Source organism: Eleginops maclovinus, chromosome 18, assembly GCF_036324505.1.
Source record: "Eleginops maclovinus isolate JMC-PN-2008 ecotype Puerto Natales chromosome 18, JC_Emac_rtc_rv5, whole genome shotgun sequence".
NCBI lineage: Eukaryota > Metazoa > Chordata > Actinopteri > Perciformes > Eleginopidae > Eleginops > Eleginops maclovinus.
In genome coordinates, this window is record NC_086366.1 from 15,055,730 (window position 1) to 15,111,388 (window position 55,659).

The 55,659-nt window shown below is 38.2% G+C and overlaps 1 protein-coding gene and 1 pseudogene across 3 annotated transcripts; one reads left to right on the top strand and one right to left on the bottom strand.

The window, feature by feature from the left end:
* Positions 1 to 2,503: 2,503 nt before the first annotated feature.
* Positions 2,504 to 29,279, top strand: LOC134880571 (neprilysin-like). 3 transcript variants are annotated; one of them, XM_063907548.1, is made up of 23 exons: positions 2,504 to 2,834; positions 5,744 to 5,920; positions 7,425 to 7,460; positions 8,337 to 8,498; positions 16,312 to 16,392; positions 16,838 to 16,933; positions 17,018 to 17,136; positions 17,322 to 17,390; positions 17,738 to 17,872; positions 18,401 to 18,502; positions 18,598 to 18,734; positions 18,879 to 18,972; positions 20,200 to 20,328; positions 22,782 to 22,880; positions 23,370 to 23,447; positions 23,640 to 23,743; positions 24,102 to 24,160; positions 24,259 to 24,378; positions 24,779 to 24,912; positions 25,302 to 25,367; positions 26,052 to 26,147; positions 26,640 to 26,716; positions 26,868 to 29,279. In XM_063907548.1, exons 1-23 carry the CDS (start codon positions 2,792 to 2,794, stop codon positions 26,965 to 26,967), a joined length of 2,313 nt encoding a protein of 770 aa, XP_063763618.1. In that variant the 5' UTR covers positions 2,504 to 2,791; the 3' UTR covers positions 26,968 to 29,279. The 3 variants fall into 3 exon arrangements, with proteins under 3 accessions (XP_063763618.1, XP_063763619.1, XP_063763622.1); XM_063907549.1 differs by lacking the exon at positions 2,504 to 2,834 and adding an exon at positions 4,892 to 5,172; XM_063907552.1 differs by lacking the exon at positions 2,504 to 2,834 and adding an exon at positions 4,899 to 5,070.
* Positions 29,280 to 44,619: 15,340 nt separating this feature from the next.
* Positions 44,620 to 48,781, bottom strand: LOC134880471 (extracellular calcium-sensing receptor-like; annotated as a pseudogene).
* Positions 48,782 to 55,659: the final 6,878 nt, after the last annotated feature.

A 55,659-nucleotide genomic window follows, 5' to 3' on the forward strand; every position in this document is an offset into this window, starting at 1 on the left:
AAAAAATACCATTGCTATTCAAGTGAAATGGTTCTCTTGGACAAGTTTTAAGCGATATTCTGCTCCATCCAATTGTCCATAGGTAACAAAAGAAAAAAATAAATCCTAAACTGTCTGTGCCACTCTGGAAATGTTTGGTAAGTTGGTACTTTTAACAATTTTCCTCTTCTTATCTCTATGTCTGTCTTTTCTGTTCCCCTTTTTGCTGCCTCATGACCCGCCAAACCTCTGACGTTAAGCCCCTCTTTCCGACTGACAGCAGTGAGCCTATTAATGTGTGTGAAGTGTGAGTACTTGCTTGTGTTGTTGTGTTTCTGTACTTTGTGGTAAGATTGTGTGTGTGTGTGTGTGTGTGTGTGTGTGTGTGTGTGTGTGTGTGTGTGTGTGTGTGTGTGTGTGTGTGTGTGTGTGTGTGTGTGTGTGTGTGTGTGTGTGTGTGTGTGTGTGTGTGTGTGTGTGTGTGTGTGTGTGTGTACATCTGTGTGTCTGTGTCTGTGTGTATGTGTGTGTTATGTGCGTTGACAGCAGTATTTGAACAGTACTGGACAGCCAGACTGTTGCTGATATGAGAGTTACTCCCCTGACAGTTCCTAAAGGACGGTGCTGATAGAACAAGCTGTCTGAGTGACCTTCATTCAACCAAAGAACCAGATGAAAAACAACTTCTTGGAATTTGAAGAACCTACTGGTCTGTATGATTCACCAGCATATGTGGACCAATTGCAGAACTGCTTATTAGTTATAGCGCTGCTTCCGTGCAGAAACAGTTCCCTGGTAAATGTTATTCATGTGAAAGGAGACGCAAAGTGCTTGCTGCTGCTTAATGTGTACTCTGTGTGTTTGGCAATCGGTTTCATTGAGAAATACAATACCTAAATAGTAATGCAGACTGCATGTGTCTCTGTGTATCTGTGTTTGTGCTGTATTTATTTGCAACAAAAGTCAGTTTAATATCTGTGTCCCCCGGGCACAGTGCAATTAAAATCCAATCCTCTCCAGGAGTCCATTACATGCTGGGTTTACTGACAGCGAAAAGAGCTGAAATGGCCAACAGAGAAGAGGCGAGGGGTTTTATTTGGAGAGCAGAACAACAAAATGATGGAAAATATGATCACAGAGGTTGTACTGTCGGGCAAATGTGAACATCTTTTCAATGAATCGACAGGCAGCTGCTGTGAAAATTGCTGTTGCTTCAGCCTCACAGTTATAGATACAGTTAGACAGTCCTTGTAAGAAAATCTGGCTTTGCTTCATCAGAAGCAATGAAATATGGGTGATATGATGAGATGACACTAAAACAGGGATATACAGTATAAGCATTTATCTTTAAATTCAGAGTACATTCACATAGGCAGTAAGGAAAGCACATGCAGAGATAACGTCTAAAGGCCTCATGAAATGGCTTGGATGCAGTCAAAGATAAGTTAAGAAAATCATTATGGAGACATTAAAAAAGTCTATATTGTACCTGTGTGTAGTGTTGTCTTTGCCCTCTTTCCTGTCTATATTAAGCTGTACTAGCTACTTAAGGCGAAAAAGCCCAATGGGGAATGTTCTACACCTAAATGTTTGAATTACCATCAATAAACCCTGATTGACAGACCTCATGACTCTGACAAGCCACTGAAAACACTGACACGTTTTCTTCCAGTAAATTCTCTTGCTTCCACTGAAATTACATGTTTTTTTCTCTGCAGTGATGTAGTCTTAGCTTCCTTCTCACTTTTAAACCTAACATCCTAATGTGTTTGTATAGTTAATTGCTGTAAACCTTTCATGAACTTTGCTGTTCTACATCAGATCAAAAGGCCATATGTTACTTAACAGCACCAAAACACAGTAGACGTTTTGAAGTAAAAGCTTTTTTTTATAGGGCTAGATAGAAAACCGTGTCACAATAAATCGTAGAAATGTATACTCTGCTCACAAACTACTTGTGGTAATGAAAATCACAGAGCACGAAGGTTTTTAGTGTACAATCAAAGGTACTGGAGACAACCTCTTATCTTTTAGCATGAAAGGCCTGAAGACATTGTTGGTTCAACCCCTGTGGTATGTGACAATATTTAGCAAACATTGAAGTGGTCTGACTGCAGTTTAAAACAATGGTAAATTAAAGATGTTTTAATGTTTTATGCAGAAGCCCTCTTAAAAAACAATTTATTGATTGTCTGAAACTAACCATTTAGCCATTCTGAACCTAAACAAGTGAAGCATTCAGTAGAACCAGTTTTTTGGCTGTATGCACCTGCTTACAAAGCGCTTTTGATTAAAAGCTCTTCTAGTAAATGCAATAAAATAAACCCTACAACACATCACTTCTTACTTACTGTATTCACCTGAACCTGCACTAGAGCTATTTAGGTGCCACTGGCAGCAAGTTCCTCTGAAAGGGTCCGCCCTGACGGAAACGACTCGGAGGAACTTCAGAGGGCTGCTTCACTGCCTCACTATACTGTATGTCCTAGGCTGTATAAATATGGGATCTCCCCCCTTTGGATCACACACTTGACCAATTGCGCCCGCGCAAGAATCTGATGGGTCATTTGAATACAGCGATCCTCTCTGGGTAGATGAGGTACAGTAGTAGGTAGTTGTATAGTGAAGTGTCTTTGCTTGAGCGCGTGTGTGTTTGTGTGCACTCCTAGAATAGAAATCCAAAGGAAGAAGAAGAGAGAGGCGGGATCGGTGTGTGCCTTGTTGAAATCCAGGGTGAAGCAAATAGGTAGTGTGTAACAGATCGATCAGCTCTTCGCGCACCCTTTGTGGATTTAATGGATCAGTGGATGTGATGCCAATATATATCATCGACCGAAAATTTCCCGACACATCTGGTAAGTCGCTCACGCACCCAGAGCGCGTATTATAACGCGGTGCCATCTGTGTGCGTCTCCCTCTGCGTGCATGTGTGCGCGTGATTGCATTATATTTGCATGTGCACGCGTGCCGGCTGGGTGACACGGGGCAGCACCAGTTGATCATGCCACCCCCCTCAGAATTCCCGACGTGCAACAGGAGACGAGGACCTGGCACGGATTTAACTGCGTCCTGCTCAATGTGTGTGGTGAATATGTGTTTCAGTTGCATGAGGTCCTATCAGAGAACCGACTTTAATTAACGTCTTAAACTGCTGAGAATCCTAAGCCTACTTTGTGGTTTTGGTTCATTGCATATGGGCTGTAAGTGTACCAGTGGAGTTTTAAGTGTGGTGTTATATTCCTTACTATTCCTTAAAAAACTTTGATTCCAGAAAAACCACTAAGAACTTTATTCCAGCAAATTCAAATCACCTTTTGGCGTCCTGTATGAAGCTACAAACCCAGAGCCAAAATATATCCCAACGAAGGTGTTATTTTAAGTTAAAGTAGGCCACACTCCTGTACCTATTCAAACTCAAATTAGGTACATGACATGTTCATTGCTTTCACAAATGTAGGTTGTACAAAAATGACTTTGTGCAAGGGGTCTTGGTTAACTTGTGTGTGTGCTGACGCGCAGGGCATGTCAGTGAATGATGGGTTTCATTTTGAAGAGGTTTGTATGGTCTCACTCGGGACTGTTTATGTTTCAAATCAATCATGACAGACAAACGATAAAGAGCTTTTAAACCATTCAGGAAAAATAGAGAGACACATTGTGTAAAGTAAAATAAGTGACTGCATCCTGCAGCAGGAACAGCAACTAAAGCAGCAGAAATGACAGCTCACCTTACACATAACTCACACACATATAGTATTAGGCCTTTCTCCCTCACAGAGCAAACATCCTTAAATGGCATCATTGCCATACACTAAGACACTGCTTTATCCACCCAGAAGCAATTTGTGTTGAATGAGAATTACCTGACTTTAAACACTTGCAATTCCTATATCTTCCCAAGTCATATAAAGAAGCACAACAGTTATCATTATGTGTGAGTGATACATAAGTGCAGGTACGTGCTCCTTAAGATTCATACCTAACGTGCCTCAGCTCACTCAAACATGATTTAGGACTTCTCAGTGTCCCTCTCTGTTTTTACGCCCCCTCCCTTTCGCTTGCAATTTTTTTTACATTCCTTCACTCCTGCTTTATGTCCCTTTTTCAAAGACATTTGACATTATGTCCCTTTTTCAAAGACATTTGACAGGCATTTTCTTTTGCTGGCATGCCACCTGTCAGGATTTGAGCAAATTAAAATACAACTTCTCAAACGCTGACACGCATGCATGGTTTTATTAGAGCTGTGGGATGGCTGTCACTGTGATGTGTTTGCTCAGAAAACAAAGAAAAGAAGAAAAGTTGACGCAAAGTTCCTGCCCCCTCCTACAGCCAGTCAGAGGCAGGTTGACAGGAAGTTCTGATTAACACTTCAACTTGTGTCCTTCTACTGTCTCCTCTCCTGTTTTCAGCTTTCAATCACTCATTTTCTGCCCATATTGTCAGTTGTCTTTATCCCTGTTGTTAATTCACATGCTTCAAACCCGAACACTTCAAAAAGAAAAAAATATCTATTACATGCAGGGCCTCCATGTCCTAAAGTAAATCTTTTGACCCAGAGTGAAGTCATGCATGCTGTAGGGTAAGTGCGGAGTTGGGAAAGCAGCCTGTTGGGAGCTGTGGTTGGTGTAATGCAGCATTACCAGCCCAGATAATGACTGTAACTAGGGGAGTTTACTTTACTTTACTTTGGGCTACTGTTTAGTCGTGAAACAGAATGATAGGGGATTTGACGTTCAGCAGAACTGTTGTTATTATATTCATAGTCGGTGTGGCTGTGGCTTTCTACTTGCTCAAAGGAAGCTAAGAGACTTTGTCCTTTCGTCGGGTGTCGCTCTCATCTCAGCACGCCCAACGAGAGACCCACCCATCTGCACAGATGCCTCATGACACAAGCTTGTAAAAGTGTGTGTGAGAGCATGACTGTGGATGTGTGTGTGTCTGTGTGTGTGATGTGACTGTGTGAGTGTGTGTCCATGCATGTGCACGTTCAGTAAGGGATTAAGGATTAATTGCCTTCAGAGATAGACTTAACTGGTCATTACACAAGCTTTGTAAAGTTCTCACTTGGCCCCAGAGGGAAAAACAACAGTGAGTAGCAGAGGAACGGTCTCTCTTTTTTTCTACTCTTCAGAAGTGTGTTTCTTCTTTTTCTGTTGTTGTTTTTTGCATGGAGCAAACTGCCACCAGAGGGTAAGAACTCTTACCTTTTTCTTTGAGATTGGTCAAAAATAAAATATTATGGTTTGTGTTTTTCTTAAGTTTTCTTTTGACTGTCAGGTGTATTTTATCTTTCTCTCAATCATTGTCTTGTTCCTCTTTAGCTTGTGCTTAAACATTCTGAAGATATTCTGTTTGCATTGTTTTGATATTTTGATTGAAAATAATAAGTTGCCCAACTAACAACATCTTGAATATTGAGAATTTGCAACCAGCAAATGTTTGGAATTTTTTGCTTGTTGGCTACAATCATTAATTGTTTTTTGGAGTTACATTTTTAGTTCATTAATCAAATTGTAAAATGGCAAAATAATAAAACATTTCACATAGCCCAAGATGACATCTTAAAATGGTTTAATTTGTATTTCCTACTGTACAAACAAAACCAACAGAAAGCTACTCAGTTTACAAGGACAAAAACAGAGAAGCATCACATTCTTTTATTAAGGAAACTGCAACCAGCAAATGTTTGCCATTGTTTATTGAAAAAGGAATTCATTGTTGACTAATTTATTTTGCTTTATGTGTCTCCCTTTCTTCTCAGGTGAGTTGATACAGCCGGCAGCTGAAGGAGGAGACCTGAGAATGACAGAGACAAACCCCCCCAAGTTGGCTACGAAGCCACGCTGGACCTCCCTGGAGGTCGGCCTGATTACTATTGTCTCCTTGTTCTTCATCGTCATCGTCGCCCTCATTATCCTTTTTGCAACACAGAAAACTGGTGAGTGCTGAAAAAGGAAAGAGTAAAGAGTGAGAGTGAAAATACTTATATGAAAACATTAGTGGGGATAACAGACTCATTGATGAGATTTTCAGCCTATAGGACATTCTTTGTTTATATAGTTGTTTTCAACCCAATATTAAGTGCATGGTTCAGGACTTCTGAAGCTGTGCACACACACTGACTGTCACTTCCAGCTGAAGTTCAATGTGAAGCATGAAGGAGCATGATTTAAGAGCAGTACTTTGTTCAGGTGGATAGAAGATGCTCGAGTTGTGTGCTTTTAAAGCAAAGTGCAAAAGTACAACCACTGGGCCAGAAAGATGAATGCAGCGTGCAAAGGTCCTTTTTAGAGTTTTCTTTGTGGTCTCAGCACTTTTTACACAACAATAACCACCTACAAAACACATTGTTACATTTTACAATTCAGACTTTTGTGTTGATTACTAATTGGGTTACCTTATATCTTGCCATACATCAATTCCCAGTATGAAAAAGGAAAAAGGACACAGTGAAATCGAACAGAAACTTCCATACATCGTTATTTATTTATTATCAAACCTGCTTCATTCAGATCAAGCCCACAATATGAGTACCACATGTATTTTTATTCATTAATATACTGACTTGGGTATCAAATGTATTTAACAAATAGCACAAATTCACTCTTCCATAACATTATGATTTGTTATTCACATACAGAATAGGTCCACAGACTACAGATCACTGTTACACCACAAAAAAAAGCTATCTCCTACATAAAAAACAGCTTAGTCAACAATTTACAGATTAATTATTGAAAAAGTTAGCACTTGGAAGCAAGTCAAGAGAATAAAACAAAGTCAAAGTCCACTTTATTGTCGTCAAAGTTTCCACATGTGTTATACATACAGAAAATTGAAATACCGTTTCAGAGCGTAGAAAAAAAAGGGGGGGGGTATAGAGAAAAGTAATATATACATATGTTAGACATGTCATGAAAACCAATATAATGAATTACAACAATACTTGCAAAACTGGTTGAGTGTGTGTGTGTGTGTGTGTGTGTGTGTGTGTGTGTGTGTGTGTGTGTGTGTGTGTGTGTGTGTGTGTGTGTGTGTGTGTGTGTGTGTGTGTGTATGTGTGCTATTATTATCGTCTGCAATCTCATCTTTGATAAAGGTGTAAACTTCCTTGTCAGGAAAATTAGAGAGTTTAATGACTTTGTCTATGTTTGTACCTGTGTGTGAACATGTGTTTGCATGATGTTAATTGCTAAAATGAAGCAGTGTTAATATAAAGACATGAAAGCTTACAGGTTGTGTGGCAGTATGTGTCACCCTGAAACAGTTTAGCACTAACCTTTTTCCTGACAGAATGGAAGCAACACTTCTGAGTAGTTCAGTGACATATGGCTTGTATATAAAGTGAAACATTAAAAGGGAAGGCTAAGTGTTATAATACAATGTATTTACTGATGACTTCAAAAATGCCACATAATAATTTTCTTTTCATTTTTCTCTAGATGAAATCTGCACCACATCTGACTGCACGCAATCGGGTAAGCATTGTGTGTTTTTCGCATTGTCTTTTTTGTGTCATTCTGAAGGCTAAACATTCTTCGCTGAGGGGAAACCAAATGGTAAACATTTAGCGAGTGATGCAGAGTCCAGGTATTCAAAAAAGTGATCAAACAATCAAAAAATGTTCTCATCAGCAAAAACATGTTGCAAGGGTTTATTGGTTTTAGATTACCTCTGATTAACTGCAGGAGAGAAGTGGAGAAACTGTACAACCTAATCAAATGCATCAGTGTATTTCTGTGCAACGTGTGTCCAAAACACTTTATTTTCTCCCTATAGTGAACCGTGCTGATATGAGAAAAAATTCCCATAAGCAACAATGAATTAGTAAATAAAAGATGTATAACTCTTTCTGTAGTCTCCAGCAACATATGGCAATTTCTTGTGTTCTTGATGAACCAAAGTCCCCATTTAGTCAAATTTGACAGACTTCACAAGAGATCTCTCAGCTGCCTAATGTAATTTAATAGCAGCTGAAAAAAGTTCACACATGTCAAAGTCTGCCATATGTGCCATTATACTGTTTTAATTTTGTTACAAATGTGTATTCACAGGCCTTAGTACACGCTATTCTTAAGACATTCAATTTTTTAAATGGGCTTTTAGAGTGCATTATGTTCTTCCTTGCTTCTTGAAGAATAACAAATATTTTGAGGTGGTCCATAATCTAAACTGCTTGTTAACTATATGCTCATTTTTAGACATGGTTCAACTCTCTTATCCATCCAAGCACTTTGATGTTAATTGTGTTATATTAATTCACACTGTACTAATAACCTGCAGTATAATATATTTTCTGTCAGAAGTAAGTATTTTCTCCAGTTCCTTATTTTTTTTTCACTCTGTCCATGCAGCGTCTCGCCTAATTGAGAATATGGATGCTAACATGAACCCTTGTGACAACTTCTATGAGTATGCCTGTGGAGGCTGGCTGAAAAAGAACATCATCCCTGAGACCAGCTCTAGATACAGTACCTTTGACATCCTACGAGACGAACTGGAGGTCATTCTCAAAGGTCAGACACCTACACACATCCAACAATGACCAACAGTCAGAAAGAGAAACAGATGGACACCTATTGTGTCTGTTTTCAGTAGAGCAATGATACTGTTTTTAGTCTATGATTAAGGGTTGTTAAGCAAACTAGAATTCATTTTCAGTCCACTTGCTTCATAAGAGGACAGAGAACAGCTCGATTGTGTTGCTTGAGAATACGAGCTAAAGAGGACTGTACTTCAGGGAAACAGCTCTATAGATATCACAGATGCCATGGGAGTTTGATTTCAGTCGTACTTTGTGAGGGGAGTTTGTCAAAATGAGCTGGTATTATTAGTGTGTGTGTGTGTGTGTGTGTTTGTGTGTGTGTGTGTGTGTTTGTGTGTGTGTGTGTGTGTGTGTGTGTGTGTGTGTGTGTGTGTGTGTGCTTGTGTGTTGGGACGTTGCATCAGACTGTTTTCTGAAGACGTCAACACAAGGTAGTGAGAAAATCTTAATTGCAAGTGTGCGTGTCTCTGGTATTTTACCAGCTTTTAGCAAGGTTTACAGAGTCCTTGTGGTACAGTTCATACAGAGAGGGTCAAGTTACACCACGTGTGTGTGAGCGCTTGTGGATATGTGTGTTAGGGTCTATCCTACCTCGATCAGAGAAGGCCATTTGTATCCTGAACAGAGGTTGCTAAATGTTCAAGGTGCACACACTTTCCATGGTTTTATGAACTCTCTTCATCTACCATAAATCTTCAATTTATAAGCCAATTAAATTCAATATGACAACGACAGAACAGATTGACTGCAGAAAAACTAAATGATTCAAAGCGGCAAGAAAGACTGATCCTTAGTGGGGCAGCAAAACTAGTGTTTAAATGGCTGCTTGTCTTGTGGACTCAGATAATTTGCACAAATGTCGAGCACTTTGTCCTGTCTTGATGGGAAAACACACAGCCTGTTTCCCTTTCTTGGTATTGACTCTGCGATAATGTGCACATTTTCATTCATAAAGATAAACCTACAGGTTGGAAAAGGCCAGATTGATTCATTCAATCCAAAATAAAAAGGGCATGATTTGTAGCCTTTCATTGAGGAAATAAGTCTATTATGTGTTTTAATCCAAAATAATTCTAGCTTTTTTCTCAAACCTTTAACTTGTGTTCACGTTAAGACAGATCTTACTGTTAGATCTCACTGTCCTCACTTTAATTCAACTTCCTGATATAATTTTACAGCTCAATATAACATTTATTAGGGATTAAAGATTGCTTGTAATGTAGTCCTTTTTATATCGTTTACCTCAAGGGTGTTTGTGGTGGCAAATGTGCATCTTGTTTTAGAAATGAATTAATAAATATCTAACAAGCAGGGCATATTATCATAGATTTATAGAAAAAGCATTTAGGAAACTTTGGGAATTGTCAGAAATTATTTTTTTCAGTAATTGTTAATAGTTTACATGGCTAACAACCTTCCATTATCTTCTCCTCTTCTCCATGGCTTAACACCCATAAAAGTCACACACAGGGGGGGAAAAGGAAAACAAACATTGCTCAACAAGGGCTCATTTTTTACATTTTGTCACTGTATGTGAATTTACGTACATAGTATGTATTTGTGTAAGTGTGTGGCGTCATTTCAACCTTTGTTACATTTTTACTGCCTCTGAGCATATTCATCAGAGTTCCCACTGTGATATTTGCCTGATGGAAAAATGCACTTTTGCAACTAATGATGAGGTATTGGCAAAAGTGCAAAGGTTGAGGTTTTAGAATCGCTGACATTTGAAGTGCTGTAAATGCTGCATTTACAGCATAAAAGAATGGAGCCGCCCAGAACTGGTCTTAATCATTCAACAGCTTAAATCTCCACTAACCGTCAGTGCTGTGCTCGTTACTTCATGCTGTCTGGCTTACCAGTCGGAGATGGAATGTCTTCGTCTCTACTGTATACACATGTTAAGTTTTACTCTGTGTGTGTGTTTGAGAGGAATAAAAAAAGAGAGCGCTGTGTATTTAAGATCCCACTATTCCAAACCAAAGAATGTGTGCATCCTGTTTTCTTGAACACTTGCAGTGGAAATTAAAACCTCCTAGCTGTCAGAATTTATATTTTTTTAATGACTTATGCCTTGGCAGTCATAGGCCTTAGCAGAGTTGTGACCTACACTGTGGAGTGACCTCTGATCCCGGGAACGGCTGCTGTCTCCTGCTTGGATACCACCGCTTGCTGATGGACGAATCCTTTTTCCTGTCAACAGCTGCAGGGGACATGAAAACACCTGGACACTGCAGCGCTTGAGGCTGCATGACAGCAATAAAAAAGGCTGCGTGAGTGTGTATGTGTGGGAATAGCTGTGTAGATTTGTGGCTGCTTGTAAATACCTTGGATTGTTGACTGCTGCTATAAAAGGCCATAAATGATTCATAATGACAATCTGCACTGTGATTGTGGCCACAACTCAGTGTGTACGAGTGTGAGTGCGCCTGTCTGAGTTAGTTTTTTCACCTCCCCCTAGTCAGGTGTGGCATACTGTGCAATAATATGCCTAATTGACCATGAGTGTTTTAATTACTGATGAGCTTGTTTCAGGAAGAGGAAAGGGAAAGGGACAACAAACAGAAGCAATCATTATCATCCAAACTAACAAAAATGGCGGAATAGATCTGGTGGAAATACAATGAATGACATTGCTGTAGTAGGGTGGTAGAAGAAAAGTCGGATGAGATACACATGAGCCACAGGGATTGGGATAACGTAGAGAAGAACTTTGTAGCCAGAGGATGATGCTATATTCAGAAAAAGCTTTGAGGATTGGTCAGGAAATGTGAAACAGTATGTGGTAATCATCTCCAGGCTAAGCTCTATGATGCGTACATCCATCTGGGCTCGAGCATCTGCGTGAGTGCTATGCTGCATTTCTGTATTACACAAAGTGCTATACTTGCATGACTCCAGGTCTAAATCGTACAGAGAAGATATGACTGGAAGCCTACAACACAGAAATCAGCTTATGTTTGTTATGAAATTTGACATCACCAAGTATCAAAGCATGTCTGTGAAGTAGCTGTGATTTCAGATGTCAGTTGTTCGTCAAACATGCTGCTAACAGCCAGAGACTGGATGTCTGTGTTGTTCATGTGATAACAATTACCAAAACATAACTTATGTCAAACAATATCAACTGCAATAAGACATTTGAAATGAACGGTTTGTTTATGTGACCTTTGTGATTTTAAAACTCTAGTCAGGACCATTGCACACCACCATTAATTCTGTATTTCTCATAAACATATCAAATAAAGATAGCAGACCAGATGTGTGTGGCTAAATAAAGCAATATGAATACTAATGCAATTATTCTTGGCCAACAAAAATATTGTGACAAAAAAATCCTGAATTGAATATGTTTTTGCCAGCAAGGATATGAATAACAGGAAAGAGTTTAGACCTCCACTAAGGTAAAAATCTGCACTGTGAGCTGTTTCTCAGCCAACTCTGTACTGGGTATGTGACATAACTTTTTTTTGAAGTACGACAAGCCAAGGGGCATTCATTTTACTGACAACATGTTACTGTGGGGAGAAATCAGGAATTCACCAAATTCAAAGGTATCCATATGATTGAGCATAAACACTACAAGGAGTAAGTAAAGTAAATGCAAGGACTGGATGTTTTTATCTAAATGAACCTTTGAAAGTGTAACTAACTTCTTGCCTACATTTTTATGTACACAGATCATCCTTTTTATAAAAAAAAAATAGCCTAATTATAACTTATAATACTTCTGGAACCATTGACAATCTAGACCATTTCTTTCATTGCACAACTCCGAAACAACACGAATACCAACAAACCTGTGTTGCAAACACAACCTATAATTCCATAAACCTTTAATCCAAGTACTTTAACAAACCTTTGCATTTTTAAGAGCTTCACTGAAGCAGTTAAGTGGGTTTATGTGCTGTTGTACTGCTTTGGATGACTTCTTAAACTTCCATTTTCTTTTTGCAGATGTGTTTCTGTACAGGGGGGAATTTCCTCTGTGACAATTTAAAGCAATGACTGTAACAGAAGTATTTTATCTTCTAATACCACACACAGAACAAACAAGTCTTTTGGTACTGATTGAGACTCACTCTCATAAAGTGTCAGCTCATTTTAGTTTCAACTTTGTTCACAGCTTCTGCGAGCATGGTAATAATACCCTGAATAAGTGTTTCATAATGATAAATTGGAAGCAGCTTTCTCACTCAAAACACTGCATGGGTATGCCGTTTGGAACGATAGTCAGTCAAGGATAAAATGGCAATGTAAAGAGAAGAAACAACATTTGAATTCTTTATCATGCTGAGTGGTTCGGCTGAAATTGACATGATGTTTCAAACAAACATCAGGTGGCAGAAAATCCATTCTCAAATAAATCTAAACATACACAAATATGGGGTGAGAGAGAGAAAGTGTGTATAAAAGAGAGGGGGTAAGCCTTTGCTGTGGTTCAACATTAGCACCAGGTAGTCAGTAATCCAATCATAAACACATAATCTGTGCCCTTTTGCAGGAAGCACCCCATGAAGGGTCCCTATCTCGGGACTTCATTAAGATTAAATGAGCACATAAATTGTGCACAAATGATAATGAGAAAACAGGGGGATTACAAAAATGAAAGGGTAAAAAAGAGGCTGAAACGCATGCACAATGAATTGTCTCAATTCGTTGACTAAATACAAATAATTAACAAAGATAATTATGAATTAAATGCATTATGTTGGGGCTGCCGAGTTAAACGAGACGGGACTTTCCTTAAATCATGCATAACAGAGCAGGTTTTCAAGACAAGATGGACTTATGTGACATTCAATGAAATTAATGATTAAAGAAAGGGATAAACCTTGTCTAAAATATGCTTTATTTAACTTTCTTTATTGTGATTAGTTCTATCAGTAAGTCCTGAAAATTACAAAGAAATAAAAAAGAAAGTAATTTCATTCATCCTTATCTTTTGATCCTTGCTACAGTGACATGAGTGATGGACTCAGGGGAGACGAGCAGTCAGTTGACTTTGTATTTCAAGATCCATCCTCTTTCCTTTATTGATCTTTCTTTGCATTGCATTTAGATGTGCAGTATGAACAGTATGATGGTGTTTGATCCCTGTGCAACATTTACAAGAGATTGCCTTATAAGTGACAGGCAGTACTGAAGCCACGAGCTGTGTGATGGTTTATTCATCAATCCAATGCGCATATTTCCTAAAACTGAGCCTAACCATCATTCCTAGTTGGATTACCTTAATTTATAAAATATAGTATTAAATGATGTGAACTGTAGCATAGTTTTTGTAGCACACTGTATTGCGAAAGTGGCAGGATTAGCTTCAGAGTTGGGTTGGACATAGCCGACTTTGTTTGCTTCATGGCTTGTGTGGCAAGCTGAAAGCCACATGCAGATTTACCTTAATCCTCAACTTTAGGTTTGTATTCTGTAAAGAATAAGGGTTCTAAGGCAATTGATAGACTGATGATGACTAATACAGTCATTGTACTGAAGCACCCTTTGTTTACACAGCTTTACTCGGAGAGCTTCAACAACTAGAAGCTTTGTGATTGCACCTAAGAGACTTGATTTGATGCTTAGCTATGGGTCTATGATTTGTCTATGGTTCAAAAAAGGATACATCTGGGGGATGGACTAATGACACTGCACATGTTTAGCAATGTCAGAGCTCTCAATCGTCAACCATCAACTTTGAATATATTAAACAAACAATAACAATGACACACTTTGCACATGCAATGAAATGCACTAATACGTGATACAAATGTAAATATGAATAGATTTAAATATGAATCGCATATTTACATTTAAAATTCACATTAACACAGCTTTAATAACATTTCCACCGCCCATGTATGCCTCTAATCACAAAGACTTCAATTTACATACCTTTTGCATTTAAAGGAAGTTAATCACATGCACTTAGATTTAAGAGATTTACAAGCTCCCTTATTCATGATGCTGTCCCCGATAAACCAAATAGACACCCCATAAATCCAACATACTCTGCATAATATTGCAAAGACTTTTGCAAATTAACAGCTACATACCATTTATTTTCACATGAAGAAAATGTTGAACCTTAAATGTACCTATACTGAACCATAACCTTAAATGAACCTTTAATATATGTTGCCAAGCAGCATTGTCACAGAGTTATGACCAGGTGTTATGGATTAAGAGATCACGCCAAAAACCTTCTTTATCCCTCCGTACTTAAACAACTGTGCTCTTTAAATTATAAATAATAATAGGTAGAACTAACTTGTTGAAGAGACTCAGTCAGGATTTGAGCTCCTAATCCCTGACAGTGCAATCCCTTTCTAAAATTGTCATGCCCATGCTTCCCATGAGCCCCCACAAACTAGAATGAAACTATCAAAAGTTGTTTAATAGTACCCAATGACAAATCCTAATCAAATAATACATTTTAAGTAAGTTGAGCTAAAGTTGAGCAACAGTTTGAAACTAGTTGAGTAGGCTGCTGAAAAAACAGCGTGCATCCTGAAGGAACGGTTACACTAAAGCTAAAATATGCAACTTTGGGCCTTGAGGCAGCACAGAAAAAAGTATATTGGTTATGTCATTCTCCTCCCCCTCACTGGAGCAAGTTTACAATTATCTCCAACACTTATTACTCATTTTGATTAGCTGTCTACCTAGAAACACTATCTAGCCTGAGGCTGAGCTAACTGGCGTCCATATGCCAACAACAGGTGTTGAAGAGGCAATGAATACAGGGAATAAAACAAGCAATGGTGTACACTCCTCTCTTAAAATGAACTGTTACTGCCATATCTTCACCTTAGTTGCTTCTTTAATTATTAGAAAGTATATGAATTATCTTTTTTGAGGTCACTAGGGTCGCCTTAAAACTGCCATCATTACAATTCAGATTATAGCAAGCAGAAATTAAAATATGCATTGCATTTTTCAATTGTGATCTATATGACAGCGTTGACCTCTACAGCAAATGGCCCAAATAATCTTATCCACTTGAACGTAAAGATTAATTGCACCTCAATAAATTATTTGTGTTGAATCATTTTTCAGTCATTTGAATTAAAGATTGGCCATGCACAGCCGAGGGAACATTTTATGATCTTACACTGGTGTACTAGTCATTGATATGTGTTCGTAGTTCATAGTTCCTGGTCTAGAAAATTCATTAATACAACGTTCTAGTGCTTTAAACATGTTTTATTGTCATATGCATACTAAAATGTAAACTGTATAATGTCTGTTTTGTTAAGGAAACTTAACATTAGGAATTTACTTCTCCTATACCCTCATAACAATATTCTATTCAAATATTGATTAGTTTTGTTATTACATACAACATCATAACATTGAATTTGCTTTTCAGGGATTTTACACTATGTAAAAATACTTAAAATAAAAAATATATGTTCAACTGTAATGTTTCCTCATTTTGTGGCATTGCAAAGCATGAAAGCTTTGAAGTTGATTGTTTTTTTTTCTTTCATCGTGAAACATCTGTTCTTCTTTTTTTTTGTCCCTGGTTGTGATGCACTGCCACAAATGGAAGTCATCACTTTATTTTGGTTGGCACTTTTGACACAGGGACAGACAATATGCCTTAATTAAAATGATTTAATGCATCTGGACGAAAGCTAGATTTGACTTTGCATCCAAAAAAATGAGAAAACACTACCTCACTACTTTTCCTTCTGTCACATGTAGGCTCATTCCTGCTTCACCAATCTGTCTTTGTCTTTATTGTTTTCTTTCATGCTTGCTCTGTTTTTCTGCTCTATTTGTAGGTGTCCTTGAAAAAACAGTGGAGGGGGAGGCCGCTGCGCTCACCAAAGCTAAGACCCTTTACAAGTCCTGTACTAATGAGAGTGAGTGAGCAGACAATTCATTTTTAAATCTTCTTATTTCCTAAAATGAACATTTTACTTACAGTCATCGAAGGTCATGTGTCTCTCATTCAGTATTTTCCATTGCCAAACTATCAATAAAAAAACTGTGATAACAATTGTTATGAATTATTAGTTGTAAGATTCAATAATAAGAATTACTGTCTTTTAGCTTTAGGGCTTTTGTAATGCAAATTAATGCTTTCTTCATAAGCAATTTGGCTCAGATGTAACATCTTTGAATTTCTTAAATTCCCTGAAACTTGCATTGCTTAATTCATCTATTATTATTATTGTGGTTGATATTTTTTGTATAAATAATAATGACGCTTTTTAAATTATTTATCTTTCAATTGGAATATATAAAAAACGTATAACCTTTCTTATGATGAGACATTTGTTTGTTTCTATCTACGCTTCATTTAAGGTTTAATTGAGCTCAGAGGAGGGTCTCCTTTGCTTGACATGCTGTCTGATGTGTTTGAGTGGCCCATAGCTGTGGATAACTGGGAGACCAACTATGGTAGAGTATTATTTTCCACTGTCATAAAAACGATGTCATATACCAGCATTTATTCTAACCTTTCCCTTTTTCTGCGTTATTCAGGTAAAACATGGAGGTTGGAGAATGTAATTGCCAAGCTGAATGAGAAATATGGAACACAACTCTTGGTTAACTATTTTGTTGGCACCGATGACAGGGATTCTAACTCTCACATCATTCATGTAGGTGTGCAACTGTTGGCAGAAAGCCCACGTCTCTCTCTTTGTGGCATTAAATCACAAACAGACACTCACACATCATACTGTACGCATGTACCTAAAAAATAACTACCCACCAGTTCCTTCAAGTCTTATTTCTTGGCTTGTATAAATAAGGATGTATATGATCTTGTTTTCCTCTCTGCCAGTTTGACCAGCAGACAAACCTTGGACTCTTGTCCAGAGATTACTATGCTTGCACTGGACCATACGCAGAGGTAGGATGGAGGTGGAACCACGCACTTTTGAATTATTTGAGGCTTTCAATCAATACATGATGTAAACAGCTCCATGGTACAACGGATTTTGAAGCCATTAAAAAATCCAAGATTTTTAAATGAAATGTCCTTATTAGTTATACAAAGCTACATAAACATAACATTTACATAAAAATATACATTTAAGCACCCTTATTTCTATAAAAGAGAAGAAGTTCTAAAATATATATATTTTTTAAAGCTATTAAAAGAAATGAATAATCTTCTATGGAAATATATTTGTAAAATAACTTCCTTTAAAAGTAAAAACAAGATACAAATATCATGAATGTGTGTGTATTTGACAGGCCTGTCGGGCTTATGAGCGGTTCATGTTTGACCTGGCTAAGCTGATTCGCACCGACCGGAATCTGGACATCAATGAAACCACCATCAGACAGCAGGTGGAGCGAGTCATGGACCTGGAGAGAGACATCGCCAATGTAAGCACTCACACTTTTCCTCCAGTGAAGACTTGATGCTTCAGAAAATATCCCTTTTTCTTCTTTTAGAAACGCATACCTTATAGTCTGTCTATGAGCAAACAACTTCTTAGCAGAATGACTGTCCACCCCTCCATTTGTAGCCCAAACTGCTCTCCTCTGTGTGTGTTTTTGGGTTAAATCTGGAGCAGCTGCTGTGTAGAACAAGCTGTTAACCAGCCTTATCCCTACACAACAACTTTTCTCTGACATCAACAGGTTTCAACAGTCCATGTTTGTCATTCTGCGCTGGTTCTGTGCTCTGCTCACTGCCACGCTTCACTTCCCCTCCACACGGCTGCTGGCTTTTACAAGACAGTCACACTGTTCAAGCTCTGACATTTACAGACCTGAAGCCTCACAGGACACCAAATATGTTTGTTGCTGCTGGACCTGCCAGGGAATTGTTCACATGTGTCAGGAAACAGGAGAGTTTTGTTCTGACAGCATTCCTGATTTTCTCCCTCTCCCTGTCTTATTCACTCCAAGGCTACTGATACTCCAGAGGACCGTAACAACCCTGTGTTGCTTTACAACAAGATGGAACTGGGTGATCTGAACACCAACTTTACCCTTGAGGTTGAATCCCAGGTAAAATTAGACTCCTTTTCTGTCAGAATTTGCTGTTTTGTTTCACCTTCCTTCCTCTTTCCAATGCCTTTTTCTCTGTGCTTTTGGATTTGAAGGTATTTGACTGGAGTTACTTCACAGCTAAGATAATGGATACAGTCAATATCAGTGTTCCTGACACTGAGAAGGTCATCAACTACTCCCCCAACTATTACAGAAGACTCAACGTTATCTTGGCCAAATACAACAAGAGGTGTGTGTATGTTTTTTTTTTAGACTGATGTGTTTGTGGGTGCATTTGGGTGCTGCTATGAAACCAGCTGATAACCCAGAACTGACACAATGTAGCTTTGTGTGATTAAGATATTTTCTTTGAACATCCTTCCATTGCTAACAGGGATCTGCAGAACTACATGGTGTGGCGTTTTGCTATGAACATGGTGGTGGGCCTGAGCAGAACCTACAGGGACACCAGGAAAGCCTTCCGCAAGGTAAACCCTCAAAGACCTTGGTACAACTGATACTACATTTTACAGTTGGATATCAATACACCTAGCATTAAATAGCATCAATAGACTTGCTCTGGGACTTATTTCAACCCTGTCAGTGGCTATATTTATCTATATATTGAACTATGCATGAACTTGTGTGCAATAAAGCAACCCTACACTCCTTCAGTTTACTCATAAATGCTACATTTATTTTTTACATTATTAATTGTTTGAGTTCCCTGAAATGTTTCCATACTCAAGCATAGATCCAGTGCTTATATATTGTCTGCATTTAAACTTGTGTTATATGTTGTAGTAAGCAAGGCACATATCTTTGTATTTCCATTTCTTATAATATCTCTAAGTCTATGCTCAACCCTGTCAGGGTTGCTACGGTCTATACTTATACCTTATACTTTATTAAAGGATGGGAATTTCTCCCTGGGATCAATATAATATTCCTAGTTCTGATGATTCTGAATCTGAAAAACTGAATGTACTTGCTAAATGATAATTGTTATTGTTAGAACTATATAACACATCCAATAAAACATTCCTGATGTTTGGCAGGTATGTATTGTACCATCTTGATGTAACATGTTAGGCATGGTAACATTTGCTAATTAGCATCAAACCAAAGAGACAGCTAAGGCTGATGGAAACATAATTAGGTTGGCATTTATTTTGTCATAAACAAAAGAAGTGGGCAATGTTATTCCACTGCTGGTGGAACCCTAGGTTATTAACATGAATACTTGTAGGGTAACCAGATTCTGACCTTTTGGTTTTCAATATTTGTCCAGACATTTCACTCGTAAGCAAAAATGTGAACCTCGCTTTGGGTCTTGATAGATGATCAAAGCAGCAGCAACATTTGTAGGATTTACCTTCTGGGGACCATGAATCTGTGAACAGAACTTTATAGAAATCCATTTGGTTCTCAAGAAGATTTTGAACTTGATTCTTAGCGTCAACTTACCTAGATGCAAATACTAAAATATTAAACTTGTGCTTGATGGGCTAAAATAAACAGTTCTTGTCCACACCGTGCTAATATCCTCTTTGTAAACAGATCAATTCCCTTCTGTCCTTTTTCCTACAGGCAAGTGCATAAGTGATGCATAATGGAGGTGCAAATAACGTATCACCATGAGACTCTTTAAACAACATGCTGAGTGGTTTATCCTGCATCTCTAATTGATCGGTGCCTTGTTACTTTTCCTACAGGCTTTGTCTGGTACAACGTCAGAGGCAGCAGTGTGGCGACAGTGTGCACTTTACGTCAACAACAACATGGACAATGCTGTGGGAAGACTATATGTGGCAGAGGCCTTCTCTGAAAAGAGCAAAGAACTGGTCAGTAGACAGTTGATAATACTTATACTGGAGGGTTTAAACATTCATGCAGACAGTTTGACAGCATTTATGTTTCCGGCTCCTCCCGCTAAGTGTGTTTTCGTGTTTTCATGTTTTGTCACCTTTGCGTCTTCTGTCCCCGCCACTGTAATATATTATACGCTTGCACCCATTCAAAGGAGCTGAACTAGGTGTCGTGATTATCATGCCCCCACCAACCACACTGTGAACTTCAACTCTGGGTGCACATGTGTGTATGTGTGTCAGATTGCAAGTCAGATTGTGTGCGCAACCATCAGTCGCAACGCTGAGTGCCTCACATGCCTTAAATCTTGGTCATCTCCTGGAACCTTACCTTCTCTTGGATTTCAAATTGCACCCTGAGCAAATGTGTGTATGTGTGTGTGTGTGTGTGTGTGTGTGTGTGTGTGTGTGTGTGTGTGTGTGTGTGTGTGTGTGTGTGTGTGTGTGTGTGTGTGTGTGTGTGTGTGTGTGTGTGTGTGTGTGTGTGTGAAAACTGACACACAATTCCAAGTAGGTATCAACACCCCTTTCTCCGAATTCACAACCATACATATAATATGTGTAAGTGTGCTGAGAGTTGCTCTGCAGCTGGCACACATACTGCACTCCTCACATACCAACCTTCTCACAGCCACAGAGATGTATTTCAGATATCAACATCAGTGTAATGAAGTACTTCTCCACACATACTTAGCACGTATACCTATGACTGAAATTATTGAATTTCTTTGCCTTTATCTATTAAGTTTTGTGATAATCTTTTACAGCATGATTTTTGCTTAAATTTACACAGTTTAACAAATATGTTTCTAATCCATAATATAACGCATCAATAATATACAAATCTTGTTTCCTCATAATGAAAAACTTGATGATTATTTTATGATTATGCTCGTCTCTACACCCACTAAGCACTGTATGCAAAACCTCATAATTTTGAGAGCGAGTAAATAAATCAAGTTGAAGAACGGTTCATTGTTGCCCATAAATGGAAATCAATACTCTTCAAATTATTGTTATGACACACAAAGCTTAAATAGACGTTCGATTCGATAGAAACCCAGCATCTACCAATTGTAAATACAGTATATCTTAGAATTGCGCGTTTAAACAGACATGCATGCTTGCAATCACAATCTTTAATCGATTGACACAAGACAAAATCATGTGCACACACACACACACACACACACACACACACACACACACACACACACACACACACACACACACACACACACACACACACACACACACACACACACACTCACAAACACACACACACACACACACACACACACACACACACACACACACACACACACACACACACACACACACACACACACACACACACACACACACATGCACACATGTTTGTTTCAAGGTTTCCAGAGAGCTTCATCAGTATGCTCCCTGGTGTTTTGTTTTTGGTAACAGCATGCTGTCCGAGTGGTCATGGACTGTATTAGTGAAGGATCAGCTGATGTGATGAGACACTGGAATGCCTCTGTCAGCGCTCTGTGGTCAGAGCATAACTGTGGTTATAGAGATCTGTGAGCATGACCTTAGCTGTCACTGCAGTTTTTGAGTTTCCTCCTTTCCTATTTTTCTTCTCTTTCAGATTTCATTCTTATTGTGTTTTCTTTTGTTTGCCTAAAAATGTGGCTTATTACAATCTGATGATGGTACAGTACATGGTTTGCACAGCATTATGCATGGTGGCGTCAGTCAGTCTGTCTCTATGTACAGTATGCCGGCGCATACTTTTAAATACTGTAACTCAAGAGCAATACTGTATGGAGTTGAACTTGCACCACAGGTTCCCACTGAAATTGGAGATTTGGATGTTGATTTTGGAGCACCTCATTGTGGACTTGTCATATAAAAACATATAATCTGATTATTTTGAGACCTCCATCTTGAGACCTCTACAGTGCTAATATTATATGTGTATAAGTACTTGAAATATTTGTTATGTTTTCACACATTAATTAGGTTAATAAGAAAATAACAAATCATTTGTGTTACATATTGCAAACTTTAAGATCAAGAACCTCTTCTTTAATTTAGAGTTTGGATTTTTTCAGTAACACTCAAATCAACCCCAAACTACTCGATGCTTCTATAAGTACATTTAATTATTTTAACATTGTGAAGTGCTGAAAGTGACTCGGTAGCATCAGTTGGTGAGAATAATAATGATACATGCTCAAATCTATCAGTCAGTAGAGGTAGACTGTAGAACAAGACAACAAGTAGTACAAAATGTAGTTGTAAACATGTCCAATACCTTATACGTTTGTCAAATATCAGTGATGTATTTGTGTGTGTGTGTGTGTGTGTGTGTGTGTGTGTGTGTGTGTGTGTGTGTGTGTGTGTGTGTGTGTGTGTGTGTGTGTGTGTATTTGTGTGTGTGGGTACATCAGATGGAGGAGATGATTAAAGACATTCGGGAAGTGTTCATTAGTAACCTCTATGACCTGACATGGATGGATGCGGAGACCAAGAAAGCAGCTGAGGAAAAGGTATTAGTAATAACTACTGGATTCAAGTCTATGTGTGCAAATACAAATGTGAATAACTCCAAGAGAACTTATTAAACATACTTTACAGTCATAATGAGCACAGGAAACACAAGGCTGATTGTTGGAATCACAGAACGCTTGATTAACACAAACACACACACACACACACACACACACACACACACACACACACACACACACACACACACACACACACACACACACACACACACACACACACATACATATTATCTGAGATAATATCAATAATAAACAGAAGAGACTAAAATACCTAAATAGATTGCACATGAGGTCATAATTTCTCAGACACATAGTTAAGACTAAATTCTCTTCTGCTTGCTAAAGAGGGTTTAATAAATTATTCACAATTTATAATATACCCATAACATGTGGCCCAAAGTAGCAGGGCTTTGGTGACAGATGACTTAGACTTGGTTTTTCAACTTTTCCTCGTCTGTTTTTCCATAGGCTCGTGCTATTCGGGAACGGATTGGCTATTCTGACAACATCAGGGATGATGGATATCTTAACAATGAGTACAAAGATGTAAGTATTTTGAATGTTTTTCTTCTTTCTTGTAATAAGTGTAACCGAATACATACATATCAGTGCTATGAAAACATCTCTGTAAATTCCTGGCTCTTCTGAGATTTTCTGGAGAATATACAGTATGACCAAGTGTTGATAGCTCTCATCATGGCTAATCCTCCTGTTTCTATGGCTGTGTGTTGGTGTAAGCTGAACTACAGTGCAGAGGAGTACTTTGAAAACATCCTGCAGAACCTGGAGTATGTGCAGAAGAAACGCCTGCGGAAACTCAGAGTCAAAGTCAACAAAGAGGAGTAAGATTTAACTGATGTAATTTTTGGGGGTTTATTAGAGCATTGCTCTGCTAACAGGATAATTCCAATTGCATAGTAAATGAAAGTGACAATGTTAAGTGTTAACATCACTAAACGTAAATTACTTGTTTGAGTGTGGTAAGACACACCATCATGCATTTAGCACAGTGCATTCACATTCTCCCACACAAACTCCTACTCATACATACAGTTCAGCATTCCACTACGCACAACAGGAATGCTAATATTAGCTCTCTGTTAGGTTAATTTGACTACCTGTCATCAAGTCGGAATCTTGCTGCACTGCTGGGCTCAACACTTTATCATTCCTTAATTTTACCCTCCTTTCCATCTGCAGGTGGGTAACTGGAGCTGCTGTTGTCAACGCCTTCTATTCATCAAGCAAAAACCAAATAGGTATATGCACATGCACATTTTCATGTGTGTAATCATTCAACATATGACATTTTGTTAAGTTTTAGAAACATCATTATTTTGCTATTCTCTTTTGTTAGTTTTCCCCGCAGGCATCCTCCAGCCGCCTTTCTTCAGCAAAGGCCAGGCTAAATCTCTCAACTATGGTGGCATTGGCATGGTGATTGGTCACGAGATCACTCATGGCTTTGATGACAATGGTATGCGTTTCCACACTGTTGCTCTCTATTTCTCCCAAAGGCAGTTTTGGCAGACATTAATATTCTGATAGAAATATTTCCCCTTTTGTAACTAGTACCAATTCAGAAATGTCATTCCTTTGTGCAACAGATCATTTTTCTTTGAGTTCATATCCATTGGGTAATCTGAAGTTATGAGATGTCAGTATTGTTTTATACTGATAACCACAATTGCAACAAACCCACACATAAACATTCCATGAAATGCAATGGAAAATGTTTTTGACATTATTTGGACCACTTCAGTCCTATCTCAGCTAATGAGAAAATTGAAGTTTGGGCATAAAGAATTTTCGCTGATTGTTTCTTATTTTTCAAAACCAGAAAGTCAACGATTTATGCATTTGGCTTCTTTTTTTAGGCCGTAATTATGATAAGGATGGTGACCTGAAGGACTGGTGGACACCTGACTCCACTCAGAGGTTCCTAGACCTGTCGAAGTGCATTGTCAATCAGTATGGCAACTTCTCCTGGGACCTGGCCAATGGACTTCATGTATGTCCTGGTAGACTCTATCTCTCTCTTGGCTCTCTCCTCAGGTTTTTATATCAGTAACATTTTATTAAGTATTATCCCAAACCTCAATCTTTGTCTTATTTATTTGCTTTCCTAATGCATTTGTCAGATTATCCATGTTCATCTTTTCTGCAGTTTTGAAAGCTATAGTCCTTTCTCCTTCAGGTGCCTTTAACACATTTTGTGTTGACATATCCATCCCCTGCCCTTTGTCTGCTTGCTTTGCACAATGCTTCTTTTATCCCCTGGGACAAAGATTTCTTGTATCTTAAAAGAGTGATAGCTGTGATTTGCTGAAAAAATCATCATCTCCCTCTGTCCTTCTCCCTTCCATCCTTTTGTTTTCTCTCCTTATAACCCCTCTCCAGTTAAATGGTAACAACACCCTCGGGGAGAACATTGCTGACAATGGAGGGATACGGCAGGCATATCAGGTAATGAGCTTGAAAACAAATGAAGATACTCAGTTTAATAGCCCTAGTTTAAAGATGACAGAGGATTGGATTCAGTATGCATCTTTTTATGTTGTCTGCTTGCTAGCATTATTAGCTGTGTCATTCTGCCGAGTCACTGATAGGCTCATTAGCTAATGTAAATACAACAATGAAGGATATGATGTAGCTGCTGATGTTCTCAGTTTTACCAGAGGTCAATAGAAAAAGGATATTCACAGATTTGAATTCAAGAGATAATAATTATTCTTACTTCAGGTCAACCGCAATGTCACGTTGTTTCTTTTATAATTGCATGAACTCTATCCATGCGTTGCTCTTTTGAGGCAAAGTATAGATTTTATTTTATTGATTATCAAACCGGTGTCAAACAAACAACATGCCTGTATAATTATTGATGTTTCATGCTCTGCAGGATACTTGACAATATACTGTACATGTATTTATGGTTACATGAATTAGCCCAGTATGTGAAACTGCTGTGTAATTAGACTTTTTAATGATGAGAATAACAACAATCTGTCATCATTTACAACATATTTACAACTAAACAACAGGATGGAAAACTCTTTGTCTAGGTTTTTACAATTCATTTAAAGAAGTTGTACTATTCTTTCAAGCAACTGTTGGTGAGATTAGATAAGAAAATGTGTTTCAATACTGCAGGCCTACAAGAACTATGTGAAGGAGCATGGAGAGGAGCCATCACTGCCTGGCATTGGCCTTTCCCATGATCAACTCTTCTTCTTGAACTTTGCTCAGGTAATCCTGATTATCGATTGATGGATCTTTGGATGATTGATTACATTAAATACATGTTAAATGGATGGATTTTTATCATGGATGGATGGATGGATGGGTGGATGGATGGATGGATGGATGGATGGATGGATGGATGGATGGATGGATGGATGGATGGATGGATGGATGGATGGATGGATGGATGGATGGATGGATGGATGGATGGATGGATGGATGGATGGATGGATGGATGGATGGATGGATGGATGGATGGATGGATGGATGGATGGATGGATGGATGGATGGATGGATGGATGGATGGATGGATGAGGGATCGATATATGGTTTGATTGATAGGCTTATGGATATATGAAATTGCTGGTATACAGTTATTGATGAATGAAAGACTTGGTGAATGATGAAATGCATTATTGAGGTGATGTGGATAAATACATACATTGATAGGAAATGATAATGGTCAAATACATTGCTTCGTAATCTCTATCTTTTCAGGTGTGGTGTGGAACACACCGACCGGAGCAAGCTGTTAATTCCATTAAAGTAGATGTACACAGTCCAGGGAAGTTCAGGTAAACTTTTGTGTTTCTCTTTTACATCAATCAGTCATGTGTGATCAAGGGCATTCAATAAATTACAGTGGTACAATTTTAAAACCTTGATAAATATGCATGCAGTGTGCATTTAAACATCAAGTGAAATACAGCAACTTTTTCTCTACAGGGTACTGGGCTCCCTTCAAAATTTCCCAGAATTTGCCAAAGCATTCAACTGCAACAAGAACAGCTACATGGTCCCGGACAACATCTGCCGTGTGTGGTGATCCCTAAACCTCTAGGATGGGGACTGTTCTGACGTGGGTAAATCCTGTCCCGCTGCAGTACCTCTCCCCTCTGACAGTGGGATTTGTGGGGGGCTACAGGGAAGTGAAAGCTCCCCTTAGCTCTTTACTGGATGGACCAGGGCTGGTAGACTGACACTGCAGTATGCACTTCCTCTGAAGAAAGCAGTGGACTGTACCTTCACGGACAGACGGAGCACTGTCTCTCCGACTCTGATACTGTAGTTCATTCAATCAGCCTGATTATTCTGCTACTCACTGGATACAATCACTCATTGTGTTTTTTTTTTTGGTTCTTTCTCTGGATTTTCATCTTCTTTTACTCATTGTTTTCGAGTCTGCCAAACAGTGTGTGTGTGTGTGTGTGTGTGTGTGTGTGTGTGTGTGTGTGTGTGTGTGCGTGTGTGTGTGTGTGTGTGTGTGTGTGTGTGTGTGTGTGTGTGTGTGTGTGTGTGTGTGTGTGTGTGTGTGTGTGTTTCAGTCAAAATACTATACAAGTAGTTGTAAAGAGAGGGGTAGGCTGACAAATCTGCTCAAATCCACTTGCATATGAATACATCAGCCACCCACTCACCCATACACATGTAACAGGGCTGAACCTCTTTGCACTTTGTGGGACTGAGCAGTATGCCTCTCATGAAACCTCAGCTGGTTTCAGCCTTCATCTACATGCTGACACACTATACAATGTATTTGTTATGTACACTTTGCTAATAAGTACAACTAGATAAGGTAAATTATTAAATCGGAGTTTATTTTGCTGAATAGACCAATACCTATTTCATTGTAATCACATATTACACAACAGTTATATATTTGAGGATAATGACTTAACTGTGGTTGACAGCTGGCTGCTGTTCATTAGCAGTATGTCAAATAAACCCAAATTAAATGATTGCCTTTAAGATGACAGCTGCTCATGAATCATTAGGCAGACAAATGACTGTCAGCAGACCCTTTTATACACTCACTGATCCTCCTGTGTGTTTCTGCGTGGATTAATGTCTCTATGTTTTTTAAAAGTCATTACGATTACTGCTTACTGTTTGTCAAGCCAATTGGTATGTCTTACATTATCTGTTTTGCTGCTGTGTTTGAGTGTGTATGTGTATTTGCAGAAAAACACAAATACATTTTAGAACATTTTACATGAAACATTTGCTTGACCTTTCCACAAATACACTTTTTATTGCTACTTGAAAGTCACTTACTATTGTTGCGTGACTTTGCTACAGCCAGCAGCTGATTAATTTAGCGGAGCATAACAACCGCAAACCGCCAGGCTGACCTGCAATATCATTAAAGTTCATTAATAACTATGTTAGTATTATGAAAAACATTAAGTTGTCATTTTGTAGGGCAGTATGTACCAAACTGTTTCTTGGCTGGAAATAGCATTTCTCAGAGTTTAATCCAGCTGCCTGGCAACCTAATGGTGATAACAAGACTCCACGACTTGTTTATGCTTCCCCTTTGCTATTGATTGAAAACAAATATATATATTCAATTTGAATTGGTTAAATTGTGCTAGTAAGCAGATTTTTTGTTTTGACTGGAGTCAGACTAGCTATTTCCAGTCTTTAGGCTAAGCTAAGCTTACCACTTCCTGGTTGTAGCTTCAATTATAACAAATTGATATCAATACTTTCATGTAACTTTTGATAAAATTTGAGTAGTTAATTTGACAAAAAACTCAACTATTTATAAAACGTGTAGAAATGTTTATATTTGAGCGTGGTTCATTACATAATGTGCACCCAGTTGTAAACATTGAAGAGTCAATTTAAAGACGATGATATAAAACAGCTATCTGAGGAATTACCTAATTTAAACAGTCAGCCAAATCTTAGCTGAAACCTAATGAGCTCTTCAACAGTCAATGTTTTTTTGAATGCAGAAGGTTGTATCAGTGGATTGAATAGTATTCATGGTTTTGTAAGGCTTTATTTCTACATTGAAGTGTAACCAAGGTTCTTAATTGACCCTTTTTTATAGAAGTGAATGATGTGCCATGATCATGTAGGCCATTTCTTTATAGAGTATGTAACAGTCCCTGTCCAGCCTTTATACGTGTTGTTTTCCTGTGTTTCATCCTCTTCATTGATTGTGCAAGCTCTCTGTGTGTGTCTCTCAGACCCTAATGGTTTCTTTCGTTCTTATCCCCCTCTCTATCACACTCCACATGTAGAAAGACAGATATACCTCAGTTGCCTGTATTTAGATACTTTATAATAATGAATGATAATCATCTTACGGAGCATTTTTTTCTTTCAGAATAAATCTATACATGACTTGCTGAGCCTGCAGGTGAACGTTTGTTTATGTATTTGTGTATGTACTGTTTTACCTTCTAAATCAGGCTTCTATGTAGAAGCAAGCTCTTAAATCTTATATAAAGACATTTTTACATTACACCTTAAGTGTTGTTACCTATTTTTGTCAGGAAGACAAAAAATGAGAAACCTTTTTTAGGACTTAAATTATGCATAGCACAACAATGAGAGCATGTATGTTTTGTGCTGCTGGCTTGACCTATTTTTTCTGGACTTTAGAGATTTTACATTTATAAATCTTGTTTTATTCCTCTATATACTGAAGAACAAAATTATGCAGCCTAGAGTGCTGTCTATACAGTGAGATATTTTATTTAATTCATACAGTGTTAAATGTTTTAATTGTAGCATTAAGAGCATAGAGGTACAGTCTTATTTTATTATTTCCACAGAGACGTGAAAAAAGGCAACAGCATTAGCCTTAACAATCTTTCCACTAATTTCACCTATAAGCATTGTAGCCATTGTGTGACTGCTGTAAGTTAAAGGCTAGATACAAACAATTAATGTTGAAATTCTTTATAACTGCTCCCATGCTGCCTTTGTTAAATATACCCCATGTTGCAATGAACCAACAAGCACATTTCCTGGCACAGGGAAGGCTCGTAACCACGCTGAAACTGGAGAGGCTGTCAAAGATGAACAGGGAATAAGAACAAAACATTTCAAAAAGTTCAGATGTAAAAGAGAGAGCCAAAGAGGATTCTAACACACAAGATGTACAGGGCAGGGATGTAAAGTAAGACCCCCAGAAATTATCCAAACTTTGGAATCAAGTGTTAGAAATATCTAGAGGAATGGTGAAGTGCAACAAGAGCCAGAAACAAAGCATTTATTTACTTTTGTGCAAATACACATGAGTACAGTTGGGAAGTGAACTTAATTTTGTGGAATTCTTCATAAAAAAAAAAAAAACAACTCCAATAAGAATGCACTATCCCTGATTAGTGGAGCAGACCAACATCACTGTGTGGGATTTACTCCCAAAATATGTCATGTTGACCCTAGTGACCAATATGGCAGACTCAAATATGATGGCTTTAATCAATGACTTTCTTCAACCAAAAATGTTAATATGGTAACTTATTGTTCATACTGCATCATGCACAATACATATAGAAAGAAGGCTGTTTGGTGAGGTGACTCTTTCAAACTCATTGGAGTATTAATGTCAGCTGAATATTAGTTATACCATATTTACTTCCTGGCTTTGCCTTTTGCTCTCAGGGGCTGGTAGCACTTAGAAGACTAAAGGCTCACACCACCCACTTTCAACGTGTTCTCACCCTCCCTGTCATTAGCAGCTAAGCTCACAGCTAACATTACGACATCTCAGCATGTTCCTGGGAGGCTAAGCAGAGTGTTTTCCACGTTGCTCACCATATATGTCTGAGATTTTATCACGGAGTAACACAGCAAAAGTGATTTTGAAACTTTAAAGAAAAAAAGAATAAGCTAATGACTGGATAGATAAGATATCTGTCATTTGAATAAAAAACATTTGCAAACCTTTGATCTTGAAGATTGTTTTCAGAATGTCACCGATGTTAGATTTACTTTTTGTTTTTGCTCTCAATAAACTAGGTCTGCTCTCCTCCTGCACTCTGGTCATAAAACGACTCAGCTTTCCTACATTTGCCCTTTGGGCGACCCAACAGTAGGTCCAGTGGTATGTGTGTGTGTGTGGGGGCAGGCAGCCTCTGGAATTCTTGTCAGTGTGTGTGCTTGAGCTAGGGGCAGTATGTGGTCTCTGATGTGTCTGAAGGGAAGCACACTGCAATTACAAGATACTGTATGTGTACAATGCACTACACGCACACCTTAAAGAACTCATGCACAAAAGTACCAATGTGGGTACCATTTAAATACACGTGCACATGCAAATGCTCTTTCAGGAAGTGGCATGGAAAAAGCATAGTTCTCTAATTTCTATTTGAAAGTGTCACTAGTTTTATAGCTCTGCATTTAATGCATACATTAACTGACTTATGTCATTTTAAAACATATTGCTTTTACTTAATTAGCAGAAACATAAAACAGTTCATCTTTTAATTCATCTTTTTTTACTTGTGTTAAGAGTTTTTTCTCTTTAAAATAATGTAATAGTTGAGTCATGACTATTGATGAAGCCTTGAAAATGTAGAAACTCCAAGTTTCACAAAATGTATCCAAAAATACACATTCCCTTTTTGAGTAGATCCAAAGGTATATGTGCTCACTGCATAGTTAATGTCAAACAGTGACATCCTGTGGTTGCTAAAAATACCTATACTGTTCAGCTAACTTCAAAGGTTTAGTTACATCAAAAATAAAGCTTTTAATGCATACAATATTCTATATGTTTGTAGCAAATACAAAACATCTATACATTTCTCCATTGAATATAATTTCTTCTTTAGGTTAAGCTGCATGATGGCTTTCTCTCACACCCATTAAGACACGTACTGACAGCTCACTGACCACATATATAATTTAACAATCCGGAGAAAGCCATTCATGATTTGTTCTAATTCATGCTCTCCTCACGTTTTGACCAGGCTACAGCAATGCACTTACCTTTCCCTTTTGCATCTGATCACATAAAGCAGCATTAATCGCTTCAAAGCCTTAAAGTGAGCTTTTATCAAAAAAATGTAGTAGATGTTTTACGGGCAAATAGCTTTAATGAATCAAAAATGTTTTCAAGAAATGCAACCTTTATTGAGGTTATTGTACAGAGACTGCCACCCTTAAAGTAACCATTGATCATCCGATAGCCGCAGACAGGTGAAATATCGGTTTCATTATTTTCACATCGTAGTGAAGTCAGTGACACTGTAGTCTATGCAATTCTAATTAACTGCTTCAAATTCAGGACTGTCTTGAAGGTCACCAAACTTAATTGGTTCAGCTGATATAACACACTTTCTGTCACAAGGGGGGAAAAATACTGGTTATTTAAGAGGCGGTACTATTTAGCCATTTTAGGCTACCGTCTGCATATTGCTTTCCATCGTTATGCATTGTTAGTCCATAAACACAGCACTCCCCTAACCCAAACCCTAACCCTGGTCTCAATACGGATTAACTGAACCATCATCTGGTTTATTTCTAGTTTGAAATATATTTTGGGTTCCTTTACACTTTCAGACCAATTACAGGAGAATCTGGCAGTCTACCTCCATGTAATGATATACCACAGCTCCGTTAGGGAACAGCTCAGTGCTCTCTGCACTCAGAGCAGAGAGGCAATTATCAGTGAAGTTGGTGGTAAAGGTGGTAGTTAATGTATAGTGTAGGTTTCAATTTGTCTCTTAAGCTGCACTCACATCAAGGTGCTAATTTTTGGCTAAAGACAGCTATTTTGTTTTTTTTCCATGGTTACATCCCTTGCTTGTGCAACTTCGTACAGCTGTTATCTAAATGATTGCGCTTTGAAGGGAAGGGGCCAACAAGGTAAAAGTAGAAATAGTTTGAAGTTTGTTGGGGAGCTCTCTGGCTATTTTTTGAGCGGTGAAAAATGCCAAGGGTAGAGCTTAACCCTAGCTGAGCATCACGGACTAGGCGGGACCAGTGGTGTAGCTAGGCCTATTTTTTAGGTGGGCTTCAGGCCACCCAAATGAACATAACATTTTGAAAAAGGGCATTCTAGTCTCGTGCTGCTTTTTGAAGAAAAAAGTTTTAAAAATTAAAATAGTTCACCATTGGTTATGGTATTTTTTATACTTTAATTGATTGATATATTTTTCATAGTATTGTTTAGAGTTGTGCCCCCTCCCCTTACCAAGACCAGAAAGTTCTGTTAGATATATCATCTTAATATTGCTCTCAAAGTGCACCGGATGCATGCAATTCACTTTAAAATGTTTTTTAAAAATTTGCCTGGGGGAGCATGCCCCCGGACTCCCCTGGAGGATGTGAAGTCTACCCACGCCTAAGACGTGTCAACATGACTAAGGCCAGGTAACATTGACACACTATGGGGTTGTAGTGGCTTTGCTCAGTGCAAAACTCCCGGACTTACTTATCAACCATCATGCCAGCTGAGCTCCTTTAATGGTTATGGTACTACCATGCCCCTAACACACCTTAAAAAAAGAGGCCCCAAAAATGTTTTTGTGCTCGCATGAGCACGCACACAGCTCCACCTCACCTCTGGGCTAAACCCAGCCAAACTTGAAAACCTGGCTACGCCCTTGGGTGGAACCAACTGCGTAACAAGCACAGAGTGGTTTTACTTTTGATCATTTGAAGGCAGCTTTAACATTAGAGAAGTCAGCAAATTATGCTTCATTTGAATAATTATCCAATTGTAAAACGAGACAATTGTGGGCTACTCATTTAAAGTATCCAATAACTCTGGATTAAAAAGTTGCTAAATCTAGCAACAAAGTTCCTTCAGGCCTCCATCCAAACGTAACCCAAAACTATCATTATAAATACAAACTATTTATGAATTTAAATTTGAGTTAGTACTCACAGCTGTCAAGCTAGCAGCTTATAGAAGACTCCGGCGATAAGCAATGGGCAGATTGCATGCTGGTTGAAAGGCAGTGCAATCATTTCATTCAGGTTTAAACAGAATATTAGACAGGGCTTTTGGTCTTTTTAGCTTGTAATGTCTTTTGTGCTTACTGACATCTGGACTACTTGAAATGCTTCCATCAAATTGTAGACACTTACACAACAAATCACATTACTCAATTTCTGACTTTTGATATTTGTATTTATTTTAGGGTTTTATTTTTAATTGTTAACTAGAGTTGGATCTGGTCTTGGAGCTACAGTTATAACACATTTAAGAAATCCCTATGATTTCCCTATCACATGAATGTTTTCTTGTGGTCCTAACTTATTTAAGACCAAGGGAGACCTGGCTTTGCCCTAAACAACCCTGGTCTTTGAATCAACCCATCTTAATTCAGGTTTTCAAATGCCATGTGTTATGCACACACAACTTTAGAATGCATTTATTTAGTATGGATTAAAGCCTCACCCTAGGATGAAACATTTGTAACTTTTGGGCCATAACCACATGTTTTCCATTCAATCATTATGTTATGCAAGCAGTCTAGCAATTAACATAAAATCTTAATAGCACTGTAAACCCACAGAGTTAATGTTCTACACCTGGAAGACATGTTATTAGTCAGCACTCTGTGGTGTACCTGCATAATTTTCTATACAGAGATAATTCTAAATATAGACTGAGCGGGCAATAGATCGGAGGGGTGTGTGTCTCGACGAGTTGAAGGTAGAGGGATTGGATAATAGAATAGCCTAAAAACATACTTTCCTACCAGTTAAAAATCTGACATTTAGAAATGATAATGAAAAAGTGTCAAATTCAAGCTACAGTGTGCCTGACTCTCACTTATTTGTTGGAGTTAGATTGTTTGCCTTCATTTGTTGGATGTGTTTGTTGTGTTACATGTGTTTCTGCTAACCATATTGCACTGCTGTGGTAGAGAAAGTTTCCATCTCAGCCTCATTACAGTGATGTTGGCATCCGGAGCACATGAGACCACGGATACAAGATGATTTTGCCTGTTCAGGGTTGTAAGGCTTAAACATTCTGCTTACTGGAAAGTGGAAGTGGCACAACCTGCACTAACGACCAGACAATATAATTCCCTGTTATTAAAGGCAGTCTTGAAAGTGCTCTTTAAGGCTGACCGTGCTACTATGACTTGGAAGCTTAGTGGTAATGGCAAGTTATGATCCGACGAGTCAGTCACATTAGTTTGATTTTCAAAGCTGAAATCCATTGCTAAAATCTTTGAGGTTGAAATTCATTCTGGTTCATCTGGAATTCCCTAATGTGTCAAATCTTTAAAAAATAATCAATTGTTTACCCTACAAAAATTGAATTATGTCCACAAGTCCCCGTTTGGCTGTGTCTGCTCATGACAATTAAAATTGATTCAGAAAATGTAGCTCCCCACCCAATTTTCTTTCCATTGTTTTAATCATCACATCCTATGAGAGTGCGGCACGCATCAGAATAAAAAAGATAAGACTTGTTGTGACCATGGCAACCACATTGACAGTCCTAATATTTAGTATGTTTAATGGCCAGCAGAGTGACTTGAAAACACAGAGGATAGGAATATGCAGAAACTCTCAGGTATATCCATCACTCATTTTACCATTCCTTTGTAACAAAACACTGTCAGTTTTTATTTTTACTTTATCTCTCAAAGGCTCTTCTTAATCAAGTGTAGCAGCCTGAATGAAAATGTAATGTATTAAGTGTGTTCTCATTGGGACTTCTATTTGAGGTAAGTGTTAATGGATTTCAACATGTGATCCATAAAAGAGTTAAACAAGGTTATGTGATGAATTGAATCAAAGAGGATAAAACCACAATAAATATCTTTATTTGATTACTTTATAACATTACAGGCAATTTTTCATGTCAAAAGACATTTCTTTGCACAGCTAAACACTATTGCCGTTAGAGTGCATTATTCATTCTTATACCAGTTTGTTTACATCTTCCAGGAAGCTTACAGAATGTATATAATAGAAACAACTTTTGACCCTGATTTAAAGGAGTTTCTGTGATGATTTTAATGTCTTTCCCGTACACCTGTTTTCTGCCAAAGAAAGAAAATTAAAATCCATTATTAGAACAAACAAACAAACAAACACACAAACAAACAAACACACAAACAAACAAACAAACAGGGCTATAGCTGTTTTTAAATAATAACATGGCAAGATACTATCTTAATAATAACAGTTTAAGTATGCCAACATGCTCAAATATGCTAAAATGCTTATGTTAGAATATTGTTGGTAAGGGTTAGAATTAAATAATTATTCTTGATCAAAGTGATGCTTTTGGCAGATTAACATCTCTAAATGTAAAGGACTCACCAAGCGTTTTGTACAAAAGCCTTAAAATGTATTTACAAGCAAATTATACTTTATTGGTGAAATCACGTACCCAAGCAAAAATGAAGACAAAGTAGACAACGACTGTGCAGCCAACAATCCATCCCACAATCAGCAGAACAGGGAAGAGTTTGTGGGACGAAGCTGAGACACAAATATAAAACAAACAATAAAAACGTGTTGGGAGGTTGTGGAAAGATTTGTTGAATTCAACTCAGGGACATGTTTTGCCTCAATTGGTGGGCGGAATGTGGGTTACTTACCTGTCTTGGAAATGGCACCTCTCTCTGCTATAATCTTTTTGTTGTGATGGGTGCACCGCCAGGCTCCATGCTGTGAAGGCTTGGCATCCGGCAGAGTAGGGTGGAACAAATCTTGGGGATTTAAATCCATACTTAGCCCTTTATCGGTCACATCTGACTCTAGCCTATGCCCCTCTCAACATTAACAAAACACATTATGATACTCCCAGAAACTTACTGTTTTCCCGTATCTTTTGGAGGGGATGCCATTCTCGTCATATTCTTGTCTCTGTGGACCTGGTCCCAGCTGTGCAAGGCCCTGTGCCTTCCTTCCTGTATTTCCCTGGAGGAGCTGCTGCAGCTGGGGCTGGCAATTCTGTCTCCCAAGGGTATACTGGGTCTTCATCAGTTAGCTTAATACAGTGAGGCAGAAACAAAGAGCCTTGAAGGGTTGAGAAATGGCAAAATGTGCTGTTATTGATCATGGGGGATGATATTTTGATAAATTGGACACACAAACAGGAGGCTTTTAAAATGCTTGGGGCTATACAGAAGGAATAATGAGTCTGACCATTGCTTCTATCAAAGCAGCAGCAGGAGCACAGATCTTCCATGGATACAAGGTACACCATCTGAGCTGCTTTCAGGCTGGGTATGTTGTGACCCAATACAGTAAGGCATTTGTTAAATCATCCACCATGCTTATTATGAGTATCTTGCCATGTCTCAACCAAAGCATAAAGTCGAACCATATTCCTCTGTTCTCTGCACACCATTTCCATTTTTAAAACACAAGTTTGGTGTTGTAACAAATTGTTTATAATAGCCAACGTAGTTTTAATGTTGTGATAATATAAAAACATATTGTTTAAGCTTGAAAACATCTTGTTATAACATACTGTACAAACAAGTCAGGATGTCACAATAAACGTTTTAATGTCAAGGGGTTATGCAAAGGCCTTTTTCTTGGCCCGGACCTGTGGCTTCCTGGATTCTCAGGCTGTTGTTGGAAACTTAATCAAGTTGCAACTTGGTGCTTTAACACTTTGATTTTTGCGCAGATTTAACAAATGAGATATGGCCTATATGAGTGCGATTGAGAGATTTTGGGACAGGGATTTTGTGCGAGATAGGTCAGCTTTTCAGTTTTCGGTCTTTGTGTTCAGGTAAAATACACATAAGATGAGGCACATGGTTTCCAGGTTCATATTTCCCATATTAAACTATTCCTTTAACAGAGAAAAAGAGGCCAGACGAGATAAAATGAGATGAGAGGAGAGGTAATTACTGGAGACTCTCTAAGAACCAACAATGGCTGAAGGAGGAGAGCACAGGAAGAATGAGAGAATGGAGAAGAGAGGGCACTCATGGTATAATTGGATGAATACTTGTCACTGACAGGGCCTGATCCTGAAAATGACAGCTCTCTCTTTCTTCCTGTAACCCCTCTCATCTTTTATAGACCACTCAAATCTATATTTCCTGCTAATTGTATCAGAAGTATGCCCGCATGTAACCCATCATTAGTCAGGTAGAGTTCAAGAGATGTAGGATGAAGTTGATTGCGTGATTACATGGAATTACCCAATCCCTGCTATCACTATAAAGTTTAGTTGTTGCTATTTATCCAAATATGTTGTACTATCTTTCAAAGTTCAATTATAATGTTAAAGCCGTAGTCTCTGCAAAAGTTACAGTTCCTTAAATCTAAATAATTCATCTCATGTCATCTATTTTGAAACTGCTGTATGATCTAAATAAGCACACCTGGGCTTTGCTCCATTACTGTTTTAAGTCCAAATTACTTTCTTTTTTAATTCTCTCCCACCCAATCTGTTTCTCTTCTCATGTGGGATTGATTTCTCTGGGCTATATTAAATGCATAGTCCTCCTCTTCTTTCTTTTCGTGTGACTAGAAACAACCCTCACTGTGGCTGGCATGGATTGTATTTTGAGCAGAAGATAGAATATATCTCCTTATTTGTTGTACAGCTGTTAAATTCCTCTTAACGGTAGATAGAGCATTTGATATAAAGGTCACATATTCTCTCCACAGGATATTGACTTTTTCTAGCTCTTGTCACATTCATCCTTTTTATCTGGCTGTAGCATACTATGTTGTGTTAACTATTTTGTCCTTGAGTTGGATTTCTCTTGCTGACCTTCTATCTTCCAGGTGATGCGTATCTCAAGCCTACTTCACTCGGCTGCCTCCCTGGGACTATCCAGGGGGGTTAATAAAGAGAACCTCTGTCCGTCGATGGTAAAGTCTATTCAAGGTAGAAATTACCAGGTAGGTGATGATAGGAGATCTGTTTCCTGTTCGTGGGAAGGCACCATAGCCTGAGTTAGGGATTCCTTTGAAAATATTTTTAATATTTTCAAAGTCTGTATAACACACTGTGTCTTCATATGTCTTGATTTGAGATTATCAACTTTCTTTCTTTTCCCTCTGTGTCGCACCTGCTCCAGTTGGAGCAAATAAGCTTCTCACTGACTTCAGGCCATGATCTTTGCAGTGGAGGAAATTTCCAATAACCCAGTCCTCCTATCAAACTTCACCCTCAGCTATAAGGCACATGATACTTGTCAAGCAGAGACCACTCAAAAGACTCAGACTTAGTAAGGGTCAGCCTCCATTGTTGTGGCAAACAGCCAAGGGGTGTTCAGTGGAGCCATGGTGAGGTTTGATGATGTGTGACAATCATTATGATTATTCAAGTTTTTGTTATCTTATCTTATCTATCTTTCTATCTATCTATCTATCTATCTATCTATCTATCTATCTATCTATCTATCTATCTATCTATCTATCTATCTATCTATCTATCTATCTATCTATCTATCTATCTATCTATCTATCTATCTATCTATCTATCTATCTATCTATCTATCTATCTATCTATCTATCTATCTATCTATCTATCTATCTATCTATCTATCTATCTATCTATCTATCTATCTATCTATCTATCTATCTATCTATCTATCTATCTATCTATCTATCTATCTATCTATCTATCTATCTATCTATCTATCTATCTATCTATCTATCTATCTATCTATCTATATATTCATCTATTTCTAATCTATCTATCTGCAGAACTGAAGTGTGTGTTGCTTATGAAGAAGTGATTTTAAATGCCTAATAATAAAGTGTAACTATGTACACCCTCTCTATCTTTCTTTACCCCTCACTTCCATACCGTCTCTCTTATCATCTGCAGCTCTAACTTTGATCTTTTGTCTCTCTATAGCGTTCCAAGAATTGTCCAAAGCTTACCCTCGATTAGGTCATCATTTAGAAACTCTCTGCCTTTGAATACTCCAAATATGATGAAATACGTTTATAATTTGACAACATGATCCTGAGTGCATGTGTCAGTCGGTAGCTGTCCTTGTCCTCCTGGTGCAAGAACACATTGGTAAAAAAGGACGACTCATGAGCGTCATCTGCATGGGGCTGAGGAAGAAATTAGAAACAAAACAGGTTTAGTTGTTACTTTTTATTGAAAAACATGTTAATAACCCTTCCTTATTTCTGTGAAAATAGCCCTATGCCATGTATTTAAGCAATCAATGGCACAGCTTGTCATTTACCAAAGCTTATTTATATCTTTAACTCTTTTCACTCTGGAATCAGAGGTTAAGGTAAAAATAAAATGTTGATTTCAAGCTAGGATTTCCGTTACATTACAATGACACGATAGGAAACATCCTGTCCATTGTCCCAGCTGTTGTGGCAGCACTATAGCAGCGTTCCAGATTATGCCAATTATATTTTTGGAGACTATTACCTTGTAGTTACATCATGCTGATAGAATAATGCTGTAATGATATTGCAGTGTCCTGATCTTTCAACATCAACATTAAAAAGTGCTGTGCTCTAATTTATCCCTGTGTTTCCTTGCTACAATATATCTCCCCTGCTTTAAAGTGCAAACTTTCAACTTAGAGGTAAGCCTCATGCTCCTGCCATCCTTCAATGTAGCCTTCCAATGTGCACCATTAGAAAGTCAGGGGCTTGGGACCTGCATGCTGAGACATACTGTATACTGTTTGGAATCAGCTTTGTGTTTGAACTTTGTGGGTCCATAGTGCAGGTTATTTTGTGAGTTTAACCCATAGCAGGTTATTAACTATTCAAGGAGTTCAAATACAGTATGGCGTTGTACTTTCACAAAGCCATCTTAATACGGAAATGCAATTTATTCCAGGATTAATTTTCTTTGTATTCTAAATAAATCTCCCTCTCCATTTCCTGACTCAACTTTATTTTCCCAGGTGCTGATCTGTGTGCTGTGGCTGACCCTGGCTCCTCCTCAACCTGCAGAAAAAGACATCATGAACCATTGAGAACACAGGACTCACAACCTAAATTAAGCCAAACTAATCACCTTCAGCATGCTGATATTCTGTACTGCCAGGGGGTCTTTGTGTCCACCTATATTAGCCCTCCTGAGAACTACACTGTTCCACTGTGCAATTCTGGCAAGAAGTTGGCCTCAAGTTAAGATCTTCTGTTCTCTATCTTTGTTCCTTTATTATTCCTTTATAGATTATTTTGTTACACACCTAATGGAAAGATCTTGCATGGATAATAACAACACCAAGTGGTCAACTATGAAAGCATTACAAAGTTCAAGTGAAAGCTGTATGCTGTCTAGACACAAGGAACTAACAACAAACAAAAAATAAAAAAGCATTTAATAATATTCAATGTTAATTATATTTAAATATTTTCACTTTTCTGTGCTAATGTTATCTGGACATAACTTATCAAAACTATTAATGTTTGCTGCTGAGTGGGGGAAATTGAAATACACGTTTCAACATGCCATGAGCTCATGAGTTGGTGTTATGCCACGCTGACAGCCAGTCATTAACATTAACTCCTCACACAGATGATGTGTATGTGTTTGTGTTTCACACTGTGCATGTGCTAATTTTTTGGTCTTGCAGATCATTTTTAATGTGAGAAACCCTGAATTACTGTCTCTTCATTGCCTTCTGTCAACACATCCCTTATCTGTTCTCCCAGTATAGAACATGGATCTACAGTGTAATTACACCAGCATAGTGACTCACACTATTTCAGACCAAAATGTGCAGTACTTTAATTTTCAGAGACTTTCGAAACCTTCTGATATTTTGCTGCCCTTTATTATGTTTGTGCTTTTGTCACGGAGACCATTAGTTTGTGACGCAGTTTCTATGGTGCCCATCTCATCTCTGATGTCCGCTCTAATTCAATAAAAAATGAAAGAAATGGTGATAACATTACCCAAGTATATATATATATATATATATGAAAGATACCCTGCCACTTTCAAAAAAGATGTAAGGCCATGGTGTAAAATGTGCCAGATCTGATTAATTCATTCAAAATTATGCAAGTTATTAATATCTATATAGGCTTACCTTACTAAGCTAAAGCCATTTCTGTCAAGCTACTTTCTGTCACAGGTATATCTGAAAGAGATGTACAAGAAAAGAGAAATACTGTACAGAACATAAATATACAATAGCCTGACAGCTGCACTAAATGACTCTAAATGGTTAGTTATTTTCCCACGTCGGGAGCTATCGATTAAACATTACAGTCAATTTGAGCTAATTTGAAGGGTTCTATATAAAATCCATTTCTGTTTTTTAGGAATGGGTCCAGTAGTGAATTCCTCACTTTTGGCTAATCAGTTTCCACTATGTTTTTCACATCTTGTCATATTTGTGAGACCTTGTTCCTTGTCATATTTAAAATGTGTCTTTAGTGCCTTTAAAACTGAAAAGAATGTTGCTTGTCAGAATCAAAATGACACATACTGTTAATGTTTGCTTTTGGAAATGTGAATCGCTCCTGAACATAGGGGGAGGGAAACAGCCACAAGAAGTATATTTTTTTGTCAAGTAGAAATCGAGATGTTCAACTGAAAGACACTTCACTTAATCTTTTCCTAATGATTGCCCATCCTCACTTGAAACAGAATAATACATTAAGTTACACTTGCTTTAACCCTTTACATCATATTTGTGACAGCATTTTGAACTAATTCTCTATAATCTGTCTTTGGTGAGGTAAATCCCCATGTCTCTAAACATCTGTTCAGCATTTGCCACATTTCAGATACTGACTGATGGCAAGATTAAGAACATAGCTGCATGTAGGTTTCCCTCCTGTGTTTACCTCCAAGCTGTAAGCCAACCTATGTCATCACGTCTCAAGTTATCCATATCAAGGAATGGATTTCTATGAATTCTGATCTTATTCTCTTCAATCTTTAAAGGAATGCTCCTCCAACAAAATGATCATTTGTATATGACTTACTCACTTGTGTTCACTTTAACTCTTGAGGTAAAACATGTGTCTTATATCATTTCATGGTGCACCAAGAATATAATATGGAGAAAAGACGTAATTAATTGAAGCCAATGGCGACTGTGTGAAACAACATAAACACGATATTGAAACAGTTCTTCACAGTCTTAATTTTGCGCAGTATAATCCATCACAATTGTTTAGGTGTAGAGTATGCTCATTACTCCCTTAACACTATTTACTATGTAAAAGCTTACACATAAATAGTCCAGCTCTTTACATCCAGGCTGGTCCGGAGTCTAAAGTGTTTTGAATAGAAAGGTAATAGCTGAAACTCATGTGATTGAGTAGTAGTGAGCATATGATTGGAATATAACTTGGATTACACTGTACAGCACATGTTTTGTGAGAGTTTAAAAAAAGATGTCGTGACAGTTTTGCCGTTTTTAAACAACATTTACAATACTCCAATTCATCAAGTTTTCTCAATAATTGAAGGTGAGCGATTTTCCTATAAAAAGGATCATTTTGTGGATGAACTATTTCTTTAATATATTTTTTTCACACCCATGCACATTTCGTTTTACTTTTGCATGTAATTTGATGGCCCAGTCATTTTATTGAAGAACTTACTGCGCTGTTTTTTCATCACAGTCAAACCCTCTAATGGAGATTTTGAATTCTGATTAATTTAATTAAAGCCAGCAAATAGTGCTACGATCTGACAGTGCACTCTGCGGACAAACAAATTATGTCATTCTAATTGATGATGCAGCAGAGATGAATGACAAAAGTTTAAAATGCAAAGGCTAATAAGAGTTTAGGTTAAAGTGAATGTAAATAAGTGATACAGTCCCAATTAAACACTGAATACAATCTGCCTGTTCTGTAATCTTTTTCTCCTTTCTGTCCCTGATGGACGTCAGACACACAACGTCTCTCCATCTTCCAATATATTCCCCTGCCTTGGGAGGAACAACAGATCAATCAGTGGTGGATATTCAATGTAAGTCTGAGAGCAGCTGTGGAGAGGCGGAAAAACGTTTGACGCTTTTAGTTTGTTTTTGTAGAGAACAGCCAGGCGTGATGTTTATATGTAAAGGCCTCTGGAGTATGAGGGTTTAATTAACCAATGACAGCTGGGATTTCCACTGAGCATACCTCAGAAACCCTGGGCCTCATCATTCTATCTAAGGTCAAATCAGCATGGACACTGCTGCCAAATCCCATTCAGACCTAGCAATGAACTGTCCCTCACATTTCTACTGAGCACGTCAAATGATTGTCATGTAGCAGGAAAAATAAAACCATTTGTTCCAACAAGAGCATGGTTATTCCGTTTTTTTTTATTTTTTACTGTGACTGTGTGTTTTTCTTGAATCAGTGGATGAAACAGACTAAAGGATTCATTGGATAAAATGACCAATTTATGATAGAGAAACGTTTTATGTTTTTTACTACACCACTGATCCAATCATTTATATAGTTAGGGTTGATATTTACCCAGACCAGTGGTAACTATTTACATTATTAGCTTGGAAATGATATACAGGAGCAGTTGTAAAGACATGGGAAAATGTATTTGTATGACAAAGGTGTATGGTTGCGCATTTCCAGATGGGCCTTGATAAAAGACACAAAGTAGTATTAACAACACGCTACTACCATCTAGTGGTAAAATAATAATAAATGTTCATAATCAAACACAGGAGGCTTTTTAAACTTTTCCATTGGTGCCACTTTTTATTCACCGCAAAAATAATACATTTTGAAATGAAGTTATATCATGATTATATTTCCTTAACCTGTATGAAAGGTCAATGAAAATAATCTCATAAAATATGCATGAAATATAGATGATCTCCTAAAATTTGACAGGTTTCGACATCAGGTGTTTCCATGTGTTCTTTTCTGGTCTTAGAAGAATTATATAGCACTTGGGTGCAAAGATGCAGCCGAGCAATCCATAACTGGAAGCCAAGATAGCAAATACCTCTGTGGCCGTTGAGTACTTTCCTGGAGAGCTAATGTAGGCTGGAACAAAGGCTATCCACACTGCACAAAAAATGAGCATGCTGAATGTAATGAGTCTGGCCTCATTGAAGTTGTCCGGTAGCTTCCTTCCCAGGAAAGCCAAGAGTAGGCAGACACAGGCCAGCAGGCCAATGTAGCCCAGGACAAGAGAAAAGGCTACGGGTGAGCCTTCATCGCACAAAAGAATGACAATCACACTCTCACGTGGTATCAGTTTGCGTGGAGTAGGGGGAACAACGACCAGCCACACTGTACAGATGACTACCTGCGTACAAAGAAACCAGTCTCATTCAAACATTTAAATTAATTGTTTTCTAACTATTTAAACACATAAAGAGTAAGAAGTCCTTACCTGGATCAGTGTACAAATGGCAATGATTGCCTTCTGCTGCACAGGCCCAAACCATTTCATTACATTGCTGCCTGGAAGTGTAGCCTTGAAGGCCATTAGCACCACTATAGTTTTCCCCAGAATACAAGACATGCAAAGAACAAAGGTGATGCCGAATGCTGTGTGTCGCAGCATGCAGGACCACTCAGAGGGCCGGCCGATGAAGGTCAGAGAACACAGGAAACACAGAGTCAAGGAGAAGAGCAGCAGGAAGCTCAGCTCAGAGTTGTTCGCCCTGACAATGGGTGTGGTTCTGTGATAGGAAAATATAAAGGCCACAACACAGGTGCAGAAGGAGCCAATGAGGGAAATAGCCATCAAAATTATGCCCATGGTTCCACTGAAGGAAAGGAAATCCACATGTTTTGGGATACAGGCTGTTCTCTCATCATTGGACCAGAACTCTGGCAAACAGCGCACACATTCTATGGCATCTAAAACACACAGACAAGAAGGCTTTAGCTGTGGCTTTAACACTGCAACTGTTAATCACATTTTCAAAATGTAGGAATGTATTTTTGTCTCACCAGTCTGATTGCTTATTTCTCCAGCTCTGCAAACCACACAATCATAGCAGCAGACAGGGAAGTTAGGTCTGATAGACTTCCGGGTTCCTGGGGGACAAATGCTGCTGCATACGGACAAGGGAATCTGAACAAATAGGAGAAAGCATACAACACAAAACAGTCACATAATAAAATAATATAATTCCAGAAAATGCAATTTACGAAATATAATTGGATTTTATTGATTCCCTTACAGTGGTTTTGTTACCGTTCCAAACAATGATAGGTTCCTCGATGTGGAGTTTTTGATTTCCAACTGTGGTCGTTTCGTCAAATTTTCCAATAGTGACAAATTCCATTTCTCCATCTTGTCCCATCTGCCAGTTCACAAGGTCATACATGGCTGCAGGGTCCCCATTCTCATCAAACTTGGTTTCATCACCAAAGGAGTTTATGTATTCCACCTGTTTTATGTAATGAAGTAGCTAAGGGAAGAAATTGATTATTTTGTGCAAGATCCATAAATTATGGTTAAGCATTGCTATAACTTGTGTGTAGTGAATTAGTGAGCATATAGGATGGTACCTGCCATGGCTGTATATTGTCTGTATTTGGACAGGCCTGCTGAGAAAATGGCCCTTTTCCTTTTACACAGCTTATCATAGCCTTCAGTGCATGGACAATAGCATACACAGCCTTATATACATTGTAGGAAATCCTTAGTTGTGACACATCTGAGTAGATATTCTTCACACTCTTCAGCTCTTCTGCTCCAGAACATGGACGTTTATCCTCAATATTATGTTCCTGACCTTCAGTCTGAAGACCCAGGCTGCATTGAAACACTTCTTCCCAGAAGGGTAACAAGAAAGGATTTTCAAGGGCACCTGGCCTCGAGGGATGCAAGCTAAGCAGAAAGTCTTGCAATCCAGGGATGTGCGCTTGACGAATTGCAAAACCCATAGAACCCTGGAGGATGTGGTGGTATTTTTTTGGGGTGGAGAGGACAGCAGTTGTGCTCCAGGCCTCACTGGCAAGCCACTGTATCCCAGAGAGCCCCTCTCTAAATTAAAGAGATATGAAGATCATTATTTTGCATTGATAAACATAAAGGAATTCAAACTCAGTAAACATGTATCTGTAATAAAATCAACAAAACCAATAGTGAAAAGAGAGTTTTTTCAAAACATAAATACTATAGTGTTAGAAAAACAAAATGTCATGCCTGAGAGCTCCATCAAACAAAGCAGCTGCATCTTGTTCCACAGCAAACACTAAGATCACCCGAGCCCCAGAAGAGCGGATCTTAGAAATGATGGATGAAATGGTGATCTGTGCTCTGTTCCTCGGGATGACCTCATGAAGAGCAACACAGGTACCTAACTTTCTAACCTAAGTGAGCATCACAAGAGACACAAGAAATTCTTTCATTTTAAGTTTGCAACATGTTCCAAATGTGTAGGGTTAGTTGAACATTTGAAATTGACAATTTATTCTTATTAAATTGTTTATTGATTGTTGTGTGACCTACCTCATCCGCAAATATGTTTGCCCCTCCAAGGCCATAGGCATCATCCCCTGCTATCACACCTACCCAAGTTCAGCCAAAATGCTTGACAAGTTGTATCATTGCATCTACCTAGATTTGGAAAGAACAGGGGAAGAAAGACCCAAAGAGAGAAAGAGAGATTATTTATATTCAGTATAACAAAAGTACGTTTTCACTTACAAGGAATTGGCTTTGGTGTTTTGGTATATTGTTCCAGGAATAAACATGTGGATATGATTCTGTTTGTGTGACATTGTGAGTCATCTTAGTGTCCAAGTGTCTGAGCCTCCTCTCACCTGAAAGAAGTCACTGGGCATGGTCCTTAAGAAGGCAGGAAATTCCTTTTTGTTACTGAGACAGGCACAACTGGAGAAATAACTGACCTGAATGACAGAAAACACAGTTGTTTGCTTAATTTCCCAATGTCCCACATTAAAAGACATTATTTATTCAGTCATATGGATAAAACTCAAATTCTCAACAACTTCAAGTTTGAGTCTTTGTCTTTGGCCCTCTTCAGTGGTATTAAAACACAAAAAATAACAATATGGCAGACAACACAGTTATGAGTGGCTTTGTATAACTTACCTGTGGCACTTGGAAGACTCCAAGGAAACGGGCAACAACAAGGGACTGAGTAGAGCCTCCATCTCCAATGACGGCTGGTATAGTCCCATGACAGGTGCCTTCACTCTCTGTCTCTCCTTCAACTCCTGAAACCTTTTCATTCCCCACTAACTCCATGACAGCCTTCAGAGCCTGATGGGGCGTACTGCATGAATCATAGATCTTGTAGCCAAGTGTGATGTTGGGAAGGAGCTTGCCATCTCTATTGATCTCCTCTATGGCAAAGATCATAGTTTGCATCCAGCGGAAAGTCCGAAAGTTAAATCTGGAAGAACAGAAAAGATGTCTACAGGCAAAGTCGAAGCATGTATTTCACTTAACATAGTTCACAACACTTTGTTTCACAGAACTATGGAATAAAGATATATGCCATATGTGAGCATTCTACATGTGCCCCCTCCCTCTGGAACTCACATCTGTGACTGCCCCAACTTCACAATGTTTAAATCTTTTAATCTATAAATTATTGTTGTGTTTTAAATATATTAAGTGTGTTGTTTGAATTATGTTTTGATGAACTGTATTTCTGTAAAGTTTCTTTGCGTTTTTAGAAAAGCGCTCCATAAATAAAATGCATTATTATTATTATTATTATTATTATTATTATTATTATTATTATTATTATTATTATTATTATTATTATTATTATTATTATTATTATTATTGTTATTATTATCTAAGCAGAATTTACATTTGACTGATCAAAAATCCAGACAATTTAAAAAACAGCTTACCTTGAGCAATGTGCAGGAGGAGGCATAGAAGTGAAGGACAGATTGGGCTCCATCACCATATCATGAAGGGAGAAGAGCCCCCCCAATACGAGGTCCCCATTTTTCTGCAGCACAGGCAGGGACATTGACCCTGGGATTAATTTGCATTGTTGGCTCTGGTCTTGGCAGGAGTTGTAGGGAAACATTATGCACCACAACAGACTCAAAACCACAAGCTTGGTCCTTCTCCAGGAAAGACTGTGCTCTACTAATCTCATCCAGAAATGAATCATCCTTAATTTAAAATAAGTCACTGTTTAGTATAATAAATATCCGCTTGGGTAACCCATACAATCAGCAACTGACAAACCAAAGAAGCACCATGTGTGCTGACAAAGCACCAAACAGTCAGTGGTCAGAGCTAGTGACATAATAAAAACACATTATGACCCCATTCTGACAAACACTGTCAAAAGGAAATAAATAAGCGTAACATTTATAGTAAAGCCAATATAAAAAATCATCTTCAAATTCAAAAAATGTAATGAAGAATCCTCGTCAACATGAACCTTTAAAAACAAATGGATGTGCATCAGACAAAGTGGTAAGCAGGACAAGCTGCAATGTAGCTTATATAGGCCTCCTGCCTCATATCACAACTCTCAAGTTGACCTTATTTCCCCTGGGCCTTTGATCAATGGAAAAGAGCGCCCAGTTTTTAATGCAATGAGTACTTGACCATAATGGAGAATGACTTGAGCTTTGTCATGTCACAACATTATGCTTGACTAGGCCTAACTCATCCTTCAGTGATGGGATGAGGCAGGCAGGAGACCCATGTCACAAGAGGCTGTTAAACATAACACACACACAGACACTCACAAAGGAAAAACAAACGTGACACATCGCAAACTGAGTTAGAGGATATCTTAAGAACATTGTTTGCTGTTATAGACAGGAAGAGCTACGTGAGATGCATTATTGTATTCTAAAATGCACATTTGACGTTTAGGTACCTGCAGTAAGTTGCTTTCAAAACTAACCTGGGTAAAATATTTTCTTGATCATTAATTAACCATTTTTACAAAAATGATGTCCTTTTTCCAACTTTTCTTACTCTTGTGTAAAATATATTTCTAAGGGTTTAAACAGAACAGGTTGGATGTTGAAATCAATGAGTCATTAGCGGGTTGTGCAAATCATTATCAGGACAAACCCTGCAGGCTACTAAACAGAGCACCACAGAGATTAAAGCAAAGATAATTTACATGCTTCATGTTGTGCTGCCTCAGGTCAAATGCTGTAGGTTTCCTTATTCATTTAATACGTCCCTGTGAGACCCTCAGAAGAGGAAGGACAGAGATGCCCTAAGACAAAAAACTCAGTATTAGGAGGAATTTCAAGCTCTCAGGGGAAAGGGATTACACTTTTTGTTCCCCGAAAACATAAATAGAATACAACAAAAAGGAGACTGCAGTTGTATCACAATTTTGCTCAGAGGGCAAATCAAGATAATTAAAGCCCCTGAGTATAGAATGTTTTCTATCATATAACCCTTGAATGTGCAGTCTGTCAATAGAAAAAAAAAAATCATTTGGATAGAGCTGTGAAACTACAGATTCTATCAGACAGATACACACAGCGCCAGTAAACAAGAGACATGAGACCTATACTTTAAATGAAAAAATACAGTATGGTAATGAGATATACAACAACATGGACAATGAATTGGAGAAGATAAAGAAAGACAGTCAGATAGACATGTGAGAGCAGAAAGACAGAAGCATTTTGTGCATCACAATATTTGAATGGTATGAAAAAAAGTCCATCTCAAGTTTTTTTTTTGTTTCTGTCTAAAAAGGACAAGTCTTTCAGCCTCGATCCATTGTCAAAACTTAAATGTTCCTTCTTACATTTCCCAAATAAATGAATTACTTGCGATGCTGTTTTGAATCTGACATATTCACTCTCACATGCATGGGGAGACTGAATAAATGGAATCTAAATGAGCCAAGTTCAAAGTTGACTGCATTTGTTATGGCCAGAAGGTCTTCTGTGTCTGTTGTGGTGGCCACCAGATAACCCACTAGTGCACAGCTGTGGTCAAACCCTTTAAGACTTGGTGAGCCAAAGTTACTCCTAAGGCAGCAGATGGGCATGTATGGAGGGCAGAACGGTTGCAGCTAATGTGATTGCTAATGCAACATTTATGAATGTAGATATGGGAAAAGTCTGGGGAGTATCTAGTAGAGGTCACTGGGGTGCACACAAATTAAGATTCAACTTGACATGCTTAAGGGTTGGATATTGTAGGGCTGTCTTGGTTGACTTGCCACATCAGGATTGACTAGGGACATTCCTTTTGCACTGACAGCCTGGGTTTGGGATTGGCTCTAACTGCACCTTGACTACTGCAACTCCTTCCTAGCTGCATGGTCTGGAATGGTATGGAACTCATTCAGAATGGAGCATCTCGACTGGTTTTCAACCTACTTAAGTTCTCCCACACCCCACTGCTCCTCTGCTCCCTTCAGTGGCTGCCAACGGCTGCCCGGTTCTGCTTTTTAAGACTCTGGTACTGGTACCTTGGACATCAAATATTTATATATTTTCTTTAATCAGCACTTAGAAAGTGTCGCTCATTTGAATCTATTGCACCGGCACTTACAATAGTTTGGCTTTCTTGAAGCGAATATACCTGCACTTTCTCTCATCCATAAGGAACTTGAAAAAGACTAACTGCTTATCTGAGGCAGTTTAGACATCCATCCCTGATGCACGCTCCCTCTAAAGCTATTCCAGGCATATCCAAAGGAGTACAAACAGGAGGGTTTATAGCTGTATTAAGCCCACATTGTGTGTTATTGCAAGAACCCCAATTTCTTTCTGACTATACTTTTGTTGTTCAGCGCATGATATAGTCTCTCTCCATGTTTTACTGTCTGTATTTTTATATTGTAAATATCAAATAAAGCCGAAGCCTTAAAATACCAAGTGCCAGTTCCCCAGATTTGCACTAATAAAATGTGCATCCTGATGTTAACCTAACAATAAAGGTTGATGAAGAGGAAAGGTATTTTGGATAGCTCAAAATATCGCCCACTTAAAATAAAATGACTTTTCCTCCAGCCCTACCTCTAGCAATCTTTGAGTCTGTTCCGATAGAGGTGGTTCACGAAAAGAAGAGAAACAATAATGGAGAGAGCCCGTAATCTTTTTTGATGCTTCCTCCGACAGTCTAAAGGGGGTTAATATCAACCTTTTTGGAATAATAATGCTTTTGGGTCTGTATATATAACATATAGAAGACGATGGACCTTCATTGATCCCCCTAGGAAATTCAGTTTCTACTCTGTTTTATACACACTCACACACAGCACTTGTAAGTATATACTGTACGTATGGGTGCACATGCACATGCATTCTTTGTTATGGAGACACAGTGCAAATACACACGTGTGCACACATGCACATGCATTTTGGAGAGGTCCAGAGCGAGAAGAAGTTCAGGGATCGGTGCGTTGCTCAAGGGCACCTCCACAGTGCCCAGGAAGTGAACTGGCACCTCTCCAGCTACCAGTCCACGCTCCGTATTTGTTTTGCTCCGATCGGGATGGGTAAGTCCATACAGACTGCCGCCCTTATGCATATAATAAAACCAAACGTTTTTATAGGGCAAGGCAAGAAATCCAACAAGTTGAAGGCCTTCACTACATTCAGGCAGGAGGCCACAATGAGTGTCCTACTCATAGCTTAGCCACATCATGTAACATAATCTCCATAGGTCATCAACATGCATCTAACATGATCTTGCTGTATAATATCTGTCAATTTATGCTTTAGCCGCACATCAAATACCTTGGTAAGTATATGTCATTTTTTTCCTCTCCTTTGTTAAAGATCACTGAAATTGCTGCCTGATTGGATATACTGGGTTACGAATAAAGCCTCAGAATATACTTCAGTTAAAAAAGGTGTAAGGTACCAATGTAGATCTTTAATTGGAGAGCACAAAATGTCTATTTCATTTGATATCAGCCAAAGGAAGATGTCCAAAGTATACAGAAGGTGGGAAGTTTATTTGCTCAAGTACTGTACTTAAGTACAATTTTGACATACTTGTACTTTACTTGAGTATTTCCATTTTATGCTACTTTGTACTTCTACCCCACTGCAATTCAGACATGTACTTTTTCTCAAGTACATAATTTGTTACCTTTACTTACTTAACTGACTTGGATTAATGATGTGACATATAATCAATATAAGTCATTAAAAATAGCTGCACCTTTACCAGCTTTGATAACACTTTAATGCATCAATAATTACATGCAAAACTTATGATATACATTATTCTCAAAAAGACGAATTTGCATAAAACATACTTTGACATTTGGTGCTTCAAAAAAGGTTGATGCTAATACTTTTCTACTTTTACTTGAGTAACATTTAGATTGCAGGACTTTTACTTGTAAAAGAGTATTCCTACATTCTGGGACTTTTACTTAAGTTCAAGATCTGAGTACTTTTTCCACCTCTGGAAGCAAGTGGAAAAACACAAACTACAGATGAGGAGGCAGCAGTAACAATACAATGATTTATTGGCAATGGTTTACAATATATTTTGCCGGAAAGGCCGGCAAGAAACCGCAGGCAGGGCAAAGGAGTCACAGTCAACAGACCTCAAAACGGAAATTAAGACAAAACTACAAAGAACAGAAGAACACTCTGGTATAAAGTGACTTTAATTGGGAAATGGGAACAACTGAGCAGGAGTTTTGTGTCTGCAGTTGGGACAATCAAAACAGTCGGTAAATGTTGTGATTATACTTGTACGAGAACAAAAGTGAGTAAAAATAAAACAGGAAATACAAAACAAGAATACAATGAAACAATTGAAGGTAAATCAGAGCAGGTCAGATTTTGACAGCCTCTAATGCATGCCTGAAAAACCTTCTTGGGAGTAGTTATGTTTTTATTAAACCCTACGTTTATTTGAAAAGAAATGATAAAGTTCCTCAAATAAAAGGTGAGTCTTGAAGGGTTGTTAAGTTCCCAACTTAGGATTTGTGAGTCCCCAAACATAGCAGGCCATTTTCCTATAAAAGCTGAAATATTTCAAGTCCATCCTGAGGAGCTTCACTAGAATACATTGTCCATTGTAGCACCGATAATCTGCTTTAAGTCCCCACCCAACACTGCTTGAGTTTGGTATGATCATACCCAACATCCCAGACAATCTTATTGACTTTATGGTAAAAAAATCGATAATCCTCCCTTGTCTTCTTTCAGCAAATACAAATTCCATTTTGTGTTCCCAAGTATTGCTACTTGTCGTTTACTACTATTAAATTATTTACTAAATGCTTGGCTAACCCATTCTGCCGGTCATGAGGTGGGATCAAGGGCAAACAATAATATTACATTTGATTAAATCTCCACAGGTTTTCACCATCGTGTGGTTCCCATCTTCATAATGATCATGAACTTCTACCTCACTTTTCCAAATATGTTTTTCTTGTGCCCAGACATCTCAACTTTAACTATTCTATGAGAATGTTGAGACTATTTCCCATGCTGTTGCTGGACTATTACAGATGATCCATATCAGTATGAATAGAAAATGCTGAATTCAGCTCGTATTTTAAGACATCAGTAATTGTTATGTATTATAAAATATATATCTGCCAGAAAGTAGCTGCTTGTCACAATGCAGGCCTACTTTTATCTTACATATGTTATTGAAGCAGCCACAAAAACAACAAAAGACTAGAATGATTAAATGTTTGAGTTTGTTGTGTCCTGGGGGGGTTGACTTGTTGATGAATTTTTACAAGACTAACAGCATGCACTGAAGCGTGACACACACTTGGAAAACACTGAAGATTGTTATTGTGTATATTGCGGCATCACGACATCACCATAAACCTGCCAATTTACCTTTTACCCCGGGGGTTTAGGAGGAACAAGGGGCCAGCTAGGCAAGCAAAGACAAGCAAGTGTTTCCTACAAAGCTGATGACATCAAGGCCTGGGGCTGTGAGACAGGAGGTCACCAGGTGTTGTGTTGGAAATTAATTAACTTTGAGTTTTAATGGAAGGTGATCTCACTTCTTTCAAAACAAGCTGATTACGTTAATTAGACATCAGAGTCTAGTTTGATAATAGAGGGAATAACATCTTCATGTTAAATGTGAAAAATCTGACACTTTCAAACTAGAATTAGTATTTTGATACTTTTGTTGTTAAAACACAAATGAAAAAGCCTACATCCAGAATATACATTATACCAATTACAATTGACAAATACTCAAAGGTGCCTTTTAGTCTGCTCTCTAACTATTTCCTTCATAATATTCAAAGTACTTTTTAGTTCTGTTCACTAACTGGTACCTCATGTCAGTTTGGGAAAAAAATAATTTAAAGGGAGTTTACAGTATATTTAGGCTGACCAAATAGCTGTTGATCTTACTCATAAATCTTCCTTACACGAAGAGTTGCTCCTGGTGATGTCATTTTTGGAATGAATATCCTTGGAATTATGACTTTTTCTAATAATTTCCTTAAACAGTAAGGAATGGATATATGGATAACGTGATTCATAAATCATATTAGCCCTAAGAGAGCTTCTACGATTAAAAACTGTTAAACATTGGGAAGAGGCGAGTTGGTGTCATGGGTAGCAGAGCAGGGTGGACTCAATCGCAGCAGAGTGTAATGTATAACAAGTAAGTAATAAGTAATGGGCTTTGCCTAGGCAAGACAGTGCAAGGTAAAACAGAACATAACTTCCTAAACTTGACTCAACAGAAAACCAGGACCTTAATACACGCTGCACTAATGAGTGTATAAAGTATACAAGAGGACAGGGGGTAGGAGGGTTCATAGAGAACAGATGAAACTAATAAGACTAGTACAGACAATAAAAACAGACAGGAAAACACACAGGGAAAGGAAGTAAAAACAGATATGATGCTGGGGGAGAATACCTTTCAGATAAAACAGGAAACAGGTAAACTAATTAAACAAATGGCAAGTAGAGAAAAAAAAAAAAAACATCTCATCAACAAGGCCCAGGACCTTCA

What these genes read in the sequence shown, in the direction of transcription:
- LOC134880571 (XM_063907548.1), top strand. Translation starts at nt 2,792, where the DNA reads ATGCCAATATATATCATCGACCGAAAATTTCCCGACACATCTG. An exon ending in AAAATTTCCCGACACATCTG is followed by an intron (nt 2,835 to 5,743) that starts GTAAGTCGCTCA and finishes CTTTCTTCTCAG; the next exon opens with GTGAGTTGATACAGCCGGCA. An exon ending in CTAACTCTCACATCATTCAT is followed by an intron (nt 17,137 to 17,321) that starts GTAGGTGTGCAA and finishes CCTCTCTGCCAG; the next exon opens with TTTGACCAGCAGACAAACCT.